The 72,089-nt window shown below is 43.5% G+C and overlaps 1 protein-coding gene across 1 annotated transcript; it reads right to left on the reverse strand.

Annotated features, from left to right (window-relative positions):
* Window positions 1–11,894: 11,894 nt before the first annotated feature.
* On the reverse strand, window positions 11,895–46,567 carry NUCB2 (nucleobindin 2). Its single transcript, XM_080910845.1, has 14 exons — window positions 46,447–46,567; window positions 41,068–41,238; window positions 29,654–29,797; window positions 27,403–27,510; window positions 25,755–25,881; window positions 25,460–25,563; window positions 24,322–24,507; window positions 24,029–24,119; window positions 23,350–23,408; window positions 23,166–23,258; window positions 19,070–19,159; window positions 15,927–16,097; window positions 12,454–12,535; window positions 11,895–12,033 (listed from the first exon to the last, which is right to left on the reverse strand). The coding sequence occupies exons 3-14, from the start codon at window positions 29,795–29,797 to the stop codon at window positions 12,026–12,028; spliced, it is 1,263 nt and encodes a 420-aa protein (XP_080766971.1). The 5' UTR covers window positions 41,068–41,238; window positions 46,447–46,567; the 3' UTR covers window positions 11,895–12,025.
* Window positions 46,568–72,089: the final 25,522 nt, after the last annotated feature.

Genomic DNA, 72,089 nt, shown 5'->3' on the forward strand with positions numbered 1-72,089 from the left:
ATGCTTCTGTTGCCTTGATAAGCACCTCTGTCTTTAGGTTAAAGAAATTTTCTTCTATAATTTTGTTGAAAATAGTTTCTGTGCCTTTGACCTGTGTTTCTTCTCCTTCCTCTGTTCTTATTATTTGTAGATTTGGTCTTTGCTTAGTGTCCCAAATTTCCTGGATGTTTTGTGCCTAATCTTTTTTATTTTCACTTTTTTTTTCTTTTTTTTTTCTTTTTGAACTGAGATATCCATTTCTTCTGTCTTGTCTTCAGTGTCTAGGATTCTCTCTTCCATCTCTCGTGTGCTTGTCTCTCAGATTCTTGTTCAAGTTTCTAGTTTTTCACTTCCAGATTTCCCTCAGTTTGAGTTTTCTTTATTCATTTCATCCCACTGTTTCATAAATTCCTTTAGTAGAATTATTCATTTCCTCTTTAAGAACCACTAACATTCATAAGGGCTATTTTGAAGTCCAGGTCTTTATGCTTCAATTATGTTCACTTCCTAGAGCTATTGTAGCAAGGTTGCTGGCTCTATTGGAGACATATTGTCTTGGTTGTTACAGATTATATTATCATGCTGGTGTCTAGGTATCTGGATTTGGAATGATAGTAATTCTAGGTGCTGATATCAGTCTTATCTTTGTTGGATAGATGTTTTGTTCCTTATTTAGTTTTTGTCTAGAAGACCTGTCTATTGGTAAGAGTGAATTATTGAAGTCTCTCTGCCGTTCTCTCTGGTTCCCTCTCTGCTTCTTAGGAAGAATGTACTAGATGTAGGTTCCTTGGTAGGGAATGCTTCTGGGATCCTGCCAAGTGTGGCCACTGGGGGTTCTCATTAGACTGGTCTAGGTCTTGGGAGATAACACTTCAGAAACAGGAACAGGCTAGAAGGGAGGAGGCCTGAGGGTGCCTACAAGAGGGAGGAAAGCAAAGTATACCCCTAGAATCTACTGGAGCAAAGATGGAGAGGGCAGAAAAGCCGCAGCAGGTGGTCTGCTACAAAGTTGTGGATGAGACTCAAGGATTATATCTGAGGTGAGAAGGGGAATGGAGATCTGATGACCATGCCTGGCCTGTTTGTTTCTCTGGCTGATGTGGTGAGCAGGCTCCCAGGGAATGCATGTGGAGGATGGGGGCTGAGACAAAGGAATGGGTCAGGAAGAAGGAGGTAAGAGAAAAACTGCAGGAACTGTTGACAGCAGGTGGCCTGCTACAGACCTGAGGATGAGGCATGAGGCATACCTTTAAATATATTTTGTATATATAAATAAATATATATCTAAATACACTCATATTAAAAGATGTTTTTACTTCTATGGTCTCTTTAAATACATACTAATAATCAAATGAGGGTGGTTTGTTGTTGTTGTTGTTGTTGTTGTTGTTATATCCAATGCAAGTCTTCTGCCCTATCTTCCAAATTAAATGACTATCATCTTCCTGCCTTCAGCTGAGCCCGTGTAAAATGATCACAACAAACCCGTTCGGTGTTAATACTCATTCACAATAAAAGATCAACAGGTCATCCCAACCATTTTGTTTTAATGAAGGGAAGATACAGCTACACAATTATAAAAAGATATGGTTTAAAATTTTTTAATATTATAAGGATAAAAAGATATGGCATTAAAAATAAAAATGTTATAAGGCTAGAAATAAAAAATATCTTAATAAAAATATATATATTAAAATTATTTTAATAAGTAAGAGTTTATATATAAATATCAAGATGATATATGCTTACAAAATGAATAACTAAAAGTCTTTTGGAAGTTATAAAGGTCCAAATAAGTTAAAAATCGGTAGAAGGTATAATATAAAAAGAAGATAACACTTATAAATAAGATATTTAAATTTTTAAGGTCTATGATTAACAATTACAAAAAGCTGGCTAGAAAATATGTCAAATCAATATTTATTTTAAAATAACTTGCTATTAAAATGTTATATAAAATATTATGTAATAGTTATAAATCCTCAGACTGAGTTAGCGGGAGGTTTCTCACCCTCTCTCTGACTACACTGGAAAAACATCCAGTGTTCCAACTTGTCATTAGTGAGTCAGTACACACATATCCCTCTCATCCACCAGACTTAGGGGTCTGGCAAGATTGGATGTGCAGGTTTTCAATACCATCAATTCATTCTCACTTGAGTTTTCCAGTTTCTGATCACTCAGAGGTTACCCTGTTAGACAAATATTTCCCAATATGCAGTGAGAATCTGGTGCCCTGGCTTCAGAATGGAATTCCCTCTTGGTTGGAATGATCCACACCTCTAAAGAACTTTGTGTCTCTGAGTAGATGACCTGAAATGCTGGCTGACTTGACTTGGAGGCATCCACCTGGTCTGGATGAAGGTAACTTCCTAGGATCTCTTCATTGGCTATGCCCTGCTATAATGTCTCCAGAGGAAAAGTTCAGCCAGACCTTTGGCTGTTAGCCACAGCCCTGGGCAATGTGACCATCTATGGGACTTCTGGAAAGGATAAACAAAAATGGCATGGACATCCTTTCATGTCTAGACTCACTGCCTATTAACCCTTCACATGTCAGGAGTCCTTTTATTTAAAAATGCAAAGATATGTCAAAGTTACTCATACCAATTGTTCCCCCTCCAACTGTGTATAGTCTTTGTTTTAACTAACAGTTCTGCAGTCGTTACTGCTATAGCATCTGCAGCTTCTTCCAGTGCAGCCCCTAGTTACAGATACAAACTACCCATTCTGATTGCTTTGGCAACACAAGAGCATATAAATACAACCCTAGAAGCTAAATTAAATGAGCTAGAAGCTGTAGTATTAACACTTAGGAGAAACAGGTCAAACAACAGATTACAGTGTCCCGCTGGCTCCCCATGTTTGTGTTAAAGCTATATACCAAGGCTAGAGCACTAGCCAACCCCTTACTTAGCTTGATGAATCTATACAGACAAGGATTGGGACTTCCTACTTCTCATGAACCCCGGGGTGAAGATGTCCACAGCTCCAGTGAAGTTTCTTTCTCGCCGATTGCATATCAGATATTTTTCTCTCGTTTCATGACAGCAAAATTAGTTAGGAATTGCAACAACATAATTTTATGATTGGGGGAATCATCACAACATAAGGAACTGTATTAAAGGTCACAGTGTTAGGAAGGTTGAGAACCACTTTCCTAGGATACTCATCTCCCATGTAGGATACTCATGCCCCATCTCCTTCTTTGAACAAGACTGTGTGAAGTTCCTTTGTATTTGAGACTTGCTGTAGCATCAGAATTTGTGAACAGACACTAGCTATTCTCACTAAAGGTTCAGTCACATATGATCCCCTGCAGTTAGATTTCACTGGCTGCATCTCAGTGCCATGTTGCATTCAAAGAAGCTTTTCCATTAATTTTATGATGAAAAGGAGAGAGACTAGGTGAGCCTCAATATCTGTTACGTGGGGACAGCTTACTACGGCTGGACCATAAACCTTCCTGTTCAGTATAGGAAATAAGCTGTACATTCTGGATGATGGGGTCACCTCACAGCCCCGACACTGGGATGCAGGGGGATATCCTTGGCTCAGAGGACTGGGACCAATGCCTGTGGCCATTATCATTTACCATTTTCAATGAGATTCTTTGGGATCAAAGTGTGAATCCTGTAAATCCTAGAGATCAATGACTTCTCAAGATTTTTAATTGGTCTTGAAGATACTAAAAAAAAAAAAAGGTTTTACAGTCCTAAGAAATATTTAAAAAAAAAAAAAGAGTTGGGGGTTGAGCAATGGTGTGCATGCCTTTAATCCCAGCACTCAAGAGGCAGAAGCAAGCAGAACTCTAAGTTTGAGGCCAGTACAGAGAAGAGAGTTTCAAAACAGCCAGGGCCACAAAGAAAAACCCTGTCATGAAAAAATAAAATGAGATGGGGGTGGGGGGAGAGACAGATCCTAGGTTCAATTCCTAGCAGAAAAAAACAAAAAAAAAACAAAACAAAAGTCAATCTGCCAGCCATGCTACAGAGAGGGGAACCAGAAAGATGAGCAGTCATGGCAGCTGATGCCCAATCTGGTCCAAAGCATTTCTCATCAGCAAGTGCAGGACTCCCATCGGTTAACACCTACATGAGAAGTACCTGCCATTAAGACTCATAAACCTCTGTCATCATGAAATGCTATCACTTTACGTATTGTCCAATAAGCAGTGTTTGAAAGGCTCTACATTTTTAAGTTGAAAGTTTCGTTAGTGTTGTGCTGCCTGCACCATAAGTCAGACGGTACTGACTGCTTCAGCCCCGATTTCTCAGACCAGCGCCATCAGTAATCACTGCTCCTCGTCCGGGCTCAGTTCTACGATGCTCTGAGAGGCAGTCATGAATCTATAGCTAACCACTTAATTAGGAAGTAAGCTTAAGTAGGAAAAGCTGAACATGGACGATTTCTGGAAGTCCATCTCCAGGGAGGCAGAGGCAGAGGGATTACCAACAGCTCTAGGCCAGCCTGGACTACATGGCAAATTCTGTAACGTAAGATCCCATTTCAAAAGAGATCGGATTATTTTCAAATGCCTCACTTCAAAGTTGTCTTCCCACAGTGTCACCCTCAGAAATGACAACACAAACTGTCCTTTTAAATACACGTTAGACTTCAGTCTCAACAGGTACTAACAAGTTTGTTTTTTTTTAATTCTAAGTTTATAGCTGGGCCTGGTGGTATACGCTCACTGCTCCAGCACTCAGACAGCAGAGGGGTAAGGGAGCTGGAAGATGAAGAAAGACCAGGCTGTGATACTTTGTCTCAGAAGTCTAAAAGGTATTCTTCTGAGGCAGCTCAGATTGAGGGTTGACTTCTCTTGCAGAACTTGGGGATGAGAGTCTCACACAAACATGAAGGGGTTCACCTCTCACTCTGGCTCCTCGACAATCTCTTGATTGCTCAGCACAGCTGCAAGACAGGGATTGAAATATATACATACACCAAAATCTCACACTAAGGAAAAGAAGAAAATAGATACTCATCCCCCTCTCACTAACTAAATTAATTTAAAAATCATGATCATTCACAAGCACTTCATATGTGAAAAACAGGTAGGCATTTAGCCTTACCAAATTATAAATCTATTCAAGTAGCAAAGCACAATGGTAGTGTACACAATTTTGCCATAAATATATAACCATTCCTCAAAATATTCTTTACTGCCACTTTATTGGTTAATTGATTGATTGATTGATGGTGGTGATGATAATCAAATCCAGTGTCTTGAGCATGCTATGCAAGTGACCTACCAATTAGCTAACATCTCCATACAATAACTGCTTTAGGTTTTTTTTTCCTGTTTAGTTTTTGGTTTTGTTATGAGAAGTCTCTTATTGTCCATGTTGATGCTGAACTCTTGTTTCTCCTGCCTCCACTTCTCAAGTCCCAAGTGCTGGCATTAAAAGCATTTACCATCTCTGAATTAGTATATTTAATTTTGAGATTGTGATTTAAGAGAAAAAAAATGTAAGCAGTCCATCCAGACTACTTCAGATTTGGGCCATAGAAGCCTAAAAACAGGTCCACAACGGCTACTGAATGGCCCAACTTAACATTACAAACTCCATTTTGCTTTCAGACTCCATTTTATGATTAACTTGCTCTCTGAATGAACTCAGCTACAAAAAAAAAAAAAAAAAAAAAAGGAAAAAAAGGTTGTTCCAAGAATCATGTCATCCTGGCAACAATCATAATTCTCTTGGGCAAATAGCCACTCCACTCCTAGTAACAACCAATCAATATTTCAGGAGAAAGAACCTAATGTTTTAAAGTAAATTAAGCTAGCAACTACTGTTTATACCATCCTGAATCATTACTAACCAATAGACATGCACCAAGCAAATGTTAACCAATCATGTAACTGCCAAGCTGAAAAGCCCCTCACCCTGCAACCATGATAAATAGGCAAGGCTTGTGCCAGCTCAGCACCATCCACACCTTCCACTGTGCTGGAGAGGTTAGAAGTTCTGAGCTTGTGTTTGAATAAAGACTCTTGCTTTTGCATATGAATTAGACTCCTGGTGGTCCATGGGGACCTTGAGATCTGGGCATAACAGTCACCAAAGCTCAAAGGCATCACAGATCTGAGTAACCAAGCAGCAGAAGAAAGGGGGTCAAACCAGACAAAAATTCTGCAAGAGATGGACACAAGCAAAAAGAATGAGAAGAGGTGTGTATAAACAAGCAGACCTCAGCCTGAGTAGCTTTCTAGGATGCAGAGTCCCTGAAGGAAGCACCCAGACGCACAGTTGGAGAGTGAGGCCTCCAACACACACCTGGATACACTCACAGAACATCACAGCTTCCCAAGGATAGCTGGACTAAACAGCAATCCAGCCTGGAGAAGTAGGAGAAAAAGTCCAAGTCACTTTGGGGTTTTCCAGAATCATTCTCTATACTCCCATGCATCGTTTAGAGTCATGGTTCTTTGAATCTGTATCCTCTCATTCTACAATATAAACTAGACTGCCCTTTACTTAGTCTTGGTTTCTGGGTAGCACCCTTTTTTTTTTTTTTTTCAGTTTGTTCTGGATTTATTCAGAGGCTATGGGCATTCCTATGTGAGGAAGGGTGATTGTTTGTTTATCCTTGAATTGGATCTCATAATCTGGGAACAACCTTCCCTGCAGGAGACTATGGGTTTCAAAGAGTAAGCAGCTCCCAACAGGAGGCCAGACCCCCATGAGATGCCTTGCTAAGTCCCTCCAGCTTGAGTCTTAGACCGATCTATCCAGGTCCTCAGCTCTGAAGCATTCACACTGACTGGCCAGGGAGCTGCTGGGATCTACCTGTCTCTGCTACTCTTCATTCTGGTGCTGGGTTTCAGATGTGTGCTTGTATGGCTGCTTTTTTGTGGGTGTTAGAGATTTAAACTCAGGTTCCTGTGCTTTCTTGGCAAGCCCTTTACCCTCTAAGCCATTTGGGGTTCTCAGTCATTTAGCAGCAGACCATGCAACCTGGGCAACAGAATAGCCATCTCAGAATGGAACACAGGTCTTGTCCCAATCCCATGGCTGGCATGCAGCCCTACGGCTGCCATAGCAGACATGGCTAGCAGATCAGTTCTTAGTAATAGGAGCAGGCACAGCAAGCCTCACAGCTCTCAACCTGGGGCTCCAAGGGCAGCATCATGCATCGCCTGCTTTGCCTAAGAACTCTCTGTGTAGTGCAGAAACACAGAAGAACCACAGCATGGACAGATAGGGTGCGCTCAAACAGGAGAACCCTAATGCTGACACTGAAAAGCTGAGCTATTTAAGTTTCTAATGAATCACATGAGAATCAAAGTGTTTAGCTATGATGGGGAGAGAAAAGTTCTGTTGCGTCATGCATACTAGAAAACACAAAGTAAGAAGAGAAAAACCAAGGGTTTGGTTGAAGCTAGCATGTAAACTACATAGTAATGCAAACATCTGTTATTTTTTTTAAAAAATCAAACATGTATAGGATTATGCAGTGATTATTTTTAAAAGTATTAACCTGGCCAGGTACATGCTCTTAGAGAGGAATTCCTATGTTAACATATCTTCAAATATCCTTTTCTTTGGTTTTGGTTAAACGTTTTTAAGAAAAAGAAACTGAACATGTCTAGAAGAATTCCTCCCTTCCATTTTGAGGGGTTTTGTTTTGTTTTATTGGTATGGGTGTGTGTGTGGTATGTGTAGTATATTCATGAAGGTGTGTGTGTTGGTACACCTGCATGTGGAGGCCAGAACAGGATAGCTGGTGTCTTTCTTGACTGCTCTCCGCCTTACTCCTGTAAGACAGGATCTCTCACCAATCAGAAGCTAGCCTGGCTGACCAGTGAGCTCTTGGGATCCCCCTGTCTTCAACACCCAGTGGTGAGGTTACAGGCATGCAGACACGTCTCACTTCTTACATGGACACTGGGATTTGAATCAGGTCCTCATGTCTACACAGCCATCACCCATACCTAAGGCATCTCCCTAGCCTGCTGGCCACTCTCTTTTTATGGCCTCAGTTGAGCAGGCTCAGAAGTGTTTGTATTTGTTATTTGCTTTATTTATTTTGAATTATACTTACTGCTAAGCATGGTGGTGCTCTTTAACTCCATCTCTCTGGAGACAGAGGCAGACAGATCACTAAGGCCTGTCTGGTTTCATGTTAGCCAGGGACATACAATGAGACACTGCCTCAAACCAAAACAAAAACATACAATCGTTTCTTTATGGTGTGTGGGCAGGAGTGTGTGAAAGTCAGGAGTCAGTTCTCTTCCAACATTATGTGGGTCCCAGGGATTAAACTAAGGTCATCAGGCTTGGTGGTAAATACTTACAACCACTGAGCTGCCTTGTCTGCCCCTACATGCTCCCTTAAGCTAAGCATGGCCAGGATGTGTCCACAGTCTTTCCTTCCTCAGGCATGACCTTAAACTGAACACAGAGGAACTCTATCTAGCCTGTCCTTTTGCCTCAGAGCAAGGCAGTGCTGGGACAACAGATGTCAGCGACTAGGCTGGGCAGTCTTCTACTGCGCATCTGGGGACTGTACTACCCACAGTATCTTCCTATGGTTATCCAACCACAGCCTTTGCTTGAGGAGGGCAACTGGTTTTCAGAAGAAACCCAAGGCACTCCTAACTGCAAATAGCATTTCTTAATTCTTTTCTCTTCTCTTGTGCCAAAAAGCACTCATCAAGAAGAGAACACAGTGTGTTTGATTAAAAACATATTAGGACTTGTTAATCAATTAAAGATTAATTTGGTCTCAGAGGCAAAGGTAGTTGGATCCCTTTAAGTTTGAGACCAGCCTGGCCTACATAGCAAGTTTCAGGCCTGTGAGGTCCTGTCTCAAAAACAAAGAAATAAAACCGCAGCAGGGTGAGCTTGGTGTGAAATTCCGAAGTGCTGGAATGTATGGGTAGTTCAAGGACACGAATTCCTCCAACAGGCGAGAAGGTTAAACAGCCATTTAATTCACATTCCTGTAACACAGAGGTAAGAAAGTACACACTGGCATTCCTACCCTGCACGATAGTGAGGGCTCTGGATAGCAATCTTAGTTAATCAGGCATACATACCTGAGACATTACTGGAGTTATGTGGGCATAGAAACAGGAAGTGAGTCTTCATTTCCGTGGCCATAGCACCTGGCAAAGCTGGTGAGGTTCTGAAGATGGCAAGTATCCAGGTTCTCTGATACAGCAGGCAGCTTCCTGCTTGTTGGTTATTCCCAAAGCAACAGCTCACCAACCATTGCCTACTCGTGTGACGTAGCACCTTGGAGCGCTGTTTTGCTTTTCTTTCTGGAACATGGGTTTTATGTAACTGCCCTTGAATTCCCTATGTACCTAAGAATGACCTTAAACTCCTGATCATCCTGCCTATACATCTGAAGATCTGGGATCACAGATATGTGTCACATTTATGTAGTTTGGGGGGAATCAAACCTAGGGTTTCTTGCATGTTGAACTCCATCCTAGGCCATAGATCTATTTCTTCAGGGGAAAAAAAAGTCTCAAAGTCTCCCAAAGATTCTATGAGCTATCTATACTCTTTAATCCCCTTCTATTTAAAGAATGAGAAGATGATTCTTACAGAATATCTCATCACCTACACCCAAGAGCTGTGACTCAGAAAGGATTTATGACTGGTACAGGGGCACTGAGCAGGGGCTGGCATGGGGCTGTAGCTCAGAGCATAGCATGTCATTTTCTTCCTCTTCTTTCTTTTTCAGAGACAAGTTCTTATTATATAGCTCAAACTCATGGCAGTCCCCCTGTCTCAGCCTTTCCAATGCTAAGATGACAGGCATTCACTACCACACCCATGAAAGACACATGCTCAGTGGGTTCAAGGATATCTGTAGGTGTAAGTCCCACCACCACAAAAAAGGGAAGGGGCCGGCATGGTCAAGGAGAAAGGATTCAAAGAGACCTACCTCTCAGTCTAAAGTACCAGTGAATATGATAGCAGGACTCCAGAGTGCTAGGTGCTCACTCCTTCCTACCTGTTGAGCAAAGCCACAAGGAAAATGCGACTCAGGCTAAGTTAACAAAGAGTCACAATGGCTTAGACTGAGAAATGCCCAAATCTAGAGCCTCAAAGAACTGAACTGAATGTGAACTGCAGATGCCCTCCCAACTGAACTGGGAATAAGCTCAGGCTCTCAAAATAATAATAATGATGCTGCTCACTTTAGCAACACACACTAAAATAATAATGATGGTGATGACAACGACAACAAGGTTCCTGCTAAGACTTGAGGAACTAGTTGGCAAAAACAAAACAAAGCAAAACATGATCAAACCTGACAATGCCCACAGCTGTTGGATAAACCAAACCTTGACCTGAAGCCTGCAGAACTTGAACACCCTTCCCAAAGTCCATTCAGATATATTCCCAAACATTCGAGGACAATAAGTATAGGACAGAACTCAGAACTCTGGGGACACTGGGACAAATAAGCTACTCTTAGAACTGCCAACTAGGGATTGCCTGGTAGGCAAGCAAGAGGATATTCCTACCTTACAGCAAAGAGGCCACTGCTCTTGCCAAGCAATATCTTTTAAGAGATAACCATCGGCTATCCTGTTTCTGATTGTTTTTTCTCCTCCTCCTCCTCCTCCTCCTCCTCCTCCTCCTCCTCCTCTTCCTCCTCCTCCTCCTCTTCCTCCTCCTCCTCCTCCTCTTCCTCTTCCCCTTCCCCCTCCTCCACTTCCCCTCCTCTCCTTCCTTCTCCTCCTTTTCCCCTTCTTCCTCCTCCTTTTCCCCTTCTTCCTCCTCCTCCCCTTCCTCCTCCTCCCCTTCTTTTTTCTTATAGTTTTGGAGGTTGGTAATAGTCTTGCTTTTAGTAGGTAAGTGCTGTCCTCCTGAGCTACCTCCCAGTACTTCCTGTAAACTGCCTATCTTGCTGCAGTTTCCCTGGCTCAGGCATCCTTTATGTGGGGTTCTTAGGGCAGAAAACACAAAGAGCCATGGTCTAACCTGATGGAGAGGAAACCAGAGCAATATCATGGCCTTGGGCTCATGTGCAGTGGTGATGGGCGAGCTTCTCCTTGGAGCAGGAGGATTGAGTGTTTTCTGACCCAGGAGAGCACAGAAAGAAATTAAGATGCAGAGCAAAGTAGAATGAGGTTGACTTAAGACTGAGAGTGTCATCCAAACATTCCCTAAGTTGAGGTGGTCACTGTTCCCTGCAAAGTTTTCAGCTTGCATGGCATCAAAGAGCAGCTTATGACCTGCAGTAGTAGGACCTGGACTAAGGCTGCTGGCCACATAGGACATCCTCCGAAAGTCCATTCAGGTATGTCCCTGAACATTTGCGGACAGTCAAAATATAAGAGATACAAAATCAAACACTGCTGAGTTCTTCTGGAATATTCCTCACTGAGGACAGCAGAGTGGGAGGGCAGAGATTTCTGCACCACTCCTAGATTTCCTTAGCAAAAGAGGGAGAATGCCCGTTAGTGTACACCGTTGTCACTAGCTTTCTAAAACATGAAGGAACAGAAAGCAAACACAGGAATGAGGCAAACGAAGTGGCAGAAATCGCCCAACTGAAACCTTTGAGAGGAAAGGGTGCTAAAAATAGTCCAAAGTCAGCAGAAACACTGGTGGACAGTGGCTTTTTCAGAATAACTATGAAGATCAAAGACAGACTTGCTAGGAGAAAGATAAGTAGCCATGAAAGGAAACCATCCTCAGTGGGAGAGAAGGTTATCCCCAAGCCAGGGGCAGAGCTCTGTGACCTAGCCAATGACAGTGTTGTGAAATTAATGGATGTGGCCCTTGAACCACTTACAAAAAAAAAAAAAAAAAAAAAAAAAAGAACAATGGGAAGATGGTTTTGGTTATTTGGGTTTTTTGTTTTGTTTTTGTTTTTGTCCTGTTCTGGGAGATTTCAATCCTTAAATATCTGTGTCAAAAAATAAAAACTTGTATTCTCACTTAAAGTCTCTTCCTTTATTCCAAATGTGCTTTAAAGTATTTATTGAGTGAAGAGCAAAGGAGGGATGTTGAAAGATGAAACAGATGTTGAGTCAATGGTTTTCTTCCAAGTTCTGGCAGACTTCAGGACTTTATGTGTCTGTTCAAAAGAAGCATGCTTGCATTTTAAACGTATCTCCCTTTATTGCCAATGTTCTCTTACTTACAGATACATTATTTTACTTTTTAAAAATATGATTAGTTCATCAAAGATTATAAATTATAAACATGTTCCCTAGTAAGATCAATATAAATAATCATTAAAAAATTACAAATAATTTTGAAATAAATCACTGCACCATGATAGCTATGTAATTATGTGGCATTTGAAAAATGTTCATCCATGAAAATTTTGGAGAACATTTCAATTTTCTTTAATGTAAGTTTCTCTATTCCTTCAAATACAGAGATTATAAGATGAATTTTAATCATCTGAATATAGACTATATTCAAAATGAAAGTGGGTATCAATTTATAAAGGTTTATTTTCCTAAACAAACAAAGGAACAGAATTACATACGTGGCTCAAACTTCAGCTCCCCTGCTGGACCTGATGGAGCAATCCCTTGCTGGAATTTCTTCTGTTCCAACTGCTGTACGGCCTAGTACGGGAAACAACATATAAAGGTACCGCTTGATATTTTGGGTCGTACATGTGATCTTTGGCTAAGCTTAACAACCTGAGTCTTTTTTCATAGGACTCTGCTATCATACCCTGGACATGAATATTGGTATTGTCTGACTTCACACAGACTCAGAGCAGATGGTAGCTCCTGAGATGAGCTTTAAGGCAAGATCCACTGTGGGTCATGGGTTCCTTGGGGGTCCCTAGCAGCTCTTCCTGCAGCCGGAGCATATGCCTGTTATTTTCATACACATTCAGTTACCCCCCTGACAAAGATCTAACCTCACTGTCAAGCTCTGTGGTGCACATCTATAATCCCAGCACTTGGGAGGAAAAGCTAGAAGGTCAAGAGTTCAAGTTTATCTTCACTATACAGAGCTTGAGGCCAACCCTAGTTACATGAAACTCTGTCTCAAAAGCCAGTTAAAACAAACAAACAATATGGTCTCTGGTGTCGATTTGCTTTATGAGATATTAAGCAATGATTCTCCTTATTCAAGGATTAAATAATGTCCAGAAACACTGACAGCTGCTTAACATTCCTAGTTGTTTTGGTTTTGTTTTGGTTTTGGCTTATTTATTTATTTATTTGGTTTTATTATATGAATGTCATGTAATCCCATGGGCTTTTAAAAAAGGAAACCTGGACCCATATCAAACTGTAATTGAGATTTGTGGTTAAGAGGACCTACTAAACAATACTGAGGTTTTTTTTGTTTTTTGTTTTTTTTTAATCCAGTCTGGCCAGCTGATGGCACTCCTGCTTGGCTCTGTTCTTAAAGCTGTGCATTGTCAACCTTCTGATCTCATTCACTGGGAAAGGTCTAATGGCCTTAAAGTTAGGCATGGCAGAGTTCAGGGTATAAACAGGTAGGGTAGGTCTCTGACCAGGCAATAAGGAAACTCACCCAAGATTACTTAAGGAGAATTTAGTCTTCTAATGGCTCCACTAATGCTGTTCAAATGTGGCTTTAAAAGCTACAAGTGATATCAGACAACCTCTAAGTTCACTATCACGCCATTTTGTGTTGAAGGACACACAGGACAAGTAGGCAAGTAGCGTGGAAGGATCCTTAACAGGGCATGATGGGTAACATTGACTGCAGACTTGACAAGAGCTACAGTTATCTAGAAGATAAAACTCAGGGCGTGTCTGTGAGGAAGTTTCTAGATTGAGTTATTTGATGTGGGAAAAACTACTATAAATGTGGGTATTGCCATTCCATGAACTAGGGTCTCAGACTGCATAAAAAGGAGAAAGCAAGATAGACAACTCCATTCATCCGTCTTTGCTTCCTGAATAAGAATGCAACGTAACCAACTGCCTAATTACTACCCACTATGCCTTCTTTCCCTGACAGATCATACCCTCAACTATGAGCCAAAACAAACCCTCCTTCCTGGAAGTTAAATTCCCCTGGTACTTTGTCACTGTAGCAGAGAGGGTAACTAATACAACTGTTACCCTGAATGCGGCCTAAGGAACAGAGATGACTCTTCACCCCACCCTAATCTTATTTATCATGAAGACAAGACATGTGTAGGTCAGAAGTTCCCCTCTGGTGGGCTGACAAAACTGGCTGGAGTCAAGATGGCAACCAGAGTGATGTCAGACAACCTCTAAGTTCACTATCACGCCATTTCGTGTTGAAGGACACACAGGACAAGTTGGCAGGTATCATGGAAGGATCCTTAACAGGAACAAAAAGAGGTGGTAAAAATTTCTGGAAATCTATACTTACACCCAGAAAGGACATAGACATTCCTTTTGTTAGGCTGGGGTTTTGGGGACAAAGCCAAGATGGTATGGGCCAAGAGGTCCCTACCCTTCTCTTCTGACCAGGAACCTGTGCTTCCAAAAGCCTGTGCGAAACACTGGACAAAACCAGCTCCTAGTTCTTGGTTCCAAAGTGACCAATGATCCTAAGACCACCCTACAAGGCCCTGAACTCACCAAATAAGACTGTAACCCTAGTACCTAGACATCACAGCACTGCCTCCCTCCCTTCCCCTTTAAGAAGCCCCTGTCCCAACCCCTCTGCAGGTTGGGGAAGTCGATTTGTGAGTTTTTCCTGCTCTTGTCCAAAGATAAAAGTTGATTGCATTGCTCAACTGGTATGACATGTTTTCAATGATTCCACAACTCCAAAACAGAAAATGTGTAACAAAACTAGTTTTAAAACAACACTAAAATTTAAAATATGACAGCTTCATGGTACATCAAAGCATACTATAAAAACACAAAATTACAGGCTGGAGAGATTGTAAGAGAGTGGTTAAGAGCTCTTACTGCTCTTCCAGAGGTCCTGAGTTCAAAACTCAGCAACCTCATGGTGGCTCACAACCATCTGTAATAAAATCCAATGCCCACTTCTGGTGTGTCTGAAGATAGCAACAGTGTACTTATATATAATAAATAAATAAATCTTTTTTAAAAAATTAGAAAACAAAACAAAACACAAGGTTAGCTTGATACTCTAGTGTACTCCCAAAGTCTCAGCATTAGGGAGGTAGAGGTAGGAGGATCAGAAGTTTCAGGCCAACCCTGGCTACCTGAGAACTTGAAATAAACCAATAACCAAATGGTGGTGGTGGTGCCTTTAATCCCAGGTCTCTGGAGGCAAAGGCAGGTGGATCTCTGGAGACCAGCCAGCCTGGTCTACAAATCAAGTGCCAGGATAGCTAGGTTCACACAGAGAAACCCTCTGTGAGTTCAAGGCCAGCCTGATCTACACAGAGAGTTCCAGGACAACCAAAACTACACAGAGAAACCATGTCTCTTTGGGTTTTTCTTTTGATGGTGGTGGTGGTTTAGGGTTTTGTTTTGTTTTGTTTTGTTTTTTGGGGGGTGGTATTTGTTTGTTTGTCTGTTTGTTGGTTCATTTTGCTCTTTGTTTTTGTGAGGAAAGATTTCTCTGTATAGCCTTAGCTGTCCTGGAAGTCGCTCTGTAGACCAGGCTGAGTTTGAACTCACAGATTCACTTGACTCTGCCTCCTGAGTGCTGGGATTAAAGTGCTGCCAACACCCAGAAACCTTATCTCAAGAAAACAAAATAAATAGTAAGTAAGTAAGTAAGTAGATAGCAGGGAAACCATAGGCTTTGGCAAAGCATCTAACATCTGGTTTGGGTTTCTTGTTGCACTGGAGACCAAGCCTGGGGCCTTGGAGTGCTCGGAACGCTCCCTGCCTCGGGGCTATACCTCCAGCCTCCAACTTGGGTTTGTTTGTTGTTTGTTTAACTCTGTGACACAAATTGGTAACTGGGCTCAAGCAATCCTCCTGTCTGAGTACCCTGGACTCCAGATGGATGTGCGTCACTTCCAGGGGCCCCTGAAAATCCCTGCAAGCCACACCCCTCCGTGTCTACCTGCTGGTACTCCTGCTTCTGGGCTTCAAGGTGGTCGTGCTGGCGCTGCAGCTCCTCCTTCTGCTTCTGCAGCTCGTCCGCCTTCTTCTTCAGCTCGCTCTCTTGCATAGCAATAATACTTTCATATTCCTTAAGCTCTTCCTCGGTGAATAACTGCTGCTGGTCCAGTGTCTAAAGCAGAAGGAAAGTAAATAACGAAGCCAGGAACACAGAGATGCAAATTCTAGGATCATCACTGTACAAAAGAACATAGGTAACACACTTTTTGGTAAAATTATATATATATATATATGTATATATATATGGTGGTCCATCCCTAGAATGGCCTCCAGTTCAAAGTCAGCTCAAGCTACAGTAAGCTCCAGTCCAGCCTGAGCCATAAGATCCTCCCAAAATTCAAAACACTGAAAAGGATTCATGCCTAGGTTAGTGATGTGGCTTCCAGAACGTCCTGGGCTACATGAGCAAGTGAGTGGGTGGGTGAGTGGGTGGGTGAGTGGGTGAGTGGGTGGGTGAGTGAGTGGGTGAGTGGGTGGGTGAGTGAGTGGGTGAGTGGGTGGGTGAGTGAGTGGGTGAGTGAGTGGGTGAGTGGGTGGGTGAGTGAGTGGGTGGGTGAGTGGGTGGGTGAGTGAGTGGGTGAGTGGGTGGGTGAGTGAGTGGGTGAGTGGGTGGGTGAGTGAGTGGGTGAGTGGGTGGGTGAGTGAGTGGGTGAGTGGGTGGGTGAGTGGGTGGGTGAGTGAGTGGGTGAGTGGGTGAGTGGGTGGGTGAGTGGGTGGGTGAGTGGGTGGGTGAGTGAGTGGGTGAGTGGGTGAGTGGGTGGGTGAGTGGGTGGGTGAGTGGGTGAGTGGGTGGGTGGGTGAGTGGGTGGGTGGGTGGGTGAGTGGGTGGGTGAGTGGGTGAGTGGGTGAGTGGGTGAGTGGGTGGGTGGGTGAGTGGGTGAGTGGGTGGGTGAGTGGGTGGGTGAGTGGGTGGGTGAGTGAGTGAGTGAGTGAGTGGGTGAGTGAGTGGGTGGGTGAGTGGGTGGGTGAGCAGAAGTGAGTGGGTGGGTGGGTAAGCAGAAAGCAATGATAGGAGGGAGGGAGGAAGGGAGGGAGGGAGAAGTTTTTACTAGTGTTTATTAGTGATTTCTTTTTAACTAATTGATTCACTATATTTTAAATATTTATTTTATGTTATATGTATGTGTGTGTGTGTGTGTGTGTGTGTGTGACTGAGTGTGTTTATGTGCACTATGCATATGCCTAGTGCTTGCAGAAGTCAGAAGAGGGTGTTGCACCCTATAGAACTGGAAGTGTAGGCAACTGTAAGTCACCTAGTGCATACGGGAAACCCAGCCAAGGTTCTCCGCAAGAGTGCCAACTGTCCTTAACCACTGAGCCATCTCTCCAACTCCTGTTCGTATTTTAAAAATCTGTTCCCTTTCTAATTCTTGGAGACAGAGTCTCATACAGTCCAGGAAGGCCTTAAATTTGCTGTATATCTGGTGAGGACACCTTGACCCTAACCCTCCTGCCTCCACCTTCTAGGTGCTGAGATACAGGCACACATGACCACACATGGGCTATGTACTTCTTTGTATTTATTTGTGTTACAGGAGACTGAACATAGGTAGGACCTTGCACATGACCACGGGGTGTTCTACCACTGAGCCACACTCCCCACTTCCCTTTTTTTCCCACCACTACCCTCTTTTCACTTTCTACTTTGACAAGGTTTTACTAATTTGTCCAGGCTGACTCTGAACTCACTCTGAAGCTCAGGTTAGCTTTAAACCTCAGTCTCTGGAGAGTACCTGAGCTAAGAGATATACATCTCCATTTGAGCTTCTTCTACAGATAGAGGCCAGAGAGGACATGGGTGTCCTGCTCTCTCTTCAGAGGGTCTTCGACTGAACTTGGAGCTAGCCTGGCAGAAAGCAAGCCCAGCAGTCCTCCTCCTCTGCCCCTCCCCCAGCTGCAGGGTTACAGGTGTAACCACACCTGGCTTTTCACATGGATTCTCAGACGTGACCTCCAGTCCTCACACTTGCAAAGCAAGCACTTTAACCACCGCCCCCCCCCCCAGCCATCTTCCCAGGCCCCAGTTTCTTTTGTAATAGCAATAAAATATTGGAGAGCAGGTGTGGTAGCCTGTGCCTGAAATCCCAGCACTCAGGAGACTGAGGCAGGAAGGCTATTTTGAGAGAAAGGTTGAGACATAGTCTCAGAAAACAAAAACATGATGGTGTGTGTCTGTAGCCATCCTTGGCTACATGAGACACTGCCTCAAACAATAATGAAAATGTATCTATACGGTGGGAATGCTGACTTTCCTACTTGCACACCAGTTCCCTAGATTAAATTTATGAATAAATGCCTAAATAAGTTTGATCCTGTTCCCAACTAGCTCATAACTTGATTAATCTGCTTACTCAGTTCTATGAATGCCACATGGCTGGTTACCTCACCTCGGTTTTATGCATCCGTCTCTTCAGAGTTCCCGGCGAATCTCTTCCTGCACCCAACTCCATCCCACAAGAATTCCCACCCATTACTTCCTTATGCTAATAGGCCATCAGCTTTTTATTTACAGGTGATGTTTCACACAGTACACAGAGTCTCTCTACAGATCAGTGGGCCCTTTAATTAATTCTTAAAATGTACCTATGTTTTACATTTTCCGTGGTGATTTTATATTTAGCAAATGTATACTTTTTAAAAGATTTCTAATTTGAAGGCTAGGGAGAAGACTCAGCAGTTAGGAAGCCGGGCCGTTCTTGCAAAGGACCCAGGTTTGGTCCCTAGCACTCACATGGTGGCTCACAATGGTCTCCAAGTCCCAGAAACTAGTACCTGTTTTCCACCTCCTCGGGCACCAGGCATGCACAGGGTACACATGCATAATACAGGCACTTACACATACACATAAATAAAAATCCTAGTTTTAAAAAAATCTAATTTTACGCAGTATGATCATAAAGAAGGTAAATCACTGGACCGTTTTCCAAGGAGACAAGGAACTATTATTTTATATAGTGGCATTTTATGTCGAACATGAATACTGTAAAAAATCACACAAACATAATGAGCAGTGACAGTTAAAGGCGGGACACAGTGGGGCAGAGCTTCTAGAACCCCCTGTCCCCCTAAAGTCGGCCTCGTTACCTCCCAGCTGTCAGGCTCCAGGAATTCTTTCTTCTCTGTAGCTCTCAAGAATTCTTCCAGAGTCACCAATCGGTCTTTGTTGCTATCAATCTAATTAAAGGAAAATGTAAAAGCAACATAAATAAATCTTCCATGCTTTGTGAAAGTATAAATCTTCTTAGGAATGCCTCTTTGTAAACCTTTGGCTATTAGAAACACGTTAATGTACACAGAAACTGGAAAAAAATGAGGAAAAATACACCATTTTCATGGAATAAAAAAAACCACACATCTTCCTCTTCTATCAGAAGTAAAACTTGAAAATTCGAGCTGTCCATCTGATATGATCAAGACCCGGCACGCCGAGTCAGTAATCTGGCTGGTTAGGTTGATATGGTCAATGCTTTCACCACAATAAACATGACCCAGATAGACCCACGTGCTTAAACAAGAAAAATCCACCACTCAGGGACAGCTGTAAAGGCCAAGAGAAAAGCAGGTAAGGTTGAGGTGCTCGGCCTACCGCTTTTCTCAGGCATGGGGATATGTTTTCCAGGATGGGGTCTCAGTGTATGTGGATCTGGCTGTCAAGTGCCGAGATTAGAGGCATGTGTGGTGGTCTGAAAAAGAATGGTCTCCAAGACTCAGACATTTGAAAGCTTTGTCTTCAGAAACAGCATCAGTGGCACTATTTGAGAAGGATTAGGAGCCATGGCTATGTTAGAATAGGTGTGGCCTTGCTGAAGGAAGTGTGTCACTGGGGGTGGCTTTGAAGTTTCAAAAGCCCAAGCCAGGCCCAGTGTCTCACTCTTTCTGCCTACAGATCATGATGCAACCTTTATTTTAAAGATTTATTTATTTTATTCTTTTTTTAAGATTTATTTATTTCATGTATGTGAGTACACTGTCACTGTCTTCAGACACACCAGAAGAGGGCGTCAGATCCCATTACAGATGGTTGTGAGCCACCATGAGGTTGCTGGGAACTGAACTCAGGACCTCTGGAAGAGCAGTCAGTGCTCTTAACCACTGAGCCATCTCTCTAGCCCATAATGTAACTTTCAATTACTTCTCTCACACTATGTCTGCCACGTGTGCCATTATGCTCTCTGCCATGATCTCTCTCTCTCTCTCTCTCTCTCTCTTTCTCACACACACACACACACACACACACACACACACACACACACACACCATGGTATCTCTTCAATGTAACAGAGCAATGACTAAGACAGCATGTACCACCATACCTGCCTGGTTCAACTCTTTTTTTTTTTTTTTTTTTAAGAAATATATCTAAAGCACACTACCAATATATCTAAGCAGAAGTCAACAGCCTCTTTAAGTCCTCTTGTCAAACTCAGTTACAATGGTGAACTTTAATGATCAAAAAAATTCACTGACACTGGGGCCGTAAGACTGGGTCTCAGCTGGCAGTCCAGGCTAACCTCCACGCTACTGGTCCCAGTTCAACACTGAAAGAGCAATATTCCTGTGGAAACCACTGAAGCCAAACAGCAGCTACCCTGGGGCTGGAAAGAAGGCTCAGCACTTAAGAGCATTTACTATACTCGAATTCCCAGAACCCTCCTGGTGGCTCACAACTTCCTGTACTTCTACTTCCGGTCTACAGAGCACATGCGCTGATAGAGGATGTCATGGTCACCTAAGGTCTGAATAGAGCAGGAAAGTGAATACAGCCAAGGACAGGCCCAACCACTGCCACATTCATGCAGAGGATTCCAGGAACCTGAAGAAGACGGTGTAAACTGTGCCAGGTTGCCAACTGCTACGAGGCCACACTGCATCGGCCAGCACAGCGCTGCCCAGACAGGATGTACTGAGACAGAGGAGGTTACAGCACAGTCAGCATGGGTTATAGAGAAAATAAAAGATCATGTCTGCCCTCTAGTGGAGGGAGTGACACAGTACAGAGATGAAACCTGACCCAAGAGACACAGGGGAGTCATTTGGTGAAGGATTTGGTGGGAAAGGTGGGTAATTCTCTTGGTTGGCCCTGTGTAGAACGCTGGAAGGAAGGGAAGAGGAAGAGGGGCCTCTTGAGGTTTTAAGAACAAAGAATAAGAATGGGGAAGTCAATGAACCACGGATTAGCATGGCCAGGCAGAGGGCCTCTTAGTGACCTGGGGTCACAGCCTGGACTTAGCCACAGTATGTATCTGTGATAGTCCCCACCAGGTGTCTCTACTCCAGTGTGGGGGCGGGCGGGTCAGGGTGTACATCAGGGTGGCACACTAGAACAAACACTGTGCTGAGGCACCTGTCCTGTTCACACCTGCCAGTCACTTAACAACATACTTGACGGGGTGCTGTTTCTAGAATCCCAAGTCATGGGAGAAAGAAAAACTCACTCACAAGTAAAGTTCTTAAAAGTCAGTTGCTCTAAAAGACAGAAATTAAAACATTTAGGTCTCTATGATCGTTTATGTTGTTACGGCAATTACTGCCCCATCCTCTAACAAAGAGGGTTCTACATCCCTGCCTACAGCTCGGATGTGCTGCTGAGACAGCTTGTGAGAGGCGCCATTCTCTCCTCACTGACTGGAAACACTTCAGGCAAGGGAAGTGAGCGGACATGGGGCTTGGCATGGCTGGCCATGTCTTGCACTCCGTGAACCGGCCTTGAGCAGCTTGTTCCTTACGTCATCCACTGAGAGGACACCCTGAGGCCTGGGAACATAGGACACCAGAGAGCCAAGCCACACCAGGCTCAAGCTTAGCTGAGCCAGCCCTACCTTCTTGTACCATTGAAGCTTATGGAAGGCAAACAAGATGTAAATATTTGTCGTCGTGATTATTAAAGTAACAGAACCTGAAAGACATCTTAGTATAGGCTGAGTATCCATTATCCAAAATGTGTGTAAAAACAGAAGTGGTTCTAAATTTTAGATGTTTTAGTTAATTAATTTTGGATTTAATCCCAGCACATGGGAGACACTTGCAGGAGGATCTCTGTGAGTTCGAGACCAGCCTGGTCTACAAAGAGAGTTCTGGGACACCAGAGTTACACAAAAAAACCTTGTCTCAAACCTGCCCCCACAGAGAAATTTTGAGATATTTGCACATACATAATGAATAGGAAGTGGAACTATTAGCCTTGTTGGCTAGGTGTGGCTTGTAGGAGGAAGAGCATGACTGGGGGATGGGCTTTGAGGTCTCAGGCACTCAAGCCTGGCCAGTGTGTCACTGGCACTTCCTGCTGCCTGCAGATCCAGATGTGGAACTATCAGCTTCTCCAGTACCGTGTCTGCCTACACACCACCCTGATGATAACGGACTAAACCTCTGAACTGTATGCCAGCCTCAATGAAATGTTTTCCTCTATACCAATTGCATTGGTCACGGTGTCTCTTCACAGAAATAGAAACCCTAGCTAAGACAGACCACTCCCCCCAGTAAAATTGATTTATGGTTCATGTATACAACTTATACATACAGCTTGAAGGCAATGTTATACAATACATAATTTGGTGCATAAAACATGAAAATTCATGGTATATGCTTTCCCGTGTCTTGAATCTTTATCAGTGATCAAAAAGTTGAATTTTGGAGCATTTTAGGTTTCTGATAAGGGCTTTTCAACCCATTAAAGCTTATGTATGTCTAAAAAATATTAACTATATATCATTGTTTTTCACTATTTCAAACGTTTTGCTGATATACAGTGGTAGCATCATCTTATACAATATTTAAAGTGGTTGTAAATTATTTTGTTAGAGCAATCTAGTAAAATATTCTGGTCACAAATACAAAATCCAATTAAAAACTTATTGTGGGGTTTGGAGAGGTGGCTCTGTGGTTAAAGGCGCTTGCTGCTCTTGCAGTTCTTGCAGAGGATGCGGGTTCAGTTCCCAGCACGTGGGCTCTCACAACTGTCTTTAATTCCAGTCCCAGGAGGTACGGAGTCTTCTACTGACCTTCTCGGGTACCAGGCAGGCACACGTGCATATATGTACATATAGGCAAACACTCAAGCTCATAAAAAAATAAATCTAAGGAAAAAGCAACTGCTCGATAACTCCTCCATCTATGATAAGAATTACAGAAAGAACTTGAATAACAAAAGGACAGGTGGCACCCTGAACTTGCTGCATACCTCATTCATGACGTGTTCTCTCATCCTGAGCCTCTCCTCTTCCATCTCTACCATATCATCCTCTGCATTTTGTGGGTTATACACTTTCTCCAACTGAAGAGAGAGAATGCGAAAAGTTAACGTTAAACAACAGTGGGTAGCTGCGGGGACACGGCCGACCCAACCGACTGAGGATGTGATTTACCTCTCTTGTGAACAGTGCTTCTAATTCCTGTTCATCCAGGAAGCCGTCGCTGTTAACATCTAAAGTTCAATGATCACAAATGCAAAAGCAGATTTGAATCCTTCAGAGAGGAAATACTTAAAAGACAGCGACAATGGTTTGCAAAAGGAGTGCTGAGTAAACGCAACAGCAGGCAGGGCTCCAGCTTTCCCATGAGGCCTCAGATCAACCCAGGGCACAGATAAAAGTAGCTAAAACAAAATTTAAGCATGGTCTTGCTATGTATCCCTAACTGGCCTGTTACTGAGAGCCTATGCAAGCAATCCTCCTGCCTCAGCTTCCCAAGTGCTGGGATTATAGGTGTGACCACCTATATCAGCTAAGTAAACTTTTTTCTGTCATGAAAAGTTTGTTAGGTATTAGCTAACCAGCCACAGGATCACCTCCAGTTTGCAGACAGCTTTGGGGTAAATCATACAATGACTCAATAGCAAATGTGGGCAGACAGACACAGTTATGATCTAAGATACCTTCTGAGATCAGCTGAGAAACTATTAATAATTTCACTTGAGGGGAAACCTCTAAGTGTGAATACTGGTAGGACTCAACAGCAAGCCATCACAGTAATCAGTTACAAGTAAATCAAATAGACTTTTCAAACAGCAGGTATAAGTATCAATATGCGTATCAAATCTGTTACCATGTAATCTGAAAAATGTCTTGGGGTCAAAGTCATTAGGGTCCAATCCATCAGTCTCTTCCCAAACCTCTTTTAGTTGATCTTTGCTTCCCTGTGAACCAATTTTAAGAAAGTGCTCAAAACAAAACATAATCTATGTATAGAGACTCAAACACACACACACACACACACACACACACACACATCTGAGGAACTTTTCAGAATTAAGACTCAAGATTTTTGTGCTAAACTTAGGACAAAATTCTGCTACAAAAATCATCTTAGACATGACTTCTATGAATCACAGGCCTTACGGGATGGTTAACTTTGGGGTGGTCTTCATGCTTCCTCTTCATCTCCTCAAACTTCGACTCTTCTTCCTTCCTCTTCTCCTCACTCAGCGTTTTTAAATACTCCCTGCGTTCGTGTTCCTTCATCATCTCGTACCTCTTAAACTCTTCATGCCGAGTCCGGTCGTACTGCTCCAGATCCGCAGTGGCCTAGAGCACAGCACGCGTGCATCAGTGTGCAAGTGTGTGTGAAGGCCTGAAGTTGACATCTTCCTTGATGGCTCCTCCCTACCGTATTCATTGAGGCAGGGTCTCCAGACTGAGCCCAGAGCCATCTCTTTAAAATACCCTGAGCTCTCTAACAGATGCTGACTGGAGAGCAAAACCAACAACCATTGGACTAGTCAAAGCAAACAAAATATAAACTGATTTCAAAAAGAAGAAACAGGGTCAAATGTGGACATACACAAAATGAAAGTGGTTAGCCAACAGCTATTTCGCTGAGTTTCATGATGGCCCAACTAAAGCATCAAGCTTGTAAATTTCTCTCATAACTAATATAACAGGTCTGGACCAACCAGATGTGGTAGCTCATATCAGTATTCCCAGCATGCATGGATGAAATTCTGAGTTATACTCCTAGCACCACACACAAATACAATACATAAGCATACAATAAAATGATAATATGTAATAGTAATAAATACTACTATATATAAATGTAACATATATAAAGTAAATGTAATAATAATACAATTATTAAGGGATTTTTGAAATTTTAGGGCATAGGGAGGAAGGGCAAATGAAGATGGAGAGAAACTTTAGAGACACCACGTCATGCCAAGAAATACCAGGAAACACTGTGAGCTGACAAAGGAAACTGAGTCTCCCATAGAACCTTCACAGGCAGGACTTCCTTACAGAGTCTAGGTAAAAACTACAGCTACCATGGTGACTAGCTAGTTCAGTTTTTTTGCAGCATTTTGGATTTGGAGGTGTGGATGAGTGATGTGCACCCATATTAGTCCTAATATCTGTAGTAAGAGAGCTTTAAAGCAACCTCTAGAGCATATGAAAGTTAGGTTCCCGCTTCATTGAGATTATCTGTCAAATCACAGATCCTCAAAGGAGCAGAAAGACCCTTCTTGGGGGTTCTCCTTACCGCTTTGATTAGCATATCCAAATCTCTGGATTCAAATGTGTCAGGATTCTGGTGGTTCAGGTGTTCAAACTGCTTCAGAAGAAGATGATGATTCATGCCAGTATCTGCAACAGCATGAGAAAACAGCAAATATCAGCCTCAGGGGACACCTAACATTAACCTGTGGCTCTTCACACATGCACATATGAGTGTTCACACACTAATCATGCAAACACATGAATACATATGTACCACAAATATAAAAAACATGCTGGCACTTAAAACTAAACGTGCCCTCCCGTTGCCCAGCACCCACCTTGAAGGGCATCCAGCTTAGCTTTGATAAGCATTCTCAATCTTCCTACTTCTTGCCTCTTCAGTTCATCCAGTCTCGTCCTCACTTTGTGACTTACTAAGTCCAGCTCTTGACTCAGCCTCCCGCTCTGTCAACAAAATTAATAAATTAGTTTTATCTAGTACATGTTTTATACCTGATGTCATGGAGCAAAAATAGCATTATAGAAACCAGGGAGGCCGCTCAGCAAAGAAGACTACAAGCTGCTCTTCCAGAAGACCTCACTACCCACGTGGTGGTTCACAAACGTCTACAACCCCAGACTCAGAGGATCCAACGCCTTGTCTGACATCTATGGACACTGCTTACACACACAGACACAAGCAAAACACACACTGAAACTTAAAACGTATTTTTAAATAGCATTATCTTAAATTGGGAATAGTTTGACTAAGTTGGATACATTTTGCATTATATAAGCATCCTTTTTATTTTGTTTTTCTCTTTTCTGTTGAACATGCATGATGACTATAATCCCATCATCTGAAAGGTGGGGGCAGAAACTAAAAAGTTCAAGGTTACTGTCAGCTGCATACTATATGAAACCCTGACTCAAAAAAGGGGCGGGGACAAAAAAAGGTTGGGAGACCTTGGCTCATGCATTAGAGTGTCTGTCTATCATGGAAGAAGCTTAGCACTGCATTTTTTAAAAATCCAGGTGCTTTGGCTACACAGTGAGCTCAAGATCATCCTGGAATACCTGAGTCCCTCAAAACAGAGAAACAAACTATTTTCTCAAAGCAATGCTTTTAAAAGCTAAAAATAGAGTGTGCACATGACTCGGAAATTCCATCCCCGGGACCATGACTGAAACATGTTAACATATTATCTTCAGCACTGTTGTTCACACAGCATTACTCAGAGTAGCCAAAATAGGCAGAAATAACCCAAATGTCTTATCAACTGGAACAGATAAAAATCTACAACAGCCCTCCTCAGTTCAATCCCGAGGATAAGGCATTAGTTCCAGGACCTGCACACACACTGAAACCCATGATATGTAAATACCTTATACATGATGGCACAGTGTCAAATATAACCTGTACAAACTATATTTTCAATATGTGTTACACATAATAGTAATCTTAGGCTGAAGGCAAATGCCTGTCCCTACCATAGTAACATAAGACATGGTTCACTCACTACCTCCTCTGTTAATCTGAAACTGACCAGGCCCTAACCTGCTCTTCGCCTTTGAATAACTTCCTGCTGTCTTCAGAACATGATGCAATCACAGCTCTGTGCCATGTGGCCCATGACTCCAACGCCATTATCTGGCCACTCTTGGCCTCCATTTCTAACCCTAGAGTCCAGGTCCAGAGTATTTGCTAAACATGGCGTGAGTTGAGGCCTTTGCATGTTTGGCTCAGACACCATCAAATCCTCTCTCTTCCTTCCATAGTTAGCTCAGACATGATCTCTGCTGAGAATGACTTCCTCTTCCCACTGCTTCACACAGCCACATGTCTTTATCTTCTACACATCTCTGTAATATAACAGCACAGATCCATCCATCCAATCCATTTCCCACCTTTTCTACAAAGCTCTTCCCTCCTTTCTCCAGTATTTAGTTCAGCATGTGCTATGCCCACTGTCGGACTCCACTTACCCTTATCTCTTCTATGTCTGCTTTCTGGAGCTTTTCTCTGAAATGTGGATCTGTTTCCAAGACTTCAATAACTTGCTTGAGGTATTCATCATAATAAAGTCCGGTATCCTTTGATACAAACAGTCACAATTCAGAAAGTTTGCCTTAGTCTGAACAGAAAGACCTGAATACTGAATGGCGCCAAGACAGAATGTTCTTTGGCAGATGTCATGCAGGAAAAGTTGTGGCAAGCAAGTGAGCTTCCTGGAGGTGGCCCATTGTTTTTTTTTGCATGACTGTAACAGGTGTGCCCTGAAGAAACTTGAACCCCAGGGACTTCGTCCCAGGACTGCTTCTTGCTGCTGATACGCCTTTTCCGTGCTTGCCATTGCTGTATTCCTCATTCTCTGACGTGGTGTGACTGGACAAAGAGAGACCCTTTCTGCCTGTAGTCTGTTATGATTGATTCCTGGGTATTAGCCCACCCTACTGGGCAACTGTCCTGCAGATCAACATGAAAGACACACTTTCATGAACTAATGCTGTTTAGAAGAATTAATAAATTTATAGAATTCCTGATTTGATTCATATAATTTTAGGAAGTTAGAGTAATTGATAGAGAGTTTAAGGAGATAGTTTTAGTTATTTTGCCAAAAGATATAATAAAGTTATGTGCTCCCACCTCATAAAATAGTAAGTAACCGCTCCATGACAAAAGTAAAATGAGTTTTCACGTACTACAAGCACGCAAACTGCAGTAGGAAGAAAAAGAGTCTTGGGACAAGTTAATAACCAAAGAAAGCATTCATTGTAGGTCAGGTCCAAGGATGGGGCCACAGGTGAGCACCATGATAAAGTAAGGCCATGAACTAGGATTGGGTGGCACTATTAAAAACTACTACTTTGAACTTATAATGAGCTTATAAAATGAAAAAGATAAAACTACTGCTTTGAACTTACAATCAACAATCCTGCTGTAACTCCCTCTTATTTTATCTGTCTCTGAATGACATTTCTTTTTCTTACACAGAAAACTTTGTCTTGGGGGATATAAAAAGGACTAAAGGAAAAAATAAGGTTGTTGGAGTTTGCTCAATCCACCACGTGTGTACATGTAGGTATGTGTGTGTGTTTGTGTACATGTGCATGTGTGAAACTGATGAAACTTGCTTGTTGATACTCCTTTTGCTTTGAGAGAGAAAGAGAGAGAGAGAGAGAGAGAGAGAGAGAGAGAGTGTGTGTGTGTGTGTGTGTGTTATTTTCTCTCTTTCTCTTTTTCAACAGCCCCCTAAGAGTTAAAAGAGTTCAGAGTTTCCCCTGGTCATAGGAAGTACCAGCCCCAAGTAACAAAGTTTCTTTTTTTAATCACCTGCTGCTATCAGCAGGATGCAATTGCCAGAAGCTATTAGTTCTGGTCCCAGAAGAGTAAAAGAGAGTTCAGAATTTCAAGCCAGTAACAAGCAGTACTGGTCTCTAGCCACCAGAGCCTCTAGCTCTGGCTTCCTCTCTTCTCCCTTTTAATTGCCTGCTGAGATCAATGGAGGCCCCCAGATTGCCAGGAGCTACTAGCTTTTGGCCTGCTGCTGACTCTACATCCCACCCCCTTTACCCCTGGTGTCAACAACAGCTTCAACAGTCAAGGGAGAGTTCCAAAGCAGGGCCAATGTCATGGCTTATTATAAAGTAAGTATACATGTCCTGTGTGGTTTAGAAAGTGAAGCTTCAAGGTTGGGTGTGTAGCTAAATGGTAGAGTGCTTGCCAAGAATGCAAAAAGTTCTACGTTTTTTAATACTTCACAGTCCCTCTACTGGCCACTGAAAAACAACACAAGGGTGTGTGGGTGGGTTTCTGGGGGGGGGAGGGGAATGGTCTCTCCCATGATCACATCTCCCTCCTGAGAAAAGAATACTATTTGTCTTCTTGGCTAATTACTGCTACATTGAAAATGTAGTGTGACTACTACTTCTACATACCAATTACATTAAATAGCATGGGTCAGTATTATACCATCTGATTCTGGCCAGTGGCCTTTTACCACTGCTTCAGAAATACTTCCTAAATGTGGGGTTATACGTACAGTCAACATTAGCCATACTTCACAGCCCCTCCACTGGCCAGGATTAATACTTCACAGTACCTCCACTGGCTAAGATTAATACTCCATGGTCCATCCACTGGCCACAATTAATACCTCACAGCCCCTTCACTGGCCAGGATTTCAGTGACTGCATCCTCATGATTCATTCACTTCTGATTCCCCCACACACTTACTGGCGGCTCTATCCTTGCACTCTCCACGGGCTCGGCGTTGTGTACTTTGGTCTTGTCCACGTCTATAGGAACAGCTTCCAGAGCAGTAAGCACGTAGGGAACCAAGAGAAAACAGTACTGGACTTGGGTGATCCTCCACCTCATCTGAAATGGAGAAGGCATCACAGCAAAGCTCTGGAAAGATGCTGCAAAGCTGAAGGCACGCATTCCAGGGCTGCGTCAATCGTACAGACATTCCCGAGAGGCTAACCGCAGAACAAAAACAAACCAAGAAACACCTCTAGGAAGCGCGATGAAAATAGATTATAACTTACAAAACTGACACTTAGAATAAGTCGCCAAAGCAAATCGGCGGAACAGTCAGCAAGAGGCCTCAGCGGGTGAAGGCAAACATTAATTAAGTAAGCAAATGCACATAGGACAACATTCTTTTTAAAGAGAAGAGAACCAAGGGAGACCCTGATGAACTGACCTGGCCTATCACGCTAGTGTACTCTGGTGGCTGAGGCAGGGGGTTGTAAGCCCCAGGTCAGCATAGGCTACCTCAAAACAGACAGAGCCTGGTGTGGCGGTGCACAGCCACAAGCACAGCACGTGGGAGGCTGGGTCAGGAAGACCACTGCTGGTCTGACACCAGTGATCTCCAGGCCATCGAGGGCACTGTAGCAAAAGCCTGTCTCAAAAAAAACAAAACAAAACAAAGGAGGAGGGAGGAGAGGAGGGTGTCGGAAGGAAAGTACAGGAGAAATGTTCAAAAGACAAGAAACAAAACTTCTATCTCTAAACTACTCCTAGAAGGAAACATTTGAAAATTAGACACTGGCTCAACTGCATCCCAGCACTTGGGAGGCTGAGGCAGAGTTCTGGAGTACAAGGCCAGGCTGGCCTGAGCTGCATAGTTAAATTCCAGGCCGCTCTGGGTGCAGAGACTCTATCAATTAGCAAACAATAGAAAGTAACAGTTGAGACTGTGGTGGGAAGAAGAAGGACCTGTCGGTGTGAGGGGGAGGGGCGGGAAACGAGATGGAGATGTCAGGGGGTAAAGATAGAAGAGGCAGGAGACATACAACACTGCTTGTTTATGGACATGTGAGGAGTCTACATTTAAACACTCGTATTTACACACCTGTCAAATTTGTGGAGGGGGTTAAAGCCAGCGAGAAGAGGGGGACTGGTGGGAAAGGGCAGTCGTGTGACATAGGAGCAAAACACCGTAAAGCGTGTGTATGAAAATGTATAAGTGGGTGCATTATTTTTACACTGAAACATTTTAATTAAAACAAACAAAAGCAGAAGGGGAAAAAAGATTAATTACAAAATGCTCAATTCCGGGGGCTAGAGAGATGGCTCCGTGGTTAAGGGCACGTGCTGCTCTTCCAGAGGACAGAGGTAGCCCCTAGCACCCACATCAATTGCTCACAACTATGTAACTCCAGTTCCAGAGGACCTTCTTGGCTTCCTCAGGCCCCAGGGATGCATATGGTGTGCAGACACACACACAGGTGAAACACCCATACACAGAGAATTAACAGTAAACAAATCTTAAATTAATAAATACAACGAAAGGCCTGCAGAGATAATGACAGCTGAGAGCACTTCAGAGACATCTGGCAGCTGACATCCACCTGCAGCTCCAATCCAGGGGATCTGATGCCCTCTTTTGGCCTCTGTGGGCACTGCATGCAAACGAACAGACAGACTCAGATCCATGAACACATAAAAATCAATATCGAGTTCTGTAGCTAATTCTGAAGCAACAGAAATCACTGCCCTTCAACACACTGCCTCTGTCCGTTCTACTGCTTAGAACACTTATCTCTAAGGTAGTTAGGGGCTGAGGGTGTAGCTAGGCAGTAGAGCACTTGCTAAACGTGTGCGGCCCTGCTTTCCAACCCCAGAACTGCGGTAGTGGGCAGTGTTCCCATGTTCGTGTGTTGATGGATGGGGGTAACATACATGTGTGTGCTTGTATGCATGTGGTAGTCAGACACTTCAGAAGCTGTCCACCTTGTTTTCTGAGACAAGGTTTCTTGTTGGGGCCTGGAACTTGCAAGATGGCCTAGGCTGTCTGGCTAGGGAATCTTGTCTTCTCGGCCCCTGTGCTGTAATTACAAGCATTTGCCATGGAGCCTGGCTTCTTACATAGGTTCTGGGAGTCAACCCTCATTCTTGCACAGCCAGCACTTTACCAACCAAGCTATCCCCCACTGACCCTTGGGGCTGTACTCTAATACCAACTGTGGCCAGTCACAGCTGTAGCTACGTCATCACAACTCAGTCACTGGACATTTTTAACTTGGAGGATTTCTCTAGACCTCACTATTCTTTCTTTATTGAGACAAGGTGACATGTACCCCAGGCTGGCCTCAAACTTTCTGTGTAGCTGAGGATAACCTTGGACTCTTCTTCTTGGTCCTCCTGTTTCTTGCAGGTCTGGACCATCACAACTAACCTGACCTCAGTATTCTTTAAATTTGTAAATCCCACCATCATATTAGTGGGTAAAACAGAGACTCTTTTCAGACACTTAATCAGAAATACCAATAAAATTGCTCGTGCTCAAACCAATTGTATGAAATTGCTAGGTTAAAAAATGTATAAATACCTTTACATTAAGCCCCTAGTTGAATAGGGCTTACTGCACAACCCTGGCATCCTGGTAAGATGCCAGTTCCAGTGCTCAGACACACAAGCCAACAGCAAAAATAACACAGATCAAAATCTAGAGACAACTGAAAAAAAGAGGGGAATCCAAGAGATTTCCCTGGAAACAGGAGGCTCCACCCTAAGGCCCTGCTCGCTTCTGGAGGCCCGAACAATACTCAGGCCAAGACACTGATGGGCCTGTTTTCTTTCATTCTGGGTTTAATTTTGGTTTTTACATGGCTAAGACAATTCATCATTGTATGTCATTCAAAACCAAAAGCTATTTTGCTTTCTAGGAATTTTTAAAAGCCAAAGGCTGAGATTTGTAAGGCAGAATCTGTGGTTTTAAAACAAATACAATAATAAACACAATCAAGGGGGGAAACACATATTATATGACTCAATCCATGTAAAATGCCCCCAATGGGCAAATCCCTAGAGAAGGAGATTATTGCTGCTTATGGCTGACGGCAGCGGGAAAGGAAAGCAGAAATAAAGATGACCAGGGAGAGGATTGTCCAGTGGGGAGGAATGTCTGTGAAATCAGAAAGAGCAGACAGCAGTGCAGCATTGGGGTGCCCCAGACACCAATGGACACTTCCCATGAAGATGGCCGGTCGCTCCTGTGGTGACACATGCTGCATTTGCAACTGCGGGAGACCCGGACTACATGGTGATCAGCCAGAGCTACTGGACTAGACTGCATAGTGAGATAGGTGTGCATGTGCGTGTGTGTGTGTGTGTGTGTGTGTGTGTGTGTGTGTGTAAATTACATGATACAGAAGCGTCTTTCAATTTTACAAAAAAGAGACACAGCAAAATGTCCAGCTAAATGTTTTGAATGTGAAGACAAAACAAGATATAACTTATAACCCATGCTTAGCATCTACTTAGCCATGATCTACAATTTTCCATAATCTAAATCTATCTCCCTATCACATTCATCATTTATTCTAACACTATCAGAGGAAAAAATCATGATCTTCCTTCTTTATAATTTTCTTGATAATTCTGTCAATTTTTACTTAAGTACAAGCTATATAAATTTAAATTTATATAAATTTAAAAATATAAAAACTAGCCCTCTGCTGGACTTGACTAGTGAGTGACTTTGTGTCTTAGGCCAATTTTATTTGCAATCAGTTGTGTTCTTATTAGTGTGTTAATATATAAGCATGTACGTGTATATACATATACACACTGTATAACTGACAGCCTCTGCTTTCTGTTTCTTATTTATTTATTTACGGTGTATATGTGTGCATGTGTGCACATGTTTGTGCATGTGTGCCACAATGAATGTGTGATGGTCACAAGACTTTTAGGAGTCGGTTCTCTCCTTCCACTATGTGAGTCCCATCTCAATTCCATTCCTTTTCAAATTTCTTTTAGATATATGGTTTTTCTCATGTATTTTGTCTTCATGTATATCTACACACCACATGTGTGCAGTGCCTGAGAAGCTCAGAAGTGGGGGTTGGATCCCCCAGAACTGGAGTTACAGAAAGGCATGAGCCACCGTGTGGGTTCTGGGAACCAAACCTGGGTCTTCTGCAAGAGCAACAAGTACTCTTAACCACTCAGCCATCTCCCCATCCTCATCTGCCTTCTACTTCAAATATTTCCTGCTTAAACTTACTCAGATCACTGAGTCTGTATGACTCTTTAGCTTAATGTCTTAAAAGTCAGGGATTGTCCTTCAACTAACTGAAAAAGACAGATTGGCCTGGTGGTACCAGCAATACGGCTTCACTACCTAAACACCATAAACTTCCTCGCAGTTTACCTCATTACGCCTTACTGCTCACTATCTTCCGTGGGATTAAACTAAGTCAGACCCACAGCACTCAGAAGGCTGACAACACAGCAGGACTCTGAGGCCGCCCTAAGCTACAAACAGACAAAGGGCTGCAGCCATATCTCAGTGGTGAGCGATTGCCTAGCATGGAGCCCTAAACTCAATCTCCAGACCTACAGGGGAAAAGGGAAAAGGGCTGTAGTTTGGCATTCCAGTGCTCCTCTGTAAGCAGAGAAAATGAGGCAGCTGGCACGGCTGAACAACACTACTGTCAGAGGAACAGCCTGACCTTTTCATTTATGGGCACTAATTGCTTTGCCAGACTTGAGACAGGAAGCTACTACTCAAAGCTGTGTTACTCTACGTTCTGAGACACAAAAGAATTCCCTACGAGCAGCCACGGAGCACTGCTGAGGACAGCGGAAACTGGCTACAGGTCCCAAGCCCTGGGCTGACAGGACAGATGTGAGCATCGCTGAGGCAAACGTCAAACTGTCAGTAACGACTTCCTAACACTGAGCAGACATCCCACAGCTTCTATCGACGTGCAATGTAAGAAAAGAAGGACGGGGGATCTAACTCAGCGGCAGAGCGTTTATCTAGCACGTGCCAGGCGACGGGCTTGATCTCAGTACCACAGGGTGAAGCGAAGAAGCAAAACTGATTTTAGTCAATGGGAAGGGCTGACAAACTGCGCCAACCATAAAGGGGAAAGACACTGGCACAAGAGAATGGGCTTTTGCTCTTTTGAAACTAGGTCTTCTTATGTAGCCCAGGCTGGCATCAAACTCACAGTGACACCCTTGCCTCAGCCTCTCGAATGCTGAGATTACAGATATGCATCAGCGTACCTAATGAGAACAGGGTTTCTTTGTAAATGCTTATTAATTTATTTAGAGATAAGGTGGCCTAGGTAACCAGGGATGGCTTTGAACTTCTGATCCTCCTGCCTCTACCTCCTGGAGTGCTGAGATTATAGGTGTACACTGCCATGCTCAGTTTACGCAGCGGTGAACGTTGAACTCAGGGCTTTGTACATGCGAGGCAAGCACTCTACAGACCGAGCCACTTCCACGACCTGCTTCCTTTGGACTCCACAGACTTATTCATCGGAGGGTCCACTCATCAGCCCATGCAAAACAGTTCAGTGACTGCTATGAGGATGTCCATAGTTCAAGACTCTCTTCAAGAACACCGAATCCAGTGGCTGCACATGCTGTGACTGAAACCAAGCAGGCACTCTAGCAACTAAACTGCATCTCCAGCCTATGAATGAGTTTTCATAACACTCCACTGAAGGACTATCAGAGAAATAGCTGGCCAAAGCTGCTGACACATTACATTTGAAACTACAAGGCAGCTTCCCAAAGATGTTCCAGTGCGCTCTTGTGGGGGTGGGCAATAACACAGCTCAAGGAAGAGTCGCTAAATCTGGCTTGAAGAACCTGGCCTACCTAACCTGCTGAGCATGTTCGCTTAGCTCCTGGAGCATTCTGATCTGATGTGTCTGAGCAGTTAGGGAACAGGACATCTGGAGAAGAACACGTTGGGGCTGTTCCTCCACAGCTGACAGCTGTCAGTGTTTTTGGTTGACGAGCAATTAAAGGGTTTGAAAAAAAGAAAAAAAAAGAACAGGAATCTGAAAGCCTTCGGCCAGCTATGCTAACACTAAGAAATCCCCAGTACCAAAGCTTGTGAAGTTCAGGATTAGAAGAAACTCCCAGGCAATGGAGCCTGACAGGAAACAAAGAGGGACTGGAGAGACTGTGCAGCAGTTAGGAGCACTGACTGCTCTTCCAGAGAGCCAAGACTCAATTCTCAGCACCCAAAGTCACAACTGTCTGTACCTCTAGTACCAGGGGATCTGACACCCTCTCTGGCCTCTTTGGGGTACTGCATGCATGTGATATACAGACATACAGGCTAAACACTCATACATAAAATTTTAAAATATCAAATAATTTTTAAAAGATACATATAGATGTATATAGATATATAGAGAGATCACACATAGTGTTCTAGCTGCATGTATATCTTCCTGCCAGCAGAGGGCAGAATATCTCATTACAGATGGTTGTGAGACACCATGTGGTTGCTGGGAATTGAACTCAGGAGCTCTGGAAGAGCAACCAGTGCTCTTAACCTTTGAGCCATCTCTCCACCCCATAAATCTTTCTATAAATGTTGTGCAAAAGCCATGTGTCTAAATTAATCTGTAAAAGCTCTTTCAGGAACAAAATGGACTGTGCGAGATAAATCATGTCGCCGCTGGTCAGTTTTCAATAGCAGCATTCTGTTTCTATATGCCAAACAGCCAACAAAAACCATGTAGACAAACTTTTCCCCTCTACTAGATTCTAATCTCTCAGTGCTCATTCTAGATGTAACTAGAACACTGAACTTAAACATGGCTTACTTAGGTCCTTAATAAAGACTCAGTAAATGTCAACTGTTGCCCTAACAGAAGGAACAAAAAGTGTTCAAGTACATTAGGTAGAAGAGTAATGACAGAAAAGTCTCTTTAAACACCATCCTAGGGCTGGTGACATGTCTCAGTGGTTAAGAGCACTGACTGCTCTTCCAGAGTCCTGAGTTCAATTCCCAGCAACCACATGGTGGCTCACAACCATCTGTAATGGGATCCGATGGCCTCTTCTGGTGTGTCTGAAGACAACTACAGTGTAATCATATAAATAAAATAGATAAACAAATCTTTAAACACCAACATAATGTCTAAAGTGACAGATCCAGTTACAGACTTTCACCAACTAGAGAATGTACAGATGCTGCTCATGACAGGACAGCCACCAGGAAGAAGGGGTGTGACCCAGTCTCCATGAAAGGACTCGTGAACTGCTGAACAGTACAGGCTGAGAGTTGACTCTAACAGAGTCTAACGTGAAACCCATTTAACTCACTGTACAGCTCAGGCTGGCCTCAAATTCAGTTTCTCTGCCTTTCTGCCTTCCCAGTACTGAGATTACAGGCAGGAGCCCCAAGTCTAGTATGGTGTGATATGTCAATTTTGCTGTTGTTGTTGTTGCTACATGTCTGAGACATGTGACCCAGATTGCTCTGAACTTACTATATAGCCAAGGATGAAGATAAACTCCTAATCTTCCTGCCTCCATCTCCTGGGTGTTAGGAATACAGGTGTGTGCCTCCACACCAGTTTATAAAGTGGAGGCAAGTGAACCCAGGGCTTAGTGTGTGCCAGGCAAACACCTGACAGATAAGCTACATTCCCAGCTCCATGATAAGACCACAGGGAAAGTACAGACACAGAAGGAATCAGAGCCTTCCCCTGTGTATCAGTAAATCCAAAACAAGCCTCTCAAGTCCAGAAAAACAACTAAAGCTGTGACTCACACAGAGACAGATTTCTTAGATGTGAAATCACTCAAGTAGTCAAGAAGTTATCCAGTTAAGAGTATAAACCGTGGAATTGCGTGTATGAGAGGTAAATAGATAGGCAGGTAGGCAGGTAGGTAGGTAGGTAGATGGGCGGGTAGGTGGGTGGGTAGATAGATGGGTGGATGGATAGATAGAGAATACCATATAGTGGTATGTTCACATGCAGGACAGAGGAGCTGGGGCTGCAGGTACATAAGGGATCACACCCCACTTTTACCTGAGTTCTGGAGATTTGAACTCAGATCCTCATGCTTGCACACCAAGCCTTCTTACCAATTGAGGCATCTTCCTAGTCCCACACCAGCCTTTGTGAATCTTTTCCCTTTATGTTTCCTTTTAAATTTTTCTCTCTTAATCCCCCTGCTTTGCTCTTCTTAAGGCAACCATGTAGTTTGTTTTGTTTTTTAACAAAGGTTTATGTGTTAAGAAATATACTGAATATTAGGCTAGAAAGCAAAACTGAAGCCTTTAACATAGTGAGGGAAAAACTACTTTAATAACAATACACAGTGGGTGGAGAGATGGCTTGGAGGTTTAGAGCACTGACTGCTCTTCCAGAGGTCCTGAGTTCAATCCCCGGCAACCACATGGTGGCTCACAACCGTCTATAGTGTGATCTGATGCATATAGATATACATGCAGATAAGGTACTTATATGCATAAAAATAATTAATTAATTAATTAAGAAAAACAATACACTGAACAGCTATTTTTCTGTTAATGAAAAACGTGATACATTTTATTTATTTGTTTTGCCTGCATGTGTGTCTATGCACTGTGTATAAAATGAAAAACTTGATACATTTTATTTATTTGTTTGTTTTGCCTGCATGTGTGTCTATGCACTGTGTATATTTAGTGCACACAAAGGCCAGAAGAGGGCATCAAATCCCCTGAGACTGGAGTTACAGTTGACTGTTAGACACCATGTGGGCAGTGGGACTCGAACCCAGGTCCCAGGAACTGTTGAGCCACCTCCCCAACCCTGAAAAAAAATTTTTTAACTGAGCTGAGCCCAGCACGTAGGAGCATGAGAACAGCAACAAGTTTAAGGCTAGCCTGGGCTACAGAGTAAGACTGTCTTAAATCACCAAAGCAAAGCAAAAGCTCAGGACTATCCAAGTGGTATTCAGGAGCAGACACATTTAGTCTGATGACTTCAAATGTCAAATGCCTTTAAACCCTGGAAGAAGCTCAGAAGACAGTGTAGTTAGATAAGAGCCTGCTTAGCCTGCTAGATGTTCAAGACAGCAGAAAACTGGTCATGGTGGTTCCTGCCTGCAATCCCAGCACTAAAAAGGTAGAAGCCGAAGGATCAGAAGTTCAAGGTTATCTTCGGTTCTACAGTGAGTTCAAGACCAGTAGGGATTTGTGTAGCACCGTGCCTGGCCCGGCCCAAGAGAAAAAGTAGATGAGCTCGGGAAAATGCAAACACACTTCATAGAAATAAAATTTCAATCTCTCTTTATCTCCTCCCTATAAACACTGAACAACTGATTGAATCTTTATGGTTTTCCTCGCTTACAACCCATCCCCTGAACTACTGTTTCATTTTCTCAAGGCTGTTCGTTTCAATTCACTGATTTTTCTTTTTACCCTAAAATAATGACAATTGGACCTTGTATCCCAGGCCAGCCTCCGAAGGTCTAGGATTACAGCTGTGTCCCATCAGACCTAGTCATCGGAAACCGTTTTAAGTGATAAAAAGGGCATGTCTGTAAATATTTATAGGAAAAATCTGAAAAGAAACACTGCCATGCCTGAGGCTAGGGGTGTGTGTATCTCCGTATAGAGGGTTTGAGGGACCAGTGCTGCGAAGGCCTGGTTTCAATTCCTAATCCTGGCCCCTGAACTGGTATACTTAAAGAAGATATGCAAGGGCCAGCAATAAGGGAAAACTTCATGCCAGGTAAGAGCTAGGGGACTTTAGATAAGCAATTCCTTTCAACTAGCAAGATGGGCAAACACACGTTCTGTGTGACTATCCTGAATACAAAGACTACACTGAGAGAGGTCACACCCATCGGCAGTCACTTCCGATGACCGGGTAAGTGACAGTCTTGTGGGGAAGGGACATCTATCGTTCTAGCGCCCTGCTTCCCTGCAGCTGGCAGTTTCATAAATGTCAGCTCCTCAGTGCACAACCGTCAGCTGTGCAACGAGCATCCACTGAACACTTATGGGTGGCTGTTTCTAAATGAGCAGAACAAATCCCCAAACAAGAGGAAAGTGCCTTAAAATGAATCATAGAACAGAAGAAAAGCAGAGCCAGGCACAAGGGCACATGCTTGCCGTCACAGCTCCAGAGGCTGGCTAGTTCAACAGCTTGGCTAGATTTTGAGTTCCAGACCAGCAAGGACGATATAGCAAGATCCTGTCTCAAAAATAAATAAATAAATAAATAATAAAAACTCAAACAAATTAAGAGAAACAAACAAACAAACAACCTGAGAAAATAGCAGAAATGCAATTCAGCACACCAACAATTTCTTTCTCCAGACCTCGGTCAGACCAAAAGGTCTGCTCCCATCACAGAGGTCATGTGGCCCTCTGCCAAGGGCCTCAAGCTCAGTAATGGGAAGAGAGAAACTCTATCTGTGGCAGAGAGTTCTCCTTTTCCACTGATACCCAAACCATTCCTTCCTTCTCAGTAGTGTGAGCCCCATCCACTCAGCTATGTTTCCTTGAAGCCTGAGCTTTGGTTCAGAGCATCTCCAGAGAGACAGAATGCATTCTTCTGGGCCTTTGCCTGGCTGCCTAGAACTCCACTTGAACAGTTGAGGCCTAGCAGCCACCTTTGACATTGAGAATTAGGGGACCCTTAGGGACAACAGATCAAGAACTAAGAGGTGAGGCTGCAGACAACTTTATGAAGTCACATTGACTATTCTAAACTATGACTTCAAACACTCTTTTAGGGGCTGGGGAAATGGTTCAGCCTTAAGAACACAGGCTGTTCTTCCAGAGAACTCCAATTCAGTTCCCAGCATCCATGTGGCTGTTGATAACTGCCTAAAACTCTAGCTCCAAGGAATTTGACACCTGTTCTGGACTCTGAGGGTACCAGGCACACACATGGTGCACAGACATGAATGCAGGCAAAACATATCCATACACAAAAAACTAAACTAAAATTTAAATTTAGAAAGCAATTTATTTTAGGGACTGGAGAGATGATGGCTCAGTGCTTAAAAGCACACACTGTTCTTAACCCAAGTTCCATGTTAGGTGATTCAAAATCGTTTGCAATTCCAACTCCATGGGGATCAGATTCCTTTGGCCTCTGAAAGACGTGCACATGCGCACACATTAATTAATTAATTAATTAATTAATTAATTAATTAATCAAAATATCCCAACACACAGGTGGCTGTGGCAGATAAACTGTTGTCAGCTCAAGGCCAGCTCAGGCCACACAGTGAGTTCTAGACCAGCCTGGGCTACATAGTGAGACTCTCTTCCTTCCCACTGGTCTCTGCCCAGTGTTCATCTGCTCTTGGCTGCCATCGTTGGCTTTTTGTTTGTCGCGAAAGACAATTCTTCACTGAATGCTTACCTTCAGACAGGCCAAGGTTTTATCTTTTCTTTTCTCTCTCTCTCTCTCTTTTTCACAGATGAGGCCACTGAGATCTCAGGTGGTAAAATAATCTACACAATATTAAGTTTGTGGAGACCAGGTCTTGGCTCCTGGCCCAGGTTTTTCCCTTGAAAAGATGACTGGTGCGTTCTAAATGGAGAAAGAGAGAGATTAAATATAACAATGGATTATAAATGCATTCTTATTTAGTGGGAAAAGCAAGCAAGAATATGTGCTATTGTGTACATAGTATAAAATTAGTATGAAAAAAAAGTATCAAATTAGCAGGACTTGGTGGCCCATGACTTTAATCCTTGAACTAGAGGCAGAGAAAGAAGGATCTCTGCAAATTCAAGGTCAGCTTGGTTTACATACCCAGGACAGCCAGGGCTATGAAGAGGCTCAAGTATCAAAAGTCTTAAAAAAAAAAAAAAAAAAGTATCCAATTTTTATGATGTGTCAGGATTCTGATAAAACAGTCAAAAGCCAGAACAAACAGATCCTGTTTACAATGACTAAGTTGTTCTACACTGGAAAGAACTCAGATTAAGAGCATTTGGTTTTCTCAGCAAACATATAAACTTTAAGATATACAGTGTAGTGGCTTGAATGAGAATGGCTCCCTTGGTTCAGAAATTGAGATGCTTAGGGAGTGGCTTTATTGAAAAGGATTAGGAGATGTGGCCTTATTGGAAGAAGTGTGTCACTAGGGGTGGGCTTTGAGTTTTCAAAAGCCCAAGCCAGATCCAGTGGCTCTCTCTTGCTGCTTGGTGTGGATCCAGATGTGTACCTGCTGTCATACTCCTCATCATGATAATAATGGACCAAACCTCTGGAACTATAAGCAAGGCCCAATTAAGTGCTTTCCTTTATTAGAGTTTCCATGGTCCTGGTATCTCTCCATAGCAACAGACCATTGGCTAAGACATAGGTAACTTCTTTATAAAAAAAAAAAAAAAGTATTTGTTTTTATTGTATGTGTATATGTCGGTGCCTGCATGTAAGTAAGCATGTGCACCAACTGCATCCTTGTTGGTCCCAGAAACCAGAATTGGAGTCATAGCCACCATGAGGATACTGGGGACCAAACTCAGGTCCCCTACAAGAGTGATGAGTACTCTTAACCTTAAGGAAGCCATCCAGATCCGAGGGTAACTTGTTCTGTTAAACCCTTCACTGGGAAGCCAGGTATGGTACTACATGCCTGTTGATCCTGCATGAAGGAGAAAACAGAAGCATCAAGGCTGCCTTTGGCTATATAGTAAATCTGGGGCCTACCTGAGAAAAATGAGACTGTGAAAGAAAGGAAGGAAGGGAGGAAGGAAGGAAGGAAGGAAGGAAGGAAGGAAAGGAAGGAAGGAAGAAAGGAAGAAAGGAAGGAAGGAAGAAAGAAAAAGGAAGGAAGGAAGGGAGGAAAAAAGAAAGGATGAAAGAAAGGAAGGAAGGAAGGAAAGGAAGGAAGAAAGAGAAAGGAAAAAAGAAAACTAAATAATTAACAAATTCTTAATTTAAATATTTCTTTATCGTTATTTACCACTACCTGAAAACGGTTAGCGTGGAGATGAGATGAATAGCAAAGGCACTTGCCGCCATGCTTGGCAAACCTGAGACCCAGAAACCACATGATAGGGGAGAACTAACTTTTGAAAGGTGTCCCTTGACCTTCCACTTGTGTGTCATGGTACACACATACAAAAATAAATATTATAATTATTTTTAATTGACCCATTTGACACAGATATGTTGCTATCTATTATTATTATTATTATTATTATTATTATTATTATTATGTGTATTGCCTACTTATTTGTATGTGCACCATATGCATGTAGGTACCTGTGGGAGCCAAAATGGTGTCAGATCCTGTGAAATGGAAGTTATAAGCAGTTGTGACCAACCTGATATGGATTCTAGGAGCTGAACCCAGACCCTCCGCAAGAGCAAGTGTTCTTAAGCACTGAGCTGTCTCTCTCTGCCACAGAAACTCGGTGCATTTCAACACCTTCTCTGAAACTCCGCTACATAAGACAGGATGTGCCTGGGTAAATGCAACGCTGAATGTATTTCTATGCAGTCTGCAAAGAAAATAAGCAAATCAAACCTCTCCAAATTTCAGTAACAGGTGTCTTTTGGGGCGGTGTATTTAATGTAAGACTGTCTATGCAGAGGGACGAGATGATGCAGGGTACGTTTTGTACACGACTTCAGTACAACGTGGTAAAAACAAACACAAACTGCATGCTGAGCCCTAGCCTCCTCCATTCATTTAACAGCTACTTACACTTCTCTTTCTTTTTTTTTTCCCCCTCCCAGTGCTGGGACTTGAATAAATGCTAAGAGAGAGCTCCATTCTTTGTCTGAAACTTGATTTTCTGGGTCTTGATTTTCCTAACTATAAAACTGAATTAGGCTGGACGTAGTGTCTACTGCCTACAATCCTAGAATTCAGGAGAATACGTCAGGTGAATGGCCTTAAGTTTGAGGCCAAACTCGGCTACATAGTGAGTTAGGACAGCCTGGGCTAAATGAAACCCCTGCCTTGGGCTGCAGAGACGGCTCAGTGGTTAAGAGCACTGACTGCTCTTCCAGGGGTCCTGAGTTCAATTCCCAGCAACCACATGGTGGCTCACAACCATCTGTAATGAGATCTGATGCCCTCTTCTGGTGTGTCTGAAGACAGTGACAGTGTACTTATATATAATTGATAAATAAATAAACCTTTTTAAAAATTTTAATTTTTTAAAATGCCTCAAAAATTTTTAAACTATAAATTATTTTCAATACATTTTTTAACTTTTACTTATTTGTGTACTTACTTCATGTGTGTGCACATGAGCTCCAAGACACTCAAGCAGAAATCAGGAGAAAACTTAGGGGAGTTGGTTCTTTTTCCCACCTTGACATGGGTTATGGGATTGAACTTGGGACATCAGGCTTGGCAGCAAACACCTTTACCCTCAGAGGCAGCTTGCCTGCCCTTCAATATGTTTTAAAAACTAACGCTTGATTGTTCCAGCTCCCCAAATACTCAAGGAAATATTTTGCAGACACCAACCACTAAAAGGGTCCTTAGGAAGTAGGACATGAGTTTAACATATTATTCTACCACTGCCGGCAGTGACACACACAAAATATCCTAAAACGAAGACACTAGAACTAATGCCCATAATCAATAGCTACTGATTTGAAATGTGTCCTAATTGTCTTCTTAGGAGTCCGTTTCAATGTGTATTTAGTGAACACAAACGAACTTCGCAAAAAGCAATGCTGAAAGCTGGGCTGGCTGGTACACATCTGTAATCCTAGCTCTCGGAAGGCTGAGACTGAAAGACTGCCGTAAGATCCAGGCCAACCTGGGCTACACATTGAGTCTGAGTCTACCCTGTCTTACACAAGCAAGCAAGCAAACAGACAGAAGTATACTGAAAGGATATAGAAAATGTGTGAGGGGTCAGGGGGATGGCAGTCGGGAAATAGAGGTTAAGGAGATAGCTGTCAGTAAACTTTGCCATGTAAGCATAGGACCTGAGTTTGGATCCCAGGCACCCACATAAAAAGCCAGGCAGGCCACATGCCTATAATCCCAGCTTTAGGGAGTGGAGGCAGGAGGATCCCTGGAGCTCCTTAGCCAGATAGGTGAGTTCCAGGTCCCAAAACATAAGGTGGAAAGTGATAGAAGACACTTGAAATGGACCTCTAGCTTACACACACACACACACACACACACACACACACACACAGTATGAAATGAACAGTAAGTACCTTGGAGATCAGAGAAGAGTAAACGAAACAGGGGCTCCACCACGGAGCAGTGGGTAATGAAAAGAGGCTAAGAACCGCATCTGTAAACCCACAAGGAGGCAGAGAGGAATTGTCGAAATGTATTTATGGAGGTTTGTGTAGAGGTCAAAGGACAACTTGCAGATGCTGGTGCCCTGCTTCTACCATACGGATCACTCCAAACTCAGAGACATCAGGCTTGGCTGCAAGAGTCTTTATCCACTGAGCCATCTAGATGGCTCTTGGGAACGAATTTTTGACCCACATCAGACGAACATAAAGATGCAGAGTCCTGCGCTCACCTAATAACTAGTGATACTATCTGAGATGTCATTTGTAGTTCTCAATGTCCATCATTTTAATGTCCAACCCGGTTAATTGTGTTAACGGAGGAGCGTGTGTTGGAACATGCACCTGTGTGTTGAATCTGAGTTTTATAGAACCACAACACAGCTTAAGTGAGGAAAACTTATAACACAGTTTCTAAGACGGACAAGATGAAATAATCTGAGTGTTACCCAAGTCCAATTACTTCACAAAACCAGTCAGGGAAGACCGTAAAAAGCGATTTAAAGAGCCAACGGTACCTGATCCAAATGCCTAATATAATCCTATCACCTCTTGACAATTCTGTGGGACAATCATCTCAACATTTTAAGCTTTCTATAGGGAAATCCCAAAATTACCATAACTCACTATAACAAATATTTTCATTTAAGCCCTGTATTCTTCTGCCTCAGGATCCCCTAATAGTTGATATTATGTGAGTCAACACCTTCCTGTCTTTTGTCAAAATCAGGATGATTTGGGGAGGGGAGGTGGAGTTGACAGAGGCTGAAGTAAGAAACTAAGATGATAGCACTGAGTATTCAATTTGTGTAAAAGGTCCATTAACCCATGTAAAAGATATAAATCATCAGAACAAGGGTTCCTATTCATTTTCCTTCTCTCCCCCCTCCACCCCTTTCTGATTTTGCAAAATTGTCTGGTAAGACCACTGTGTGCATCAACCACAATAACCACAGCGGCCCACCGAGGTAACATTCAGCAGGTGCAACAAGAAAGTAACATCTTTCTCTTCCCCATAGATCGAAAGGGCTCCTCTTTCGCTTAATTTGTCACTTTGGGGCAAACGATATTACAGCTGGCAGGAACTTTCTCCTTAGTGGCAGATGCTGTCTTCACATACTCCGGGGAAGAGCTGTGTTCCTGGGCCTACCTTTGCTCCGCACCGCTGAGGGGCGCGGAGCATCAGCCCGGAATCTGTATGTCCAGAGACCTCACCAGTGGGCATACCCTCGCCCACAGCTCCCGCCCCAGTCTGGGTCCAGCACTTACTCCGCCTGCTCTTCCTACCCACCCTTAAGAAAGGCTCAGGTGTCCTGTAGCGAGAAGAGTGGTAGAGTGGACCCTGCGCCTCCGGCTTCAGCAAGAAGACCCTCCCCAACCTTGCCCGCCCAGAACTCGGCCCTCCACTCTCACAACCAGGGCAGGGCAAGAACAGACCTACGCCCTCTCTCCCATGACCCGCCTAGCTTCCTCGAGGCTGGGATCTACCCTCAGCTCCGCGCCACTGACCTTCTCTGCAGGGTCCCCGCGCGCGAGAATAAGCCGACTGATGCCCGCCGCGAGCACACCAGTTTTTCCCTGCCCACGGCCCTCCGCCTAGCTCTAATCTACTGCCTAATGCTTGCCCGCCTCCTGGTTGCCATGGTGACTGCCTCCGCCCCTGACAGCTGCTAATTGGTCCGGCTCCGGATCGCGGAGAACGCCTATTGGTGAGTTGGTCCAGGGACGCGCCTACGCGAAGGCGCTGGGGAAGACCTAGCCAAGAGGGACGTGGCGCTCCAGACGCGGGTGAGGAGGCCGCGCCTCTTCCTTCCTTTGCTATCCTAGACTAGCTTGTAGCTCAGGACCTCCGAGGGTGAAGTGTTGCCCGGGGATCCCCTATAAAATGTTAGGGTTTGCTAGGCTCTTGGTCTTTGGCCTGCGCCTGCAGCTCCCACAGGGGTGGGGAAAAAAAGATGGTAGCCCTCTGTGGGTCCTTGGATTGCCTCTCTTGGAGGGACTCAGACTGGTATTTAACGATACCCCACCCTCGTAATCCTGGGCCCTGAATCCATGTGACTTAATAGCATCTCACGCACATCTTCAGATACAGCTTTTTCTTCTCTCTGCTCCATGAAGTCAAGACATCTTCAACACATTTAACATTTTAAACGTGAGGCTTTTAAATGTTCGTGCTTGGAGGAGAGAATAGGTTTAAATGCCTTGGAGCTGGTTTTGAAGCTTAAGTGCCAGTTGCTCGCACCTTACTGACTTTTCGGTTTGGGAGAGGGGTTAGTTTGTTTGTTTTTGTTTTTTTTCCACCTAAAGAAAAAGGTCGGGCTGGAGATATGGTTCAGTGGTTAAGAGCACTGACTACTCTTCCAGGGGTCCTGAGTTTAGATCCCAGCAAACACATGGTGGCTCACAACCATCTGTAATGAGATCTGATGCCCACTTCTGGTGTGTCTGAAGACAGCTACGTTGTACTTATATATAATCATTAGATAAATCTTTTTTTAAAAAATACATCTTTTAAAAAGAAAAAGAAGGTCCTGGGTTGTGTATTGATTGGTCTCCTTCCTGCAATGGAAAATACTAAGAAAAGCGATTGACGAGGGAGATTGGCTCGTGTTTAAGGGTGCACTTCAGTACAGCAACAGAAGCTTGAGGCAGCTGGTCACAAAGCATCAGGAAGCAGAGAGAGATGAATGCTCATACTTCAGCACTCGCTATATCTGTCTCTAGTTGGTTGAATCTGCAAATGTAGAACCCTCGGATCCAGAGGAAGCCACTGTCAGCAAGACACAACATGGGTGTGTGTTCCGTTAGGGATCAGACTTCTTCCCTCTTGCAACACTCCCCTTTTCTAACCCATCATAAGGTATGATGGCAAGGGGGGTGGGGTATGGGAGGGTATCAGAGCACTATGCTTCCATTTCCTTGTGTGTAAAATGGAGTCAGTAACAGCACACCACACACACACACACACACCAATCAATAAAAATCGATTTTAAAAGTGTCTGACACATTGTAGTAACTCAGTAACTCAGCCATTCTTGGCGTCTAAACGGAGACTTCACCCTCTAGATTTTTAACTCTTATCCATACCTCCTTTCCATTTACTTAGACGAATATCCCAAAGCTAAGCTTCTTTTGTGGTTTTGTTGTTGCTGTTGGGTTTTTTTGTTTTGTTTTGTTTTGTTTTGTTTTGTTTTGTATTTTATGGCTCTGCCTCCACTGAGGGATTAAGAGCAGAGACATATGTTAAAAAACAAAAATGAACAAGTTTAATGTATTTGAGGAAGATAAAAGATTATGGTATAGGGACACTAAATTTCAACTTGAGAGATATTGCCTACATCATAAATGGCGTTAGTAACCATGTAAGATTTGAGTTGATATGCCACCCCAACACTGTGGGAGTTACTAGAATTACTGGGCTTGGTGGTCCCCACACCTTTAGTACTAACATATGGTACACGGGAGCAGAAGAATCTGGAATTCCAGGCCAGCCTGAGCTATGTAAGAGCCTGCCTTATGAAACAAAAACAAAACGCTAGGCTATAAACATATCAAAGCCAGGAACTGCCTTGAACATTTGTATTACCTATTATCTAGCACAAGGACAAATAACTTGTGAATGGGGCACCCAAAAAAAAATAAGTGTGGTTTTTCTAAGGGCAAACCTTAGAAACCCTGGTGGTGATCTGTCTGGATGAGTCATAGAAATCCAATGGAGAACAGTAAAACCTGGCAAACGGGAAGGTGAGATCCAGCCGATGATGTAATTAAAGGAGGAAGATGCGGAACAGGAGTATGGGAGGTGGCGACACCTTTCTGGGGTGAAGGGCACAGGGAAGACAAGAAAAACAGGATGAACAATGAGTAAACAAGATGCTGGATTAGGAAACAGCGGAGCACAACACTTCAGGAGGCCATGAGGATAAAAGCCTGCAGTGGTGGCTCTTAATCCAAGCACCTGAAAGACCTGAAGCAGAATGGACTCTAAGTTTGACGTCAGCCTGGGCAACAGTGTGAGAGCCTGGCTCAAACTCTCCCAGCAAATGGTACTAAATGACAACAAAGAAGAACAGTTCTTAAGGTAAAAATTAATAAAGAAAAATAGCAGCAAGGGTGAGCAGTGGTGGAGAGCATCCATGGTGTACTCAAGGTCCTGGTTCAGTCTGCAGTACTAAAAGGAAAGGAAGGAGGGAGGGAGGGGAAGAGGGAGGGGAAGAGGGAGGGAGGGAGGGAGGGAGGAAATGAACAGGTTGAACATAATGACACTTGAGGAAGAGACAAGTAATAAGGTGTAGGGACACTAACTTTCAACTTGAGAAATATTACCTACATCACAAGGGTCGTTAGTAACCATGTAAGATTTGAGTTTATATGCCACCCCAAAGCTGTGGGAATTACTAAACTTGGCAGCATGGTGGTCCCCACCCCTTTCAATACTAGCATGTGGTAGATGGAAGCAAAAGGTTAGGAATCCAAGGCTAGCCTGGGCTAGGTAAGAGCCTGCTGTATGAAACAAAAACAAACTACTTGAGTATAAAAACACCGAAGACAGAATCACAAGAGCATCAGGTGAGGCTCTAAGAGGAAAAGGAAACATTCCTTAATAAGTAAAACCTAAGACTTAGGTTTTAGCTAGGATGGAGAATTTCCTGATAGGAAGAAGGTTGGAAGAAGAGCCAGGACACTGTCACAAGTCAGAATCCTTCCCCAGCACTGCCTCAAATGCCAGGCATTTGTGCCTGGTCTTGAATCTGTTTTCTGACTCTAGGCCTGGTGTGTATTCCAACAGAGTGACCAATCAGCTCATCAGGTAACCAATAAGTCAATGTCCGAATGGAGAGGTAAAGTGAAGCCAGTGGCAGTATCCTAGCCAATGAGGTTTATCAGAGGCGCTTTCATTGTTGATTGAGAGGTAAAATGAGCAAGAAGCCAATGGATTAGAGAGTGAAGGAAGACTCAAGTTTTCTTCAAGGTGTTTGTAAGGAAAAGATGACGGGGCACCAATGAAAGGAAGTCACTGAAAGGAAGAGTCACAGGGCACCAATGTTGTGAGAGAATAATGATCCGAGTCACGGCACCAATGTTAGGGGAAGGATGAAGAGAGTCGGGGGCATATGGCCCATGAAGATGTGGCGAGACCTGAGGGCAAGGGAGATGCCTCTGGGGGGTCCATGTTGGGAATCCCTTCCCTGAGGGACAAGCCACACAACAGTATAGTACTGAATAGAGTTTATTCAGGTCATGGGAGAGTTAAGAGGGTGGTAGAGGCAGAGAGAGAGAGTAGAGGAGTAGAGGCCGGCCATTAGCACGTGGGAGAGAGGGGGAAGGGAAAGGGGTAGGAGTGGGAGAGCAAGGCTGCAAGAGCACAAGAGCAAGAGAGGCCAAGAGAGAAAGGAGGGGTCAAGCAGCTCCTTTTATAGTGTCAGGTCACTGGGGCGGAGCATACCTGGCCACTGCTGGGTAATTGAGGGGTGGGGTATACCTGGCTGTTGCTAGGCAACTGAGGGGTGGGGTTTACAGAATCCCAACAGGGTTGGCCACTGGGAGTTTGGCCACTTTTCAGTGCATATATAATCAACACAAATTGGACAGTTTTTGGTTGGTTGGTTGGTTTTGGTGTTATCCCTTCTTTTGGGGGGGCTCACAAAGGTGGAGGCAGACTTGGGAGGACTTGAAAGTATGAGGGGTACATGATATGAAATTCCCAAATAATCAGTATTAAAAATATTATGTTAAAAAAACAAACTCCAGATTTGCTTCCTGCCTTGGGCAGTCCACTCCATTGAATGTGCCCTTTTGAATGCGCCCTTGCTTGGCATTATTAACTATGAGCAAACTTCTAGGCAGTAGTGGTTTATACTACAAGATGGTAAAGAGTAAATTAGAGGGTGCCTGGCATAACGTGCTAAGGGTTATGTTAAAAAGTATTTTTGCACCTGTAACCTGGGGGGCGCATATTAGGTGCTGGTGGTGGAGATGGTACTGAATAGTTTATCTCCTCACACACTCATGTGCCTGTTACCTAGGAAACCCCGGCTGATTATTGCCTTCGTGGGATATCGCTCAACTTGAACTAGGCAATTTGATTCTTTAATTTCCAAGGAAACCTCAGCTCAGCTAAGAAACCCAAAATGAGTTTGCTGGAGGGCAGGCAAGAAGAAAAGAAAAACATCTGGACAAACCAGCAGCTGTGAGCCCTGTCACATAGAGTAGTTCTTGGTACGTCAGGAGAGAGGATGCTGTTCAGCTGCTTCTGGGTTGTTTTATGTTCATTGTTTCATATCACTCCCTCTCCCCACCCCCATTCTCTCTCCCTCTCTGTGTGTACATATATTACATATATTTTAATGTTTTGTTACAGCTTCTCTCTCTCTGTAGCCCTCAATGCCCTGAAGTTCCATATGTAGCCCAAACTGGACTTGAACTAGTGGCAAACCTCCTGCCTCTGTCTCCTGACTGCTGAAATTACAGGCATGTACCACCATCTTCCAACTATTCTGGTTTTTTGTTTTGTTTTGTTTTCTCTATGAAATATCCCCAACTGTCCTGGAACTCACTCTGTAAACCAGGCTGGCCTTGGACTCAGAGATCTACCTGCTTTTACCTCCCCAGTGCTGGGATTAAAGGTATGTGCCACCACACCCAGCCTATTCTGGCTTTTTAATATGACAATATGCCCCTCTGTATTCTTCGTCCAGGATTCAACATGCCAACAACTGATCAGTTGGTTACAAAGGCAAGCTCTTAGTGTTCAGAACATGGATGAAGACAGTAGAGACTGCTTACTACTGCAGACACATTAAGTACTCAGAAACTAAATGAAAAATACATAGATAAATAAAAATTCAGCAGCAAACTCTATGGGAGCCAAGACTTAGAGCTGTAATAAGGTCTAGTTCACAGATCAGCCTCTTGTGGCTATGGGACCCAATCAACCCTCTGCCTGCTTTTGTAGATAGTTTTGTTGGCATACAGTCATGTTTGCCCGGTGCACACATTACATAGACAGTATCTTTACATAGTGTCTCTGACTACCATGGTATTACAGTGGCAGGTGTGAGTAAATACTAAAAAAAAAATTTTTCAGCTCTCAAGACACAAATAATGAACCAGGTGCAGTGGCGTACATAATACACCTCTCGCCCTCCCTTCCCTCTCATCTTTAGCAGATAACCTGAATCACTTCTGTTGAGAACTTCCTTGTGTCAGTTTGGTAAGTCCTGGTTTTGTTGAGATGAGAGGTTGTCACCCTAGGATAGATCTTGAGGCCTCACACATTGAACAGTACTCTCAGGTTGAGTTTTGTCCCCCAACCCAAGTCAGTTTGTTTGTTTTCTTTATTTGAAGTCATAAGAGCTGGATCATGTGTAGCCCAGGTTAGCCTCTGTGTCGCCAAGGATGACCTTGAACTCCTGATTCTCCTGCTTCCAACTCTCAAGTTATATCAGAGGGATACACCACTATATTCCTGGTGACATTTTATGAATCTTGACCTCAAAAGTAGGAACCCTGGGGGTCAGGGACTGCCCAGGCAAGACAGCAAAGGGCCTTTTCTGAGAAAGTTCTTTCCCTTTCTTTTGAAGGACTTTTACACAGTGGCCAAACCAAACATTCTCTTCACCTCCGGGTATTCTGGGATAGCCAGCGTCCCACAGAGGGGAAGGCAATAGTCGTGACTGACTTGTGTCAATCATAATTCATTTCTTTCTATATTGCTACCCCCACACCAAAAGTGGGGTCCATTAACCAGAAGGAACAGAGCTGAGTGGTTGGTTAGGCTATAGCACCGTGCTCACCATAGCTCAGTTTCAAATCTGCAGAGCCTCTGGACTCGCTAATCCTTTCCTCTTTCTGCACTTGTGAAACCTAAATGCAGTCCCTTTGCTCACACTGACTTGGTTCCTGTTACCCAATGGCTCCATTTCTGTCTTTGGATATGCCTCTCCTTTCCCAGAATCCTTCTCTGCCTGTAGAGTCACCAGGCCTGTGAATAGTGTACCACAGAATATCTCCCATAATGTAAAAAATCCCTTCCTATTAAGTAAAGAAATGTGGGCTTTTTTTTTAAGTAGTGTAGAATTCAGTGACTTTAGTACAAGATTCTTTCAACTTTTCTATACGCTTAAAACTTCCATAGTGTAAGGCTGGCAAGAAAAATTCCTTTAAGTATTTAATCTGCATGTAAGTTTGTGTGTCATGTGCCAAGGAGTTCAGAAGCAGGCATCTGAGTTACCGGAACTGGAGTTTTGGACTCTTATGAGCTACCTACCATGTAGGTGCTGGGAACCTGGCCCTAAGCCTCTGTGAGAGCAAGTGCTCTTAACCACTGAGCCAGTCCAGCTATTTTTTTTAAGTTTATTAAAAAGTTTCAGTTTGGAGCCAGGCCAACCCAAGACTTTCCCTGAGGCCCCAATGTATGGAGAAGGAACATAGTTCCTGGTCTAAAACCCGGAACAGGCTCGGCAGATCCAGCAATAGCCTGGGGACAGGGCCTTGGGAGAACTTCCTATCTTGGATCCTGGGAACCTAACTCTACCCCCACAGAGGAACCCTGGTTATCAGTCCCAAGGCTTCTGCGTGCCTGGTCTGTGATGTGCATGAGATAGCCTGAGTCACTCTGTGCAACATTGCTCGGTTACTTCCTGCTGACTTCATCCTGCCCCATGATAGCTTTCTGCTGCTCCTGTTCCTTTTCCCCCTCAAAACGGCAAAGAAAATGCTGTGTTTCTTAACAGACTTCCTCTCATGAGCCACCAGCTTGTGCAAGACCTCCTGCTCCCGAATTGTCCTGGTCCTCCCTCTCAGGAACGTGTCACTGAAGAGCAGCATGCAGATCCAGGACAGCTGACTTTCTCCACGTACCCGTCCTTTTACTCTGACTTTTATGTAAATCTGCCTTCGATTTCTCCTTCTCCTTTGAGACCGTTTCTTTATAGTCATCTTTGAATGGATGTCTCCCGTCTTCTCCCTCTGTCTCCTTTTACTCATTTCCTCGGCTTCCTGGCCACCATGATGTGAACTGTTCTGCTCTGCCATGCCCTCACCACCTTGAAGAACTGACAGGTCCGAGGCCACATGCCACAATCAACCTCTGCTCCCCTAAGCTGTCCTCTCACACTTGGGTCACACCGACACAAAGTCTGACTGATACAGCTGCCACACAACGTTTTCTCTGGGAGATGTGGCGCCTAGCCGGGAGACATGGGCTTAGCTCACAGCTCTCAGCTATTACCTGCTTCAGAGTCCACCTCATCCTGAGAGCCATAGTCATGGTTTTCATCAACGGAACAACAGTCCTACTGCCAGGCAGAGAATGAGGAAGCCCTGTAGCTCATGTGTCATTTCTGCCAGAAGTCCCCTCCCCCAGCTGGCAGGTTTTTCCTCACCATAAGCCAACTCCCAACTCAGAATTCTACCTCCGCCCTTTTCCCTGATCCAGAAAAACTACTACCTGACAGATCTCTAGACACCTGACTGTGTCTTAGCATCTACTTCTCCACGACCTACTCTGTATCCCCGCCCCCCCCTCAGTAAACAGTATGCGCAAAGTTGCTCAACTGAAACCTTGAGTTGCTGGGATCCTCCTTCATCCCACATGTCTAAGCCATCCATGAGTTCTTCTACCTCCAGACTCAATCAATCTGTCTCTACCTCACTCTCTCACCACCAACACCATCGTTTCTCATGAGTGTCCCACCCCCATAGGTCCCACAATCATCCTTTCTCACAGTGCTTTAAGAGCCAGTACTTACTCCTTGAAAGCAGTACTTTCTCGTCTAAACCCTTTAAACTCCTCTGCTGTCTGTCAAAGCCTGCATGTCGCCTTTTTAATTCTGCTCCACCTCTTTCTACTCTCTCTGAGTCAGTACACTTCAGCCACATAGGTTTTTGTCTGTTCTTTCAAAACCTTCCCACCTAAAACCTTTGCCCAAGCTCAGCCCATTTCAGGAGAGTAACTGGTTCTTTTCTTTTCCTTTTTTTAAAAAAAAAGATTTATTTATGTATTTATTTATAAGTACACTGTAGTTGTCTTCAGACACACCAGAAGAGGGCATCAGATCTCACCACAAATGGTTGTGAGCCACCATGTGGTTTCTGGGATCTGAACTCAGGACCTTTGGAAGAGCAATCAGTGCTCTCAACCACTGAGCCATCTCTCTAGCCCAACTGGTTCTTTTCAATCCCTGGGATTCAAGTGCTGTCAGCCCCCAGCAGCCAACCTAACCTCACCTTGATCACATATTCACCCATGCATATGGGAAATGTAATTCTCTCTCCCTCTCTCCTACCCCCCACCTTTGAAATACATGGTCTCTCTATTTCTCCGCTGCTGTCCTAAAGCTGGCTGTGTAGTCCGGGCTAGCCACAAATTCACAGAGATTCACCTGCCTCTTTCTCCTGGATGCTAGGATTAAAGGTGAGTACTATTGTACCTGGCTCCTTAATTTTTTTTCTCACTACTATGTAAGGTTCACAGGGTATAGAAGACATTTGGGTTATCACACAGATCCTATCAATTCATATTGAACATATTCAGTGGATAGAAGAAAATTATCTCAAATATTAGTACTTTTTTTCATAATGTTTTGGAGCAGAAATTTCACTTTTGCCTTTTTTTTTTTTCTCCTTGAGAAAGAAAATGTGCCTTTAATCTCAGCACTTGGGAGTCAGGGGCAGGCAGATTTCTGAGTTCAAGGCCATCCTGCTTGGTCTACAGAGTGAGTTCCAAAAAAGCCAAGGCTACCCAGAGAAACCCTGTCTTGAAAACCCAAAAAGAAAAAAAGAAAAGGAAAGAAAAAATAAAGAGCAAAATAGAAAATTCAATTTCTCCCGTTTGCTATTATATGAAGATTAACATCATGTAGAAGTTAAATATTCATAGCAATAAATCATGTCTAGATCTATTTACAGTAGACATAATTTCAAGAGGTCTTTACTTTAAAAATCATACTATCCCTGCAGAAAAAAAAAATCCTAATAAAAGACAGTGATCATACTCCCCACTAGCAATCTTACCAAACCTGCTTCCCTAAAAAAGTAAAAAGCAACAGCAGCAACATGGGCTGTGCTGTGCCTGGCAGCCAGCCTTTCCAGCCAGACTAATAGAATCTTCTAGCAATGGCACCTAGAGCACAGAGTCCCAACAGTGGTGATGACTCCTTTCAGGGCAAGCAGCATGTTCCCTCCACTATTAACAAAGCATTTGTTAAAAGCAGTGCTGTCAAAACTGTGATTGAAGGTGACATTATGCCTCTAGAAGAATGTCTAGGAAAACCATTGCAAGTATCAGTCATAGCTGTGGGACCAGGCTCTACAGGAAAGGGTGGAGAGATTCAACCAGTTAGTGTGATGGTCAGAGACAAAGTCCTCCCCCTGCATTGGAAACAACAAAGTAGCCGTAGATGACAAAGGCTATTTCTCATTTGGAGCCAGTGGCATCCTTGAAAAGCTCCTCCCAGTCAAGCCCTCGTCTCGTGAGTCATCCCCATGCCTCCGTTTTATGGTAAACCAATGATGTCTAAGCTACTAGCATCTGTTTTCTCCAAAGTATATTTTCTCTGCATTGTTAAAACTTTTCTAAATGAAACTATGTAAATTTAAAAACATGTGTCCATATTAAATAGGCCTGTAATTCTAGCTGCCTGGGAGGCTAAGGAAGGAGAATTGAAAATACAAGACCTGGGCTGGAGAGATTGCTCAGTGGTTAAGAGTACTGTCTGCTCTTCCAGAGGTCCTGAGTTCAATTCCCAGCAATCACATGGTGGCTCACAACCATCTGTAATGGGATCCGATGACTTCTTCTGGTGTGTCTGAAGACAGAGACAGTGAACCCACATACATAAAATAATTAAATCTGAAAGAAAGAAAGAAAGAAAGAAAGAAAGGAAGGAAGGAAGGAAGGAAGGAAGAAAGAAAGATAGAAAGAAAGAAAGAAAGAAAGAAAGAAAGAAAGAAAGAAAGAAGAAAAGAAAGAAATACAAGACCCACTTTGGGCACAGGATAAGTTTAAGACTGACCTGGGCAACTTATCGACACTGTGTCTTTAAAAAAATATTTTAAGCCTATGGCTATAGCTTCTGGGAAAGTGGTTAGTTAGTATGTGCCTTCCCAGTGAAACACACACACACACACACACACAACTCAAAATAGAATTCTGAAGCATATTGCGTTCACTAACTTTCTCATTTTATGACAAGATACCTGGTAAGCAACTCAGGAAAGGAAGGCTTTCAGCTCACAGTTTGAGCAGGGATTCAGCCCAACTTTGTGGAGCAGACATGGCAGCAGGAGCATGAGGTAGCTAGTCACATTGCGTGCATCCATAGGCAGGAAACAGATAAAGAACAGGAAGAGGAGCCAGGCTATAAAACCCCCAGGCCTAACCCCAGTGACTCACTTCATCTAACCAGACATCGCCTCCTAAAGGTTTCACAACTTTCTGACAGCGCCACCAGCTGGGGATCAAGTGTCCAAAGTGAACCTAAATTAGCTTAAGTGGAAGCATTTCACATTTAAACATACATAAACACACACACACACACACACACACACAATCCATTACAAGGACTGCAACAGTTCAGAATAAATTCCAATCATGCCGTAAGAAACATTTTCCAATAAATCTTGTTACAGTCATAATTTTTGTTTTATGCCAAGGGAAGACCTTAGTGAGAATACACAGTGATCATCTACTAAACACTGATCCTGACTTAAAGCTGTGAAGCTGTCCTCCTCCTCCTTAGGAAAGAATGGCCTATCCAGCGAGCCGTCTTCACTGGAGCATGCCTGTGGTTCTGCTCTGTGCTGAGTGCTGGGGACTGAAGAAGTGGTCCAGTGGGTGGAGTACTTCATGAGAACACAAAGCCCTGAGTTTGATCCTCAGCCCTGCATAAACCCGGCATGCTGGCGTGCTCCTGAGATCTCAGCGATGAGGAAGCAGAGGCAGGAAGATGAGAGATTCAGAACCAGCCTGGCTTGCATGAAACCTCAACTCAACCTGAAGCCAGGCATGGGAGGTCATGCCTGGTATCCAAGTAGTGAGGAGTCGGAGGAGGGCTCACTCCCAAAAGGGTGGTACAGTCCAGGCTTAAAATGATGTTGTCCCACACACAGGATTTTGAGTTTTCTCCTAATTAGTTTTCATATTTGGGATTTCTGGAGTAAAAGCTAAAATTTCTGGGTTCTCTTGAAATGCGGGTGTCCTGACAGCCAGTGGCCTACGTGTGTCAGGGCAGCAGTTAGCAAAGAAATAATGTCCATCTTTTCCAAGACAGGTTTTCCTGGTTTACCTGTAGCCAACATGTATCTGGTAACAGGTGAGTCAATGTTTGGAAATAATGTGGCTGGAGGGGAAAGAAATCCATGACAAAAGAAGGGAAACCTAGATTGTAGACAACCTTCCTTAGAGCCGAGCCTGCAGCTCTAACCACATCTTCCCACCATTATGTTGAAAGAGCACATGCCACCCCAAAATGTATTGCTTTGCCACACTGGCCATTTTGAATTAAACGCACTTGAAAATCCCAGTACTAGAACCTAAAGAGGTGGCTCAGTGGTAAAGAGCACTTGTTCTTGCAGTTCCTAGCTTTGTTCCCAGCATCCACATGGTGGCTCTTAACCATATACACTAAACACAATGTACTTAGTACATATAATGTTATTTGTATGCATATGATTTCAGAACTGACCACTTGATATTGGATAACCAAATTTTTGGGGAGGATCTTCCCAGGGAGAGATGATTTCTCCCTCTCTTAGTATTCCTCAGTTACCTGTAGTTCTTTGTATAGGGTCAGGGCCCATGAGATGTCTCCCTGTCATATGAGCCTGTCATCCTTGTCCAGGTCTTATTTAGGCAGCCATGTTACTGAGACTCATAATCAAGGACCGGAAGAGCACTCTGCGCACACATACTTAGGGAAACAATTCCCTGTCCTACTCATCACTTAGATGGACTGAATCAAGAAACACCAGAACACCTATGAGTCACACCTTGGAGTGTGCATGTGAGAGCTTCCAGTGGCAACTGGGGAAGAAAAGCCCACCCTGAATGTAGGTGGCATCATCCTATGGGTTGGCATAGTAATAACAACAGTAACAGTAATAATGAAATAATAGGGGTAAAGGCAGCCAGGTGGCACAAGACTATGATCCCAGACAGCCCTTGGGAGGCAGACGCAAGATCCATACAAGTTCTAAGCCAAGCCTGATCTACAAAGTGAGTTCTAAGCCAGCCAGAGCTATACAGTAAGACCTTGTTCTACCCCAACTCCCAAAAGTAGAGAGAGCCAGCTGAGAGCTGGTGATACAGTTCATTGGTAGAAAGCTTGTCTCACAGGCTGGTGACCCTGGGTTTGATCCTCAGTATCAGAAAAACAAAAACAATAGACTGCTCCTACCTATTCCTTGAAGAGTAAAAGATGCCTGGGAAGAGGGTCTGTCAGTAAAGTGCTTATCTTGTACATATGAGGACCTGAGTTAGATCCCAGAACCATTTTGGAGGGAGAAAAAAAATATGGGCATGATGGTGTATGCTTCTAATCCCAGTGCTTGGGAGGCAGAGATAAGCAGATCCCTGGGAATCCTGAGCTAGCCCACCTAGCCTACCTGCCGTGTTCCAGCCTAGAGAGTGCCTCTCTCTCCAAAGTTACAAAATAATAGAATGTGGAAATCACCTAAGGAATGGCACCTGTCTTAGGGTTTTATTGCTGTGAAGAGACACCATGACCAAAGCAACTCTTTTTTTTTTTTAAGATGTATTTCTTTTATTTATATGAGTACATTGTAGCTGTCAGACACACTAGCAGAGGACATCAGATCCCAGATGATTGTGAACCACCATGTGGTTACTTAAAACTGAACTCAGAACCTCTGGAAGAACAGTTGGTACTCTTAACCATTGAGCCATCTTTCCAGCCACCAATCAAAGCAACTCTTATAAGGACAACATTGAATTGGGGCTGGCTTACAGTTTCAGAGGTTCAGTCCATTATCATATAGAAAGCATGGCAGCATCCAGGTAGGCATGGCTCTGGAGAAGGAGCTCAGAGTTCTATATCTTGTTTCAAAGGCAAACAGGAGAAGACTGAGTCCCATGTGGCTAGGAGCATCTCAAAGCCCACCCCACATAATGACACACTCTCTTCAACAAGTCCATGCCTCCATGTAGTGCCACTCCCTAGGTCAAACATATTCAAACTACCACAGCACCCAAGGTTGTCCACTGGCCTCTGCACATACTGTTGCACACACATAAATGGTGGTGGACCCATAATATAGATTACTTCTCCTAACCACACCATACTCTCTTTAAGAAACAATTCTTTTGAGCTGGGTATGTTGGTGCACACCTATGAGCCCAGCACTTGGAAGGTAGAGAGACAAGAGAATCAAGTTCAAGGCCAGCCTGGGCTGCATGTTGCTTAACACAAATTCACAATGTAGCACAGGCTAGCTTCAAACTTCCCACCATAATCTTTCTGCCTCTGCCTTCCAAATGCTGGGATCACACGTGCATGTTGCCATGTTGGCCTGAGAAACCACTGTTCCATTTTGCTTCCCCTGGACTCTGAAGGTGTCTCTATTATACCTTTATTGTACTTACAGTAGCTTTATTATTTATTAATCTCCTTTTGCAGAATTAGAGATTACAAATAAAGGGCAGTACCTTTGTGTCTTCTAGATAAACATTTATTGAGATAGGTCACAGACAGTATAGAAACCTACTAGGACATAGGTGATGGGATGGGACCAATATAGGACATATCATTATGTAATTTAAAAATTGCATAAGCAGATGAAGCAAAATATGTCACGAGGAAAAAAATCTGTGAGGTTATTTGATGACACCATTCTGGAAGCTTTGACTTTACTTAGGCTTCCTGGATGATTCAAGCTTTTAGGAAGTCTTCCCATGTCCAAGGTTCAGCACCTACTGCAACATCTAGAGCTAGTAGGGTGACACTAAGTGCTTGGCAGATAGATTAATGAGTCTGAGAGTAGTATGTACTACTAATGAATGTAGGCTAGCACATTCTGGGATTTGGACCATGCTGAGATTTAGCTCTGATCTGGGTTAGTCTGGAGGACTTTAATTCTGTACCAGTCTGCACAGGGAGTATTAAGTTGAACATGGGGCTGGTCAGTCACTCAGTAGAAGTCAGGCAGTGTTGTCTGCATACACACATGCCACTTTACACTGAGAATGTTCTGCTGGGCTTTTTGTGGGATCATCAGCTGGTGCCTGAACCAACACTGACATGTTCTAAAGCAATGTGCTTAGAATGACCTTCATAAGTCTGTCTTTGGTGTGGGTTCCTATCTAGACTATGGATTGCTTTGGCTTTTTTGCTTGACTCTGGAATTAGCCCTTAGCTGAGACCATGAAGAAGATCAAATCTCAGACTATGGCCAGAATTCAAGGATAAAAACCTCACACATTTTCTGCAACCAGAGCTGGACTTGAACCTCCCAATTCTCCTGCCCCCACTTATCAAGTGCTGGAATGATAGGTACATGTCATTATGCCTAGCTCTTGAGCAAGGTCTTTTGACAGACTAGCAGACACACACACACACACACACACACACACACACACACACACATGCACACACACACACACACACACGCACACGCACATGCACACACACACACTGCACTAAAGACTAAAATACTTTTAAACAAATATTAAACTCAAGTTTATTTTTGTTTGTTTGTTACCATTCAACAACTTATCAATTCTGATATGACTTTTATGTATCTTAGGGTTGAGAAAATAAATACATGTGAATTAATGAATGTGTTTTTATATAAAGCAATGGGTCTTTTGGGGGGACCTCTGAAAAGCAAGTTCTGGTTTTTATCAATTTCTTAATTACTGTTTTTTAAGACAGGGTCTCACGTAGCCCAGGCTGGCCTCAAACTTTCAATATAACCTTGAATTTCAGATCTTCCTGAGCACTGGGATTACCCCACTATGAGCAGTTTATACAGCCCTGGGACTGAATCCAGGACTATGTGCATAGTAAACAAGCACTCTACCAACTGAGCTGCATGTACATCCCCTGGAAACACACACACAGACACACAGACATACACACATAAGACACACACACACACACACACACACACACACACTAATTTGAAGATTTCTTTTTAATTCCTGTGTATGCCTGTCTCTGTCTCTATCTATCCGTCTATCTATATATCTATCTATCTATCTATCTATCTATCTATCTATCTATCTATCTCTATCTCTCTCTCTCTGTGTGTGTGTGTGTGTGTGTGTGTGTGTGTGTGTGTGTGTGTGTGCCAATGGAAACTAGAAGATGTTAGATCCCTAGAGCTGGAGTTAACAGGTAGTTAACTGCCCAGTGTGGTTACTCAGGATGTTTTGAATTGATGGGCCATTTCTCCATATGCTCCCCATCAAATTTAAAGTTTGATGTGAAAAATATTAAAAAAATTAAGATTTTTTTTCAGCATAGAAATTTGTTGCCTCTAAGTTTTTTAAAATGTTGTTGTTGTTATTATTATTATTATTATTATTATTATTATTATTATTATTATTATTGTTATTGTAAGGAGGGCATATATATGCTGTGTGAAGTCTTTCCCTCCACCATGGATTTTGGGGATTGAACCCAGGTTATCAGATATGAACAGCAAGCACCTGTACCTGCTGAGCCATCCTACTACCCTCTAGTTTACTGGTTTGAGATAGGGTCTCAAGTAACTCTGTCTAGATTTAACAACTCCATATAGAGTGGAAGATGGCCCTGAATTTCTTATCTGGCTGAATCCAGTTCCCAAAGACTGGGATGACCAGCCTATACAATCATGCTTGGCCTTTGGTAGCACTTGGCATTGTTGGACAGGTTCTTTTTGGTGCTCCAACCTCCTGGATTTAATAAAGTATCTTTTTTTCTTCTCTCTCTCTCTCTCTCTCTCTCTCTCTCTCTCTCTCTCTCTCTCTCTTTCTGTTTGGTTGGTTTGGTTTAGTTTTTCAACACAGGGTTTATCTATGTAGCCCTACCGGTCCTGGAACTCACTCTACAGGCCAGGCTGGCCTCAACTCAGAGATCCTCCTGCTCTGCCTCCCAAGTACTGGAATTAAAAGTGTGCACCACCATATCCTACCCTGACCTTTCCTCCTCTTCCTTTTTCCACCTCCTGTCTGTCACCTAAACAGAGAGTCTTCAGTACTCTTGAGTTGAGCAGACATATTTATTGGCAATGTCTGGGAGTTCCCTCCTCAGTATCTGCACTTTTTCCAGGGTTCACCACTTCCATTTACCAAAGAGAGAGGTAATCAAGGAGAAACAGACCCCCATATAACCTCTGACTCCACAGCTTTGAGGCCTGCCTTGGAGGATGCTCAGGCCTACAACATGGGGTACATTGATTAGTGGAGAAAGAAAAGCCATTAAGGAACCTGCTGGTTTTGCATGGCCCCTAGAAACCCAATAACTAAACTGTGGAAGGCAGTGGAGGCCTTAATCCTAGAACTGTAGGAGGCAGGAGGGCCAGGATTCAGCCTCTGTTATATAGAGAGTTTGAAGCCAGTCTGAGCTACACAAGATCTTTGAGAGAGGGGGGAGGAGGAGGAGAAAGAGGAGGGAAAAGTAAATGAAACCAGATAACTGAGATCTCTGATGAGTGAGCAGTCATTCATCCAGAGGAGCCTTTATATTACTGGCCCGTAAATTTCAAAGCTATCCCTAGAGTTAGAAAAGGCAGAAGTTACCATGTATGACTTTTTCAAACTTAGCTCTCTAAGTTCAGAGTTTAATGGTGTCTGTCTGATTTGACCTTTTCCCTGTGTTAGTAAGAAAGTCCATAGGCATTAATGAATTCAAGATCATGTGAAGAAGAGAGGATGGTGCACTGAGGAGGTACCCTCCTGAGGCCAGCCAAGATTATATAGCAAGCACTAGGCTAGCCAAGAATACAACGTAAGGCTGCCTCACAAACAAGAGACAGCATGCTGGGCGTAGAGCACTTACCTGGTGTGTGTGAAGCCAAGCTCCAGATCCCAGCCCCATAAAAACAAGAAAGGCAGCTGGTAGAATACAGACCCAGGTCCCTGGCATTTTTCTTGTCTTCGGAAGGAAGGACAAAGTCTGTGGCTAGGTAAGGCTGAGGGGCCTTGAGAGTTCCCAGAGGAGACTGAACAAACCCCTCTGAGATGCCATTCCTATACATTTGTCTCCTTAACTCTGCCAGCCTACTCCCCTGTCTCAGTTTTGCTCTATGAGCTATGCCCATGGGAGAAAGTATGAGATACAGAACCCTGTCTGGCTGATCACACGAGCCAGGAACAGCTTCTGCCCTCAGGCCACTCACCTACCACAAAGGTACTGTGTGGTCTCCATGATGCTCATTTACACCGAGCAGGAGCATCTGACCCACTTTCATGTGGTTCCGTAGCCTCATTAGAAAGAAGCCTCTGACCACAATAAGCTAGCTATGACTTAGCTCAAGCCACCAGGAAAAATGACTGTTTCCTTAAAGACAGTTAATCTTTGCCCAAGATCTCATGTGGGTTTCTCCTGGCTTGCTTTCAGATTTGGAGTAAGAATGAGTGTGAACTTGCGAGACACAAGGGAAAGTGTCTCCAGCAAGAAGCCAGACATCTCAGCACTGAAGCCACAGGCTGCTGCTCGGACACCAGGCGTGGGTGGCTGGTTGGTTGCTTCACATCTCTGGGTCTTGACTCATTTTCTGACAGTCACAATCAAAAGCAGCTTTTTTTTTTCTTTTTTTCTTTTTCTTTTTTTTTTTTTTTTTTTTTTTTTTTTTTTTTTTTTTTTTTTTTTTTTTTTGGTGGCAGCAACGGAACGTCAAGGCTGGACACCAGGAGGCCCAATCCCTGTTTTTATAGAAGAGGATGACTAGAGATAAAGTAGTGTACCAAAGTCAGGCACTAACTGACACTGAAGTGGATCTGAAGTGGATGTGTGATTGAGAATTAAGCCGGTTCCAAGTCCTTGCGTGCCTGTTCGAGAGTGCCTTGTCTAATACACACTGTTCTTCCTTTATTTGGACAGTCCCCTTTGAAGAAAATAAAGTCCTTCCGTTGGCTATGATTTGCCTTAAGGGATTATAAGCTTTTATCTGAAGTGGCTGGTTATCATAAATAAATCATAAATCCACACAGCTTTTAAGCGTTGTTTCTTCACAGGAAACAAAACAAATAAAACTTTCTAAAAGATGAAAATTAGCTAATCTTCTAACTCAGCAAGATGCTTAGCATCAAGCAGGGAAAAGGATGTTAAATCGTCTTGTTTTGAACTTAAGAGTTATAACAGAGTCGGGTGTGGTGGTACATGCCTGGAATTCCAGAAGTCAGAGGCAAAAGATCATCAGGAGTTCAAAGGATAAAGGTCAAACACATGGAGTGCTTAAGGTCTGTCCTGTGCTATATAAGACCCAGTCTCCAGGAAAATAAAAAGGAAGAGGAGGAGGAGAAGAAGGGCTAGAGAGATGAGTCAGCGATTAAAAGCACATACTGCTCTTGCAGAGGACATGAGTTGGCTCCAGCACCCACGCTGGGCAGCTTCCAACCACCTGTAACTCCAAAGCGATCCAGCGTGTCTCCACTCATCGGCAAATACCCACACAGCCACACATAATTCAAAATCTGAATGAAATGTAAAAAAAAAAAAAAAAAAAAAGTTATAACATGATTTTCCTTTTGAGGAAACATATAGGTATGTAAGTGCAGATCTTTAAAATTTGAAGGTTTCCTGAATAATTGAAGATTTATTTATTTCATGTTTGTGGGTACACTGTCGCTGTCCTCAGATACACCAAATGAGGGCATCAGATCCCATTACAGATGGTTGTGAGCCACCATGTGGTTGCTGGGAATTGAACTCAGGACCTCTGGAAGAGCAGTCAGTGCTCTTAACCTCTAAGCCATCTCTCTAGCCCTCCGGAATAATTAATAATTTATTAAGAATGACAATATTTGTCTAACAATTATAGACAGATTTTAATTTTGTCTGTGGTTAACTTTCATATAATCCATTTTAATTTATTTCTCTCATTTTTCAGATAAGCAAGTAAGTTTTTTTTAGAAATGAGTTTCTCTCTAAAACACAGGGGCTAAGGCTTCATTGAGAACTGTGTGTTTATCGTATCCAAGGTCCCCTGACTTCAATCCTCAGACTAACTTAAAACAAGAAAGAGAAAGCTCTACATTGCTGGACCCTTACTTCAAGTTGTCAAAGGCTTGTAAAGCCTGGTGTGGTGGTGGATACCTGTGATCTCTATATCTGAGAGACAGAAATAGGAAGATTTCTTCCTTTGCAAGCTTTTGGCACAGTTTACATGGTGAGTTCCAGGTCAGCTACCACAACAAGGCCATGTCTCAAAATAAGGCTGATAAGAGGTTCCTAATGCAAACGTAACTTTCCGTCTAATAGAAGTAATGACCCTGCCATCTGCCAGTTCAGGGTCTCCTAGACTCTGTCCTGATTTGGGTGGTCTGGGAAAAAGGAGGTTGTACTTAAGAGAGTGTCTCATCTATCTTAGATTGACCTCAAACTCAGCCTTGGACTCCTGATCCTCCTGGCTCTACCTCCCAAATTCTGGGATTACCTAGGTACAAAACGCCCAGCTGGTCCCAGACCTTATCTTTCTACAGCAAATGATCAGCCTCCTACTGACTCCAAAGTCATCAACACTCCCCCCGGGCACTGTTCCCACTCCCCCAGCTCCTGACCAGACTTTCCAGCCAATTTCCACTCAGCTGCCCTGTTTTGCCTTTATGATTCTCTCTATCCCAGGACTGTTTTAAAGCACTGCCCACCCCATCCCTACCCCCACCCCCCACCTCTGCTTCCCTCTACCTCAGGATGGATTTCTGGATTAAGCAGCAAGCAGACAGTACCCCTGCTTGATTAGCCTTGGATTAAAGACAGATAAACCCATCATTATTTTCTCCTGGCCCTGGCCTGGGTATAAAAGATAAAGAAAACAGGTCCCTGGTATATTAGAAAGTCAGCTAGGGTCTTGGCTGGAAACCTGGGACTGAGAGAGGACGGTAAACACTGATGTGAGCAGGAAGTGGTGGCACACACAACAAAATTCAAGAGGTAGAGAACTGAGGCAGAGTTCCAGGCTAGCTTGGGCTACATAAGAAGACACTAGTTAAAATAAATAAATAAATAGGAAGGAAGAGAGAGAGGGAGGGAGGGGGGGAAAGACAGCAGAGGTCACAGGTCGAGTGGCAATTACCTATTCTTTGCTCTTCGAATTGTGATCTCAGAGCAGGAGCATTGGTAGCTCATGGGAGCAGTTAGAAAGCCAAGTCACACAACTCAGATCCAATAACTCTGAGACTTCATTGACTTCTTAAAAATCTGTTTAAATTTGCTTGTTTGAGAGAGGGTTTTACACTGTAGCCAACATTGGTGCCGAAACCTGGGACATACCTTTTTGTTATCTTTTTATAAACACATCAAGCACCTCCGCAGCTGTGTGGGGTTTGAAACTTGACACATATCTACAATAAAAATCTTCTGATTAACCAACCATACCTTGGAGTGGACATGCCAGCAGTTCATATACCAATGACCTGAACCATGAGAATGGAGGCTTTGAAGGCTGGAAAACCAAAGTTCACAGTCAGCAAGTCAAGCTTCTTCTGAGGCTTCCCTCCCTCCTGGGCATATTACTTCCTCTTCACCACATTCTCCCACGGGCTTTCTCTGTACCTATTATTTCCTGGCATCTCATGAAGACCCTGGGCCCCTCTTCTTATAAGGACATCAGCCAGATTGGGTGAGGAGCCCCTAACAGCGTTATCCTAATCACAATCTGCAAGGCCTTATTTCCAAACACAGGTACCTGGGGAAAGGCCTTCAGCATGTAAACTTGGAGGATGCTCGTGCGTTCTGTCCACAGCCAATAAGCTAAGTCTGGCTTGATCTGTCCTTTTCTTTGAAAAGGCCCAGAGTAACCAGAGCCAGGAAGACAGGCTCAGTCTGCCAAAAATGCACAATCTAGGGCTACAGAGATGGTGGCACTTGTCTGGAAATGCAGAGGGCCTTCTGTGGGAGATTTAGCTTCAGTTCTGTAGGCAAAGGCTGTTTCCACATCTGTCTCAGATGACATCACTCTGCCAATCACCCCGAGTCTGAGGAAGTGGCAAGAAACTGCAACACACCACCAGAAGTTTTTTTGGTGTTTTTTTTCTCTCTATGGAGTCCCAATAAATGCGGCTCAACTATGCAATTTAAGGTGAACCAAGGCGCTAGAGAGATGGCTCAGTGGTTAAGAGCACTGACTGCTCTTCCAGAGGTCCTGAGTTCAAATCCCAGCAACCACATGGTGGCTCACAACCATCTGTAATGGGATCTGATGCCCTCTTCTAGTGTGTCTGAAGACAGCGAGAGTGTACTTATATATAATAAATAAATAATTTTTTTAAATGTGGACCAATGCATGCATGTCTGTTGGAGATTGGTTCTAATGCTTTGATTAAATCAGAAATCTGAGTCTCATTATGCTGAAGGTCATTGTCCCTAATTGGTTTTTGATCGATCAATAAAGATGCCAATAGCCAATGGTTGGGCATGGGGCAGAACACTTTGAGATGTGTGGGTAGGGCACAGGGACTGGGGAAGGATGAGATGCAGTAGCGGCAGAAGATAAAGCCAATCAGCCATGTGAGACTTAGGGTAAGTGGCTACTGGCCACTTCCCCAATTGAGCTTGGGGTAGCAGGGGAAGGTTTAGGAGTGCCCAGCCTTTGAGACAGTAAGGCATTTTTAAAATAAGCTAATGGGTGTGTGTCTTTCATTCAAGAATCCAAAACTAGCCCCTGGGCAGATGCGCATGTGCGATCTGCAGGGAGTACAAAGCGGTGTAGCCAAAATTCTCTACTACATGTGTCATTAGCAAAGAACGCTTCATCATGTGTCCTTTCGAGTGCTTGCTTTAGCAGAACATCCTTTCACCTGTGTCTGCTTCAGCTAAACGTTCCTTCATGTGTAAACACCATCCAACCTTGGCTTTCCAAAAAAACCCACACATTTCCACTTCACTGGAGCTTTTCTGACGTTTCTAGGAGACACAGTCTTCACAGCAAACTTCCTATTACTCCGATTCTAACAGTCTTTCCACCCTCCTCTTCCATAACGATCCCTGAGGTACGGGAGCCTTGGGCACAGAAGTTGTGTTGTAGATGAAATCTGGTAGGACTGGGCACCTTGGATCTCTGTTCTCTGCATTCCTATTAGTGTGGTTTTCTGTGACAGTCTTTATTTGCTGCACAGAGTTTTCCTCATGAGGGGTGAGAAGGACACTTAACTGTGGATGTTAGAGCAAATGTTTAGAGTGTAGTTAGGGTATATAACTGGCTTAGTAAAGTCTTGGTTGTAGGTTCTTGACTAAGACCTGTGGCTTCAGTAGCTCTGGGTTGTCGGCTAGTTTCCGGAACCCAGCATGATTTCCCTCTTGTTGAGTGGGTCTTAAGTTCAATCATACCGCCAAGGTATGAGTGCCACTCTTGCACAATTAGGGATATTGTGCCAGATGGTGTGAATTTTTTGACCCAATTAATGTAGAGGCAGAAATGGGCAGAGGCCTGAGGCTTGCTTGCTTCACTTGCCTAAGCAGCAGGCACTAAGCCAATGAGATAATGTTGTCTCAAAAGATTAAAAAAAAGTGGAATGTATCTGAGGAACAATAGCAGAGTTTGTCTAGCAAACACATATATACACAGACATAGGCTAACCCAATCACAGACAGGGAACTGTCACTGTCACAGGGGTTACACACTCAAAGGCAGATGCCTCTGTTTCTATAACCTTCCTTATCTGGGAGACTGGCTCTTCCTCGGGTTTCCAAGTATATTTGGAATGTTTTCCACACTCGCAACTGACCTCTCTTTCCCCTAGAGACTTACGGAAGCTGTTGAAATATCTCTAGCTCTTTAGCCTTTGATTCTCAAAAGCAGTCATTTCTCTACTTTTCCCAAGGCTGAGAATGTCTGCTAACTTCCAAACAATAGCTCAGAACACAGGCTAGTCCCGTGATCTCATCCGATCCTCATAATACACCACAGACACAGTATCCCTTCTCTACCAATGAGGAAAAGGCACTGCGGTGGTGTTAGGTAACTTGTTTAATAGAGATTATTTGGAAATAGGAGGCTAGAATTTGAGCTGGCTCAGATACCTGTGGTCTTAATCCCAGAAATATGCAAATGATCTTCTTGGCTTTTCCTTCAGACAAGTTCCAAAGCTGCCTTTCCCACTGGTGTTTACAAATACAGGACTGGCCTGCATTTCTTCTCCTGTGTGTAGTTTATAGGTCATGTGTTGACCTCATCAGTTTGATTACCATATATTTTTGTTTGTTTTTTATGTGCCTTGGTGTTTTGCCTACTTGTATGTCTCTTTGTGAGGGTATCAGATCTTGGATTTACAGATGGTTGTGAGCTCTTGTGTGGATGCTGGGAATTGAACCTGGGTCCTCTGGAAGAGCAGTGTTCTCAACCACTGAGCCATCTTTTCGGCCCCTGATTGTTGTAAATTTATAACTATCATCAATTAATTAACATTGAAAGTTCTACCATTACTGGGTAGTTGAGTATTAACTCCCCACATGCAATTTCTGCTCTCATATCTTCCTATAAATTACTAGAACTAAGCACAGTATGGCACCCACCTGTAATCTCAACACTTGGGAGGTAGAAACAGGAGAATGAAGAGTTCAAAGTCATCCTTGGTCACATAGTGAGTTTAAGGCTAGCCTTGGCTACATGAGAGGAAACAGGTGGGGTACATCTGATTGGAAGAAATAGTTGAAAGAGGGAATATGATGGTTAGTACTGTCAACTTTACAAAAGTTAGAATGCTCCGGAAGATGGGCCTCTGGATATGCCTTCGGGGATTATCTTGATCATATCAACGGAGGTGGTAAGACCTGCCCACTACGGGGTGTTTGCAGCATTCCCTACGCAGGGATCCTGGATTGTACAAGAGGAAGAGCACTAGTATGCACAAACTCTTCTGACTATGGACACAATGTGATCAGCTGCTCCAGCCACTGTGATTCTCTCTATGATGGACTATACCCGGGACTTAGAGCAGAGGAAACTAGGAGAAAAGATACTTGTCACTAGAAAGCAGCCACAGGATAGTCCCTTGAGATTCTAAGAGAAAGCAGAAGTGAAAAGAAAGCCCTGCAGCACAGGAAGTGTTCCCCTTAGTCAATTCACTGTGACAGACTATAGTTCTATGGGAGCAACAGACTTGTGGGGTTTCCCCTGCTCATTTGACTTACGTGAGGTTATCAGCCTTGACACTCTTATGACCTTGACACACCTGTGACCTACCCTGCCTCCCACCAACACTAATATACAAAAAAATATCCTAATGGGGGTTAGTTAGCAAGATGGTTCCCCTGACAGGCTGACAACATGAGATCCATTCCTGAGACCACTTGATGGAAGGGAAGACCTGATTTCCACATGTTAGTTCCACCCCAGGAGAACAAGACCCTGCCCACAACCTTTGAGTCAAACTGTCCAGGAAGGTGGACACTGGCCAGGTCCATCCCCTGCAATCCCAGAGAATGGCCCTGAATTATATTAGACAGAGGCTTATAAAGGTAAAATCTACAAGGTTTCATATTTCCCACTTCTGCCAATCAGAGGCAACCATACATGCTGAATACTTCCTGGCTAGATGTTTGAGAACCCTGCTTGCTATTAAGGTCACGGTCTCCCATGACCTGATGGCTCTCTAAGCTAGGCCTAAATTAGAGGACTTCATTTCTCAGTTGTCTGACTTTGTCTGAAGAGTGCCCCTAAACACAGGTGCCTGGCCTTATCTGAAGAATGAACTTATACAGAGTTGTTTGCCTCCACACACAAGTTCCCCTCTGGTTTCCTGCCCACACAATAACTAGGTGTTATAACCAATCAGCCCTTTCTATCAGAATGATGCTATGACCAATTATCCCTTTCCATCTGAACTCCCAAGAGCCTACATGTATCCTATTCCTGGAACAATAAAGTTGAGCTGTCTCACAGTTTCAGCTGATCCCAGAAGTTAATCTGTCAGTACTCAGGGCCTTCTTAATCCTTCTGCTTCTGCTTCCTTTGTCCTTGCAGGACAGTGTCCTTGTTTACTGTTG

The sequence above is a fragment of the Micromys minutus genome (assembly GCF_963924665.1).
Source record: "Micromys minutus genome assembly, chromosome: 2".
Lineage (NCBI taxonomy): Eukaryota > Metazoa > Chordata > Mammalia > Rodentia > Muridae > Micromys > Micromys minutus.

What these genes read in the sequence shown, in the direction of transcription:
- NUCB2 (XM_080910845.1), bottom strand. Translation starts at nt 29,797, where the DNA reads ATGAGGTGGAGGATCACCCAAGTCCAGTACTGTTTTCTCTTGGTTCCC. An exon ending in GTGCAAGGATAGAGCCGCCA is followed by an intron (nt 27,511 to 29,653) that starts GTAAGTGTGTGG and finishes TTTGTATCAAAG; the next exon opens with GATACCGGACTTTATTATGA. An exon ending in CAGACATAGAAGAGATAAGG is followed by an intron (nt 25,882 to 27,402) that starts GTAAGTGGAGTC and finishes TTTTGTTGACAG; the next exon opens with AGCGGGAGGCTGAGTCAAGA.